The 72089-nt window shown below is 44.6% G+C and overlaps 2 protein-coding genes across 2 annotated transcripts; both read left to right on the forward strand.

Moving 5' to 3' along the window:
- The first annotated feature begins 8183 nt into the window (after positions 1–8183).
- Positions 8184–47574, forward strand: F12 (coagulation factor XII). Its single transcript, XM_066589805.1, has 14 exons — positions 8184–8258; positions 9919–9955; positions 10055–10154; positions 12111–12181; positions 22402–22509; positions 23921–24052; positions 24434–24538; positions 24613–24787; positions 25677–25774; positions 37361–37655; positions 40677–40813; positions 43165–43302; positions 43383–43531; positions 47286–47574. Exons 1-14 carry the CDS (start codon positions 8199–8201, stop codon positions 47439–47441), a joined length of 1761 nt encoding a protein of 586 aa, XP_066445902.1. The 5' UTR covers positions 8184–8198; the 3' UTR covers positions 47442–47574.
- An 11451-nt stretch (positions 47575–59025) lies between these two features.
- On the forward strand, positions 59026–59424 carry PFN3 (profilin 3). The gene has a single exon (XM_066589268.1). The coding sequence runs from the start codon at positions 59026–59028 to the stop codon at positions 59422–59424; it is 399 nt and encodes a 132-aa protein (XP_066445365.1).
- Positions 59425–72089: the final 12665 nt, after the last annotated feature.

Genomic DNA, 72089 nt, shown 5'->3' on the forward strand with positions numbered 1-72089 from the left:
ATTGATCGGATCCACAGGGCCCTCGGTCCCAGAGCTACTGACCCCAACAGGCCAAGGGACGTTATATGCAGAGTACATTTTTTCAGAGACAAGGATGCGATCTTAAGAAAGGCCAGAGAGAAAGGGAACCTGCAACACGAGGGAAGACCAATAATCCTCCTACAAGATCTGGCACGCCACACATTACGAATGAGAGGAGCCCTCAGACCCTTGCTGGCAACCTTGAAAGCTAAGGGGATCCCCTACAGATGGGGGTTTCCCTTTTCCTTAACAGACAGCAAAGACGGGAAGACAGCAGTGTTTAGGTCAGCAGGTGACTTACCCAATTTCCTGGGCACCCTACAACTACCAATGGTGGCCATACCTGACTGGCCCACAGTTCCAACAGTACTAGCTCACACAGCCCAAAAACAATGGCAAACTGTGCTCCCCAAAACCCGGCGGGTGAAACCAATACCCAAAAATACCTGAACCCACTCCAGAGCAATAAGAAGCGGCTACTGCCCCCCTTATGACAAGTTGCATACTCCTTTGAGGACACATACGGGACTTGTTGGTTGCAGACGCGGTACCAGACATAACCCCCACTAAAATCTGTCAGCAAGGGACTGTATAGCGGTCGTACACTGGTGGCTTCAGGAACAAACAGGAGCCCATTTCTACATCATGAAGCGGAGGCTCGGCTTCATGCACAGGCGGGAAATCGCCTTAACCCACCTAGAGCCAAGAACTCAATTCACGTGGTTGTTTTTACTGTTATAGTTATATTAAGTGGTGCCTCTGGTGCTTTAAACCAAGGCCCCTGAAGTGGGCCGGCAGCAACTCTGAGAGGGTCGTGTTGTGGGGGGGACAAGGGGGTCTACTCCTGTCCTTACCGGTGCTTCCGCGTTCCTCACACAGGGCGACCAAGCGCATTTTGTGCGGATACTGGTACTTGTAGACCAGTAACTCTCCCTGACTACAAACGCAGCTGCTGTACACTGCGTAAGGTCCTATCTCATGGACCTTTTGTCAATACCTGCTTCTTCTCTCGGGGCTTTACCCCACACCTGCCTGTACCCTGTATACCTGTCAAGCCTCTCTGCGCTGATCTGCACATCCGGTTCTCACCCACCTCTAGCTCCCCCCCCCCCCCATGCTTGATATGCAATGATGGCTAACATTACTTTCTGTACCTTTAACACTAGGGGGCTGAACGGGCCTTCAAAGAGGGGACAGATCGTGTACCATCTCCACCGTAAGGGAACTATGATCGTCTTCTTCCAGGAGACACATTTTCAGGAGACAAAAATACCCAAATGTAAATATAGACATTATACGACATGGTACCACAGCCCACACCCGGACAAGAAGGCTGGCGGCACCTCAATAGTGATTCACAAAAACCTACCCCACAAACTATTAGCCATGGAAACAGACAAAAAAGGAAGACACATATTCCTAAAAATTCAAGTTGAGAATGAAACGTTAACGCTGGCAAATGTTTATTTCCCAAATCAGGATCAGAAGCGCTTCGGGATCCGAGTGCTGGGGGCTTTGGCGACCTTCGCAGGTGGATCTTCTATTATTCTCGGCGGGGACTTCAACCTGACCATGGATCCAGCCAGGGACACCTCCGGGGGTAAGTCGGGGATCTCCCCTACAGCACTACACAGAATCAGACTAGAGCTAGCGAACCTCAAACTAGTGGACCTACGGAGGACCCTACACCCCGGCGAGAAGGACTTTAGCTTTCACTCCCCTGCCCACAACAGTTACCATAGGCTGGACTATTTATTTGTCTCCCATAAGTTGTTAGATAGAAGGCCAACATCGACAATGGGATCATTTATCTGGTCCGACCACGCTCCGGTCTGGGGATCACTGACAAGGGGACACACAAAAGCTAGGAGCCCCACATGGCCACTAAATGATAACTTATTGGAGGATGGGGCGTGCCTGCAGGACATACAACAGACTATTGATGCATTCATAGACGTCCATAGTACAGACACAACATCAGCTCCCGTGAAATGGGAGGCCCTCAAATGCGTCCTCAGGGGAATTCTTATATCCCATGGGGCCCGCCTTAAAAAACTGAGGACTGCAAAACTGGAGGGCTTACTCTCACAACTAGATAGTTTAGAGACCTCCAATAAAAATACACCACGGCAGAAATCTCGGCAACCAGAATTAACATATTACGCATATTAGATCAGGCATCACTATGCCAAAGAGATAAAATACAAGGATGGCATTATGAGCACCTAGACAAAGGTGGGAAGGGCCTGGCTAGGGCACTTAACCCCAGACCACCTCAGACCTATGTGTTCGAGGGGAATAAACCTGGAAAGGGGGTTGTACATAACAACACGGCGATACTAGAGAGTTTCCATGGGTACTACCAGGAATTATACAACCTCAGGAAACAATCCGGAGACACAGGGGAAAACATAGAGAACGATAGATACGCATATGTAAATGAACATACACGCAGACACATCCCGAGCGACGAAGTGCACGTACTGGACGAGGACTTTACCTTACAGGAGCTGAAGGAAGCAATAGCTTCATTAAAAAAAGGAAAAAGCCCAGGCCCCAACGGTTTTACACCACGTTTCTATAAGATATGCATGGAGCGCCTGGCCCCTCTGATGTTGGAAGCATTTAACACAATCTCTAAGACCTGTCCCTTCCCGGCACAGGCACTACAGGCAACCATTACGGTTCTCCCCAAGCCTGGCAAAGACCCATCGAGCTGCGGAAATTATAGGCCGATCTCATTGATAAACATCGACACCAAACTATTCGCCAAACTATTAGCAGGGTGTTTACAAACACATATACCATCATTGATCCACGGGGACTAAGTAGGCTTTGTGCCGGGGAGGGAAGCGGGAGTCAACACCATAAGAACTATAGCCCTGATATCGAGGGCCATTAAATCAAACGACCCTCTGTGCCTGCTGTCGGTCGACGCCGAAAAAGCATTTGACAGAGTAGAGTGGGGGTTCCTGGAAGCGGTGCTAAGACAGACCGGACTGGGCCCAAGAATTATGGGGTGGATCATGGCATTATACACCAATCCGTCGGCGAGAATCCGAGTAAATGGCGAACTCTCACAGCAGGTGCAGATAGGGAATGGAACGAGACAGGGCTGCCCGTTGTCCCCCTTCGTATATATTTTAGTGATGGAGACTCTGGCGAATGCCCTCAAGGCCAATTCCAACATCAGAGGGGTACAGATAGCCGAAAACGAGCAGAAGGTCGCATTATACGCAGACGACTTGCTATTATATCTTTCGAACCCAAGAGTGGCCCTCCCATGTGTACTAGAAGAGTTCAGGAAATTTGGCCGACTATCTAACTTTAAAGTTAATTTAAACAAATCAGAAATTTTAAATGTTAGCATCCCTGAGACGGAAGAGAGAGCCCTCCGGGCATCTTTCCCGTTTAAATGTAAGAAGGGAGGAATCAAATACTTAGGAGTCAATATTACCCCGAAGTTAGAAGATCTCTTCCCAAAAAATTACCAGCCACTCCTAGCAAAATTGGAAAAAGATGTGGACTGATGGCAAGCGGTACCCCTATCATGGTTTGGTAGGATCAGTTCTGTAAAAATGAATGTTCTCCCTAGGCTCCTGTATGTCCTGCAGACCCTGCCAATACGCCTCCCTGGGACCTTTCTTAACAAAGTCAGAAAACTGGTGATACGATTCATCTGGGGCCCTGGGAGGTCGAGACGCAATTGGAGAGCCCTCACTGGACACAAAGAGAGGGGCGGCATGGGGGTCCCAAACATCTCTCTATACTACAGAGCATCACTAACGAGGCGAATGTTAGAGATGACGCAGGGCAGGCCTCAAAAACGATGGGTAGCCATGGTACATGATATAGCCCCTCATAGCATGCCTGGTCTAATTTGGATACCGGGTAATGGGAAACATAAAGACATAGGCCTACCCCCATTTATAGAAGGGATAATTACTGCCTGGTTGGGGTGGGCTACAGGGAAGGGGTTATTCAGGAGACCTGGTCCACTAACACCACTAGTGGGTAACAAGGACATACCAACGTTCTATAGGGGGTCCACCCTGGTCAACATGTTAGTAGAGGATCAAACAGAAAGCATCCCTAGGGTAAAAGACATGATTGGGGAGGGCGGGCTTAAAACACTGGAGGAGATGCTGGGGGGAAGGAGATCCCCGACCGGAGCATGGTACCAGTATTTCCAGCTGGGACATTATATAAGATCGTTGGGAGGAACTCAGCTAGCAGCAACTGATCTGACCCCTTTTGAGAGCCAGTACGCCCTTATCCACTCCAGGAAAGGAAGTTTGTCTGACCTCTACCACTTTCTGGTGGAGGCGGGCACACAAAAGGAGCGGGATAGCCTTAGGGGAGGAATGGGCAGCAGAACTGGGACACTCGCCCCCGGAGGAGAACTGGAAAAAAGCGTTCATCCTCACACACAAGCTGAGTATTTCCAGCAGGTCACAAGAACTGAATTACAAGATCCTAATCAGATGGTACAGGACGCCGGAGAGGCTCGCCAAAATATACCCCCAGTGCTCGGATTCTTGTTGCAGGTGCCAGACGGAAAAAGGTACGTATATTCATTTGTGGTGGTCGTGTCCACTGATCTGTCCTCTATGGCAGGAGGTGGGAGCCCTATATTCCTGGGTCAATGGGACGACCCTTCGGCTGACACCGGAGATAGCCTTACTATCAATGTTTCCCGGGTCCATATCCAACGCCAAAAAATCACTACTAAGGTTCTTCATCTCAGCCACCCGACATGTGATCCCGAGGAAATGGAAGGCTCAGTCAGCCCCCTCTAGACTAATGTGGCTTGAAACAATGGATCGGTTAGGTTATATGGAAGAACTATGTGCCAGAGATGAAATCAGATACAATAAATACATAGTGATTTGGAGTGCCTGGACCTCAAAGAGAGGGACGATGGAGATATCCAAATGGATCCAAACGGGTCTATTCCACCTCCGAGGAGCCATTCCACCCTGGTATAGAGGTAACTGGACGGTACTAAGTACTAAGTGGCTAAGTAAAAATGTAAGAGTTGCAATAAGCAGCAAAAAGAAAGCATTTAAATTACTAAAACACAAAGGCAGCAAAGAAGCGCTAAAAACCTGTAGGGAAAAAATAAATTATGTAACAATCAGATAACAGCAGCAAAGGTGGAGACAGAGAGACATTGTAAAGTTCTTCAACTATATAAATAGTAAAAAGATTAATACTGAATGTGTTGGCCCTTTAATAAATAATGTAAGTAAAAATGTAGAGGCTGATGAGGAGAAAGCAAATCTATTACATTGCTTTTTCCCCAATGTATTCACAGAGGAAAATGAAATATCAGATGAGATGCAGAGTGATAATGTAAACTCTCCACTAAATGTCACCAGTGTAACCCAGGAAGAGGTGCAGACCTGTCTTTAAAAGATTAAAATTGACAAATCTCCAGGCCCCCAGGTTTTAAGGGAACTAAGTAATATGATAGACAGTCCCTTGTTTCTTATATATTGATGACTCAATGCTGACGGGGTCTGTTCCACTGGATTAGCGCATAGCCAGTGTGGTGCCGATATTCAAAAAGGGGTCAAAAAGTGAACCTGGAAACTACAGGCTGGTGAGTCCTACTTCTATTGGGGGGAAAATGTTTGAAGGGTTTCTAAGAGATGCTATCATGGAATACCTCAAGAAAAATAGCTGTATAACTCCGTGTCAGCATGAGTTTATGAGCTATTGCTCCTGTCAGATTAGCTTCTACGTGGAGGTAAGTTCTAGACTCGACCATGGAGAGTCATTGGATCTTGTGTATCTGGACTTTTCCAAAGTGTTTGATACTGCGTCACATAAAAGGTTGGTATATAAAATGAGAATGCTTGGTTTAGGCGAGAATGCTTTTACTAGGTAAGTAACTGGCTCACTGATAGGAAGCAGAGGGTGGTTATTAATGGTACATACTCCAATTAGGTCACTGAAACTAGTGGGGTGCACAGGGGTCGGTTTTGTGCCTATTTTACTGTGCAATTCTTCTACTAGGTCATTAATAAATATTCAAAAGAATGACAAGGAAAAAAAAAACCCTGATGCTCCAGTGGTATGGAAAGAAGGGTCCGCGGCACCCCTTAATCCCAGATGACATGTAGTATAGACAGATGATAGAGTTGTTCTCAAAGGTTCCAAAGTGACGGTTTATTCAAGGTATGCAACACGTTTCGGCTTAAAAGCAGCCTTTATCAAGCCCCATTGAAAGCAATTGGATAGCATCGCGGACCTCTGTCACAGATGTGTCAGGGAAGCGCAATGTACTCCCTATGCTTTTAATGGGGCCAGCGCTGCTGGTGACGGTCACATTGAAAACAATGAGCGATAGCGCAGATTTTTCTTAGCGCTGAGAGTGTGCAGTGAAGGCATCGCAAATGAGAATGAAACCATTGAAAATCATTGGTTTCATTTTCATCCGCTTTCACTCACTCTCGCAACGCAAGATAGGCTATCGCCAGTGTGAAGCCGGCCTAAGAAAGGCAAACCAAGAGTTACATCTGCTGCAGAGGGTATGTTCATTAGTTACCAGCCTCAGAAACCAGAAATTAACAGCACCTCAGACTAGAGCCCACGTAAATGCTTCAGTGAGACCGAGGACCAGACACATCTCAACATCCACTGTCAAGAGGAGACTGCAAGAGTGAAGCCTTTATGATCAAATTGCTGCAGAAATAGCCACTACTGAGGAACATCAACAAAAAGAGAATTGCTTGGATCCAGAAACACAATTAATGGAAATTAGACCAGTGGAGATCTGTTCTTTGGTCTCATGAGTCAAAATTTGAGATTTTTGGTTCCAGCATCCATGTCTTTGTGAGACACAGAAAAGTTAAGCGGGTGCTTTCTGCTTGTGTGGTTCCCACCGTGAAGCATGGATAGGGGGTGTTATGGTGTGGGGGTGCTTTGTTGGTGACACTATTGGTGATGTATTCAAAATTTAAGGCACACTTAACTAGTATGGCTACCACAGTATTCTGCAGCTATGTGCAACCCCATCTGGTTTGTGCTTAGTGGGACCATCATTTGTTTTTCAACTGGACAATCACCCCAAAAACACTTGTAGGCTATGTAAAGACTATTTAACCAAGAAGGAGAGTGATGGAGTACTGCGTCAGATGACATGGCCTCAACGATCATTCGACCGAAACCCAACTGAGATGGTTTGGGGTGAGTTGGACTGCAGAGTGAAGAAAAAGCAGCCAACAAGTGCTCAGCACCTCTGGGAACTCCTTCAAGATTGTTGGAATGGCATTCCAGATGACAACATCATAAAGCTAAATGAGAGAATGAAAGAGTGTGTAGAGTTGTCATTGGCCACCTCCACACGGGCGGAAATTCCATGGTGGGATTTTCCGCAGCATTTCCCCCTGTGCCTGCCTGCATAGGATTGAATTACAAAACGCAATCCTATACAGATGGCCGTGATTTGTCCATGTGAAAACACACGTGGGAAACAAATCGTGGCATGTTCTATTTCTGTGCGGGTCTTGCAGAGGCCCGCACAGAAATGTCAGTAGTGACGGGCCGTCTCCGCTCTGCGCATGCGCCGACTGGCCGTAAGCCGGCACATAGCAGAGAACGAAGACGCCGGGAGCGGGTGAGCAGCAGGCCTCTGCAGGGGCACGGGTCCCATCCCGCTGCGACCCGGCCGTCTGCAGGCGGCCATAAAAGCAAAAGCAGGCTACTTTAAAGAATACAAAATGTAAAGCATATTCTGCTTTGTTAAACACTATTTACTTTACTACTTAACTCCATGCTTTTTTTCATAGTCTTCAATATGAATCTACAATGTAGAACATAAAGAAAAACCATGAAATAAAAAGGTGTGTCTAAGTTTAAGTGTATAATTTCATGTAACACATGGCATATGTGAGTACCATGGCACATAACACATGGCATATATGAGTACCATGGCACATAACACATGGCATATATGAGTACCATGGCACATAACACATGGCATATATACCTGACCTGTACTTGGATTGCCAACTTGTTCCATGCAATAAAGTTGCATGAGATATGACACTGAGAACAAACAAACTCATCGTGCAAAACAGAGGCGAGGGGTCAATGCCCTTTTTCCACCAGTGCAAACTTCTAACCTTTGCTTTTTCTTTTCGGACTCAGTAACATTTTGTGTAGCCAGCATGAAGCTTCCCTCTCTGCTCGTCCTTCTTGTCTTACTAGGGACTGTGCAGGCCAAACCAGTAAGTACCTTCTATGAACCCTGGCACCTGATTTGTGAACTTATTGGCAGGACGTGCGCTTACACATAGACTTCCAGGGGATTACGGAGTGGAAGTCATTTCACTTCGCTATTTATGAGTTTGTTGCCAGTCCTGACATTCAAGATGGACTGCTGAAACATCTGAAGCGTGCCTATGCTGAAGAGCTGCGGTCTCACGTAGTGTAGCTGTAGGTCTTCTCTTCCTAACTATAGGAACCTGGACAAGCAGGTTTGTTAAGTTCCTAGGCTGTTGGAAATGTTAAACTTCTAGCCAACAGCTTGGATACTGACACCTCTAGCGCAATTTTATCTCATGTTTCCTTATTTTCTTAAACAAGGTTGCTTATGATTAGAGCAAACAGATAGGTTTACATACATTCACCTTGTTGTATTTGTGGGAGGAAATACATATAAATAGTCAATATACTTGATGTCGGACACAGCAAAACCTGAGGTTAAAGGGATTGAGTGGGATTCACCTGTGAGGTTTAGTGGAAAATTAACCAGAACTCGCTCATTAAATCCACCCCCCATTCTAGTGTCCCTGCTCTGGTGGTCTCCATTGGTACTGCAGCAATGACATCATGTGTAGTACATCATTCATATGAGGGCTGCACCCAATCGCTGACCTCAGAGATCTATACATTTATTAGAAAATAATAAAACAAACATTAGCTTGTAAAACCTCATCATCGATGTCCCAGTGGTTCGCACTGATATTCCCTACAGCGATGCCTCATACATCTACATGACTGCAGCAGCCGATTGCTGAACTCAGTAATGTAGTGCAGTACTTGTTGGCAACACAAACTAGATTAAATGGGTGAGTAACTGTTGTTTATTCATAGCACCTACTGCAGTTAGGCTAGTTTCACACAGGCGAGGGCAATATTGGGCCATGATTCACGGCCTGATCTCCCCCTTTCCACCATGTGAAAGCCCCGTGGATACGAGGTGTTTTCATGTGAAAACAGCCTCGCATCAGTATGGAGAATCCTGTGGGGATAAAGGGAGTCCCCCTGCCCCAGCTCAAGGGATTCCCCAGCTGCAGCTCAGGGGATCTCTCTGCTGCAGCAGTTACAGCCACTGCAGAGGATCACAGAGTTCTCCCATTGCTTTCAATGGGGCCGACACTGCTGCCGCCGGTCCCATTGAAAACAATGGGTGATATCGCACAAAGATAGAACATGCTGCGATTTGTATTTTTTTTCCACGCAACATTGCAAATGAGAAGGAAACAATTGAAAATCATTGGTTTCATAATTCTTCACTCACTCTTGCATAGCGCGAAAATCGCACGCTTTTCTCGCCCCTGTGAAACCGGCCTTAATGTCATTTGTACCTCTTGGAGAATCCCTTTAATACAAGTATTTGCATAGTGATGTTATTGAGTTGCATGTAGTAATGGGCACGGTTGTCCTATATATCTACACAAGCCATAATGTTGGGGGTTTCAGATACCGGACCTGTAACAATCAGCTGAACAGCAGTGGGTTTCCATTTAGTAATGCCATTATTCTAACGTCATAACCCCCTCCAGTAAAATAAATGGCGAACATACGCAGAGATGTTCTCAGACTGGAGCCAGATGTAATTCTGTATTCTATCAATTATTAATATAAATACGTTTATTGTTTCAGAAACACAAAGAAAGGGAGAAAGATAACTCTAGATTAGGTAACAACTTATTTTCCTATTAAGCATTCTCCTTTGCTTCTGTACTGCATGTATGTGCATCATTATGTTGTTGTAAGTCTTCTCTTATGTAACCTGCAGTTCTAACTGAGAGCGGGCAGTTGTGCCATTTCCCTTTTCACCATGCCCGCATGCTGCACCACACTTGTATCAGAAGAGGAAAGCATGGACCCAGGCCATGGTAGGGCTACGTTCACATTGTGTACTGTTTTAGGTGCAAGTTACTGTCAATTTTTATAGATATTTTGCAAAATGTGTTTTGTCATTGTCCATATTGTTATCTGTTGTCAGCAGAATGAAATGGAAATAGTGCTGGGATAATGGGTATGCAGAATAGGCAGCAGCCTAGGGTGGGATTGTAGACAGGGGCACAATTTATGGATTAAAAAATGTGGGGAAAAATGAATGCTCTGCTAAGGATGTGGTTCTAGAGTAGTTGATAATGCTGTAAATGCTGAGGTTGCTTTTAGTCCATTAGCGAGGGAACAGTGCCTGTGACACAGGAATAGATTTTCACTGTATGGAAAATGCCTTGTAGAGCCAATCAGCACTTCACTTAGAGGGTAAGCATCCAATGGCATTATATTGAAGGGTCAGGGATGGAGGGAAATTGGAGGTAAGTACTCTAAGTAACAATTGTAAGGATTGATTGCATAAAGCTATCTGAGAGCATTCAATAAGTGATTGTGTTAAAAGGTGCTACAGTTTAGGTGAAAGTGAACCATGAGATTCTATAAATGTCCATTGTGGTTTCCCAGCTTCTTTCTATTGTGTTCTGTTCACTTTCACTGCTTCTCCTGCCCTCCTCTAATGCATTTATAAGGGCAGGTCTGCAGGGTTTGGATTTTAAATTTTGTTTGTGTATGGTTTAGGGCACTGGTACTCAAGAAGGACACATCGGAGCTAGAGCGGTTTCAAATGTGGGCAACTAAAGTAAAAAACATTGAATGGGCGGACTACAATACCCAGAGAGGTTCTCAAAATTAGGGTTTTTTAGTTTAGAAAAAAGATGGCTGAGGGGCAACCTAGTAACTATGCATACAGTGATTCCTCGTCTATCGCGGGTGTTACATTCCAGAGACCCCCGCGATACGTGAAAATCCACAAAGTAGCATTGTTATATTTACACAAATGAATCTGTCGGGTAAACTGCCAAACAATCGCAAAAGTGAACAAACAGACCGATGCCACGATTAGTGAGCCAATCAGCACCCAGGATACAGAACACATTCTATCAGCCAATAGTGTGCCCTGTAAATCTCGTGTTGGCAAGCGCTAGTGGCGTACTGTATTTCCTGTATGTACCGCAAAATTCCGCGATATAGCAAAAAACTCAGCGAAAACAGAATTATATATGGTCTATCTAAAATCTGCGATGCACTGAAGCCGCAGTCCTTGAACCGCGATATAGCAAGGGATCACTATAAATACATTAAGGGACAATACAATGATCTCTCCAATGATCTATTTATACCCAGGACTGCGACGGTAACAAGGGGGCATTCATTATGTCTAGAGGAAAGAAGGTTTCATCACCAACAGAGAAGGGGGTTCTTTACTGTAAAAGCAATGAGACTGTGGAACTCTCTGCCTGAGGACGTGGTGATGGCAAAATCCATAGAGGAGTTTAAGAGGGGACTAGATGTCTTTCTAGAGTGCTATGATAATACAGGATATAGACATTAGGTGACCAGTGGGGTTGTTGATCTCAAATGTTGATCCAGGGATTACTCTGGCTGCCATTATGGAATCAGGAAGGAATTAGTTTCCTCCAAATTAGCTAAATTGGCTCATTGTTTTTTTTTTACCTACCTCTGGACCAACAAGGGGGGATTGAAACAGGTTGAACTACATGGACGTTGTATTTATTCAGCCTAACATACTATGTTACTATGTGATGTATGACCACCCTTTCATTCACTGTCTATGGAGATAGCCGTGTAAAGTGCTCAGCTATCTTATAGAAGTCATGCATGCTCCATTCACTCGGGGTGTTGCTGTCTCGGGATCCCAGTGGTCAGACTCCCATCAATCAACCAATTATCACCTATTTGCTCACAACTACTTTCTTACGTTCTGAATACATCTCTGATTTACTTTAAGACTCAATTCTGTATTGTATATTTTGTTCTCTTAGGTGTTCCCTGACAGAGAATTATGACAAAGACAAGCTTTGGTCTCACTGTGTGGAGGGTCACAAGGTGACAGGTACTGCTATTAGCTTACTAATTTCCCATTATGCCGTTTTCCACAAAGGAACTGTTATATAAGTAATTCTTCCAGCCCACACTCTGCAAAGCTTCTCTCTTAAAATAATATTATGGCTCATTACTAGTTTCACAAACCAAAAGAATGCTTTTTAAAACCTATTACCATTCGGGTGAGTACCCACCAAAAAATTATTGCCCTAAAAAAATCAATTTTCAGAATGAATTAAAGGGTCACTCTAGCAAAAACTCAATTTTACATCTCTGCTCCACTCACTTGATTGCCTGTCACACTCTGGAGGCCACCTTTGTGTTTTCATGCCACTTCTGTGCAGTGCAGCCCCCTGTTTGACGTTTATCAGGCACCATCTTAGTGCTGAGATGTTTTACTTTCAGTTTCATATCTATCCCATGATGCATCAGCACAGCATTAGTTGTTGTTGTTTGTAGCCGTTTGGTCATACATAACCCTCGGCGACCCAAAAGGCGAGCTCCTTCCATGTTTTTCAGTTTTGCACTGCTTCTTTCAGCTGTGTGATATCCATGCTAGTATCAGCTTTGACAGTATCAGCCATCATGTCCTTTGGCAGCCAGCTCTTCTTTTGCCACTGATCTGTCCAAGAATTAAAGATTTTTCTAGCAACTCTGCTCGCATTACATGGCCAAAATATGTGAGCCCGGTCATTTTGCCGTCCAGTGATATATCGGGTCTTATACGATTCAGTACTTCTCTGTTACTCTTGCTGTCCAGACCATGCGCAGCAGCTTTCCCCAGCACCACAGCTCAAACGCATCAATCCTCCTTCTATCGGCTTTTTTCGCAGTCCAGCTTTCACATCCATACATGGCTATTGTGGAAAACGGTGGTTTGCACTATCCTGCGTTTAGTTGTGATGCCGATATCCCTACTTTTCTAGATTTTGTCCATATTTAGCATCGCGCTTCGCCCCAATGCTATCCTACATTTTATCCCTGGCATTGATTCTCCAGCCTGGTCAATTTTTGAGCCAAGGAAGATGAAGTCTCACATGTATTCTATGACCGCGTTGTTCAAATTTTGATTTGAATTTGGCCATTTTTTGCAGCTTTTATAATTTTAGTCTTCCTTAAAGGGGTTGTCTGGCGCCGAAACGGGTTTTTTTTTTTCCGCATAGGCCCCCCGTTCGGCGCAGGACAAACCCAAGGGATGTGTTAAAATAAAATAAAAAATATTACTTACCCGAATCCCCGCTCGGCGACTTCTTCCTTCTTCCTACTTCTTCCTTCTCCAAGATGGCCACCGGGATCTTCACCCACGATGCACCGCGGGTCTTCTCCCATGGTGCACCGTGGGCTCTGTGCGGTCCATTGCCGATTCCAGCCTCCTGATTGGCTGGAATCGGCACACGTGACGGGGCGGAGCTACGCGATGATGCGTAGAAGGGGGCGGAGGCAGAACGCCGCTCGTGCCCGGACCGACCAGAAGGAGAAGACCCTTCTGCGCAAGCGCGTCTAAAAAAGCTAGAAGACCCCAAAATTAGACGGAGCCATGGAGACGGGGACGCCAGCAACGGAGCAGGTAAGTGAATAACTTCTGTATGGCTCATATTTTTTTTGATTGAAAATGTTTTTTATTAAACTTTCTTCCTTTTACATATCTTTATAGCATTTTATATATATAACTGTTTCCCTTATCCCTCCCCCACCCCCCTTAAAGGCCTCTCTCTCAACATTTAGTCCTTTGAATGACAGGTTTCTGTGCTTTTACAGTCCTCTGTCATGAACGGTAGTAACAGTCTCTTTAATCAATGGTAATTCCTCGGTCTTCTTTTGTTTTCTTTTCTCTTCATCCTCTTGGTGAGGGGGCGGTTGTTGTTTTGCTGCTTACAAGGGGCAGCTACATACCCTTGCCCATTGTCTGATCTCTCTCTCTCCCCTCCGCCATATCTTATCCTGCCCTACTGATCCTTTCTAATTTATTTTACAGTATATCAATTTTGTGAATAACTCTATCTTATTTTAATAAACTTTATAAATAACACCTGTTTGCTTTGCTGTGTCTTAGTTTACTTCTCCTCTTTTCCCGAGCCGGATCCCCGGCCCGCTGGTACCGACCCACACGGCTCGCCACTCCATCTCCTATATATTTATTCCGTCATTCCTGGTCTGGCTCTGGGCATGTATCCATCTCAGCCATATATCATAGTATTTTTGGCTGATTTTACGTTTCGTGTATATGCTTTTCTCCCACGGTAAAATTTGGTTAACCTTGTTTTTGAACTCCCCTAGCGTGGGTGGTTCTTCATCTAGCCAGTGTTGAGTTATTGTTTTTCTGGCTAAATATAATAGTCTGGATACCGCCAATTTTTCGTTGTCATCTAGTGCCAGATCATGTGTGTACCCCAGAATGCATACGTATGGTGTCAGATCCATACATATGCCAAATGCTGAGTTTATTACGTCTCGTATTTTAGCCCAATATCTATGTAATTTCGGGCATCTCCATAGCATGTGGATTAGGTCCGCCGTGTGAGTTTTGCACCTTATACATACTGGAGAGGTTCTCACTCCTATCTTATGCAAAAAAGCCGGAGTCCGATATACTCTGTGTATTAAGTATATTTGCGATAATCTGTGCGCCTCGCTCAGAGATAGTTTGGGTGTCATTTGTAGGATTTCCTCCCAGTGCGACTCCTCGATGGGTCCTATGTCAGCCTCCCATTTTGCTTTTGTTGATATCGGATTGTGTGCGTTCACCGTGTCTTGTATATACGAGTATAATGTGGATATTTTCCCGACTGTGGTAGTAGCTTTGCCTATTATGTCCGCCACTGCATTTGTTGACACTGTCATCTCTGCCATATTCTTTTCAGCTTGTATCGCATGTCTAAGTTGTAGGTATTTATAAAAATCACTATTGGGAATGTCATAATTCTGTTTTAGCTGTTCGAGGGTTTTTAGCTCCCCTCCCTCCAATATCTGGCCCATCCTCCTGACTCCCCTATTTTTCCATCCTTGAAAATCTTGTAATTTATTAATTTCCGGTAAGTATGGATTATTCCATATGGGGGTGTACTGTGTACAGCTTGTTATACCTAGCATATTTCTGGTCTTCCACCAAACTTTGTGTATTAGTAGTAGCGTGGGGGCATTCTGTCTGTCTTTTTTAAACATTCCACATTCCAGTGTTTCAAGCAGGTGTGACCCTGCAAAAAAGTCTTTAAGGATTTTGAAACTGGCGTCCTGTACCTCCTCCGTCTCCCATCCCCTGAGGTGTTGCAGCTGGGAGGCCATGAAATACGAGAACGGGTTGGGTAGAGCCAACCCGCCCTTTTCTTTTGAGTTATATAATAGTTCCAGTTTAATCCTTGGTGTCTTCCCCCCCCCCCATATGAGTTCCCTAAATAGTCCCCTGACTTTATGGAAAAATTTTTGTGTTATCCAGTGGGGGGCATTATGTGTTAGGTATAACAATTGCGGCATCCATATCATTTTTATGAGATTCACTCTCCCTATAATTGTCATGGGTAGTTTACGCCATATGTGAAGTTTCTGTTTCCATTTTTCCATGAGTGGTTCTAGGTTTATTTTTCCGTACTCCCTGACTTTTCTAGTAATTTTGACTCCCAGATATTTAATTGTTGGTGTACATTTTAGGGTTATTTCTCTATTGGTAATTTGTCTTTCGGGGTTGTCTATTGGTGATATTTCAGATTTATTCCAGTTAATGGTTAGTCCCGAAAAGGTTCCAAATTCTTTGATTATTTGCATGGTAGTTTCCAGGGATTTTTCCCCATCCCCTAAGAATAGTAGCATGTCATCTGCGTACAGGGCAATTTTCTCCTCTATATTTCCCCTTTGGAATCCTGTTATTCCCTGATGGGTTCTTATTTTACACGCTAGGGGCTCTATCGCTAATGCGAACAAAAGTGGTGATAGTGGGCAGCCCTGCCTTGTCCCTCTGTGTAATTAGAATGCCTCTGAGGACCCCCCGTTGATGAGCACGTCCGCCTCCACTCCGGTATATAGAAGTTTTACTCGCCTCATAAATATTGGGCCGCATCCCATTTTTTCCAGTACTTTCCATAAGTACTGCCATTCGACGCTATCAAACGCCTTTGCCGCGTCTAATGAGCATAAAATTCTGTCTCCGGTGTTATCTACTGGTATTTGTAAGTTTAAGAATACCCTGCGAATATTTGTTGCCGTTGATCTTGCTGGTATGAACCCGCTTTGGTCTGGGTGCACCAAAGTGGGCGCCACTCTAGACAGCCGATTGGCCAGGACTTTAGCTATTATTTTAATGTCCGCATTTAATAGTGATATCGGCCTATACGAGTCCATCAGCAAGGGGTCCTTGTCTGGCTTTAATAGGATTGTTATTTTGGCCTTTCTCATTGTTTGTGGCAATTCCCCTCTCTGCTCTGACTCCTCCATTGTCTCTAGAAGATGTGGTAGTAGGATGTCCGCGTATTGTTTATAAAATTCTATTGGGAATCCGTCTTCCCCTGGGGCCTTATTGTTTTGCATATCTTTCACCGCCTCCTGTATTTCCTCCAGATCTATTGGCTCATCTAGGAATTCTCTCTGTTCTTCCGTCAATCTATGTGTTACTATCCCCCCCAAATATTCTTCAATTTGTTCTGTTGTTTTGTCTAGTCTGGAGGAGTACAGGGAGGCGTAATATTCCCGCGCTGTCTCTCTTATAGATGTTGCGTCCCTAACAATGTCGCCTTGTGTGTTTTTTAGTTCAATGATATATGTGGAGCTGGTTTGTGCTTGGGCTATAGTTGCCAGCATATGCCCCGTTCTTTCTCCTTCTTCATAATATACCTGTTTACGGAACCCATTTTTAGTGGCTGCTGTATCTAGGGAATATGTATTAAGGGCCTCTTGAGCTTTCTTCCATAAGTTAAGTGTTGTTATGTTGTTTTCTTTTACGTGGTTTTCTTCCGTTTCTTTCAGTTTTTCCTGTAGTTTTTGCCCTCTTTCTCTATGTCCCTTTTTTGCTTGGGTGATTTGTTGTATGTATACCCCCCTCATATATGCTTTCATGGCCTCCCAGCAGACTGTCACACTCGTGGTATCTTTATTTAGTTCAAAGTATTCCTCTAGAGTTGCTTTCCAGTTTTCTTTGTTTAGTAGATTTAGCCAATGTGGATTTAATTTCCACCTCTTTTGGGTGTGGCTGTCGGCATTACTATGCTGTAAGTCTAGTCGTAATATAGAATGGTCGGAGATGACTCTTGGTAAATATTCTATTGTGGATATATCCCTATATATTTTAGTATTCCCTATTGCTAGGTCTATTCTGGACAGGGATTGGTGTGTGGTCGAGTAGCATGAGTATTGTTTGTTTGTGGGGTGTCGTGTTCGCCATATGTCTATTAGTGATACTTCGTTTATTAATCGACCCAGTGATGTCAGGTTCCTTTCCTCGTTTATATTTTCTGTCCTTAATCGATCCTGCGTAGGATCAATTACCGAGTTGAAATCACCTATTATTAGGACTGGAATGTCTGGTCTATCCGTTATAAATCCTATTATTTGCCGCATTATTGTATTATTGTATGGAGGCGGGACGTACACCGAAGTTATGATGCATGTATAATTGTAAATTCTACAGTGTAGACTTATGAATCGGCCTTCCGGGTCAATTTTTCGTGCAAAACATTTAAATGGTATGTTTTTATGTACCACTATACTGACCCCCCTGGAGTATCTCGTGTGTGTGGAGTGGAAGCTTTGTCCCATCCCCCCCACCCTAAGTGTATCTATGGTTTCTTTTGTCAGGTGTGTTTCTTGCAGGCATATAATAGCCGGGCCTTGATCCTTGATTACTTGTAGTACTGCCAAGCGTTTAGTCTGGTCACTCATACCTCTCACATTCCATGAGATGATCTTGACCTTACTACTCATTTTCCTTGTTCATTACTTTCCTCAGGGATTCTATTTTCTGAGAGTTGTTTTCCCCTTTTGTTTTTATGAGTGAGCCGCACTGGGAGGGTCCACATCTCCGTAGCGATATCGCACCTGCCCCACTCCTTGCATACATATATACAATTATATTAACATTCCTTCCCCTTACCCCTTCTTGCATCCTATTTCTACCGCATAACATTTTTTCCTCTATCTGTGAATTATTTAACATTTCCCCAACATACGAGAGAGAGACCAAACAACGAACATCCCCAACATATAACTCACTGATCCGTTGACATTCACTCGGATCGGGGTACCAGTCCTCCATTCTCCCAAACGATGTGTCCTGTCGCCCCAGGTGCTCCTCTCAAGATTTTTTCGGTTCCCTTTGATTAAGCATTTCTTTAGTCCTTGTCTCTTCCTGGCGCTTTGCGCGGTGACCTTCCTCTCCGGATTTGCTCTTCATTATGGTCTATCCAATTGCTGGCTTCTTTTGGATTTTCAAAGAAATGTGTTGTACCCGTCGCTGCCACTCTCAGTTTGGCGGGATACAGCATTGCATATGGTACTTGTAAGTTTCGGAGCCGTCTTTTTATTTCTATAAATGTTGCGCGTTTTTTTTGTATTTCTGTAGAAAAGTCTGGAAAGAAGGAGACTCTTGTGCCGTTAAATTGAATTTCTCCCTTCTCGCGGGCTTTTTGGAGTATAGTGTCTCTGTCTCTATAATGCAGTATTTTAACAAGCATCGGTCTAGCAGGGGCCCCTGGAGGGAGGGGTCGCGTGGGCACACGGTGTGCTCTTTCAACTGCAAACATTGCAGTTAGAGTGTTTCTCCCAAATAGTTCAGGCAGCCATGTTTCAAAGAATTCTGCTGGGTTTCTTCCTTCCGCCTTTTCTGGGAGGCCCACTATTCGCACGTTGTTTCTTCTTGACCTATTTTCTAGGTCATCCACTTTGTTCTGTAGATACTTTATGTCATGCAGGCTTTTTTCCATATCTCGTTGTATTGGCTGTATGGCGTCTTCCACATCACTTATGCGTTGTTCGGTTTCTGTCAGCCGCTCTGATATTTTCTGTACATCATGTCGTAGCAGGTTTACATTAGTTTGCATTGCGCCCATTTGCATATTAAGATTGCTCAGCGATACGTTGCATTTGGTTATTTCGCCGAAGATGTCTTTCAGCGTAGGTTCTTTATCGCTTCTTGCGTCTTCCTGCCTTTGGTCATTTATAGCGATATCATCTATATTTTTATTGGCATCTGGCACACAATTATTAGATGTACTTGCATCCTTTATACCGTTTCTTATGCCACTGTCAGTTGTGTTTGCGTTATTTGTTTCGTCTCGTGCGTGATCACCGCATTCACTTTCGTTGTTTTTACCATCTCGTGCCACACTTATGATTGCATTTGTGGTATTCCTGCTCTCTTGTATACTGTTAGCAGGCTTGCTCGAGTTGTTCATGCCCCCTCGCTGGCTGGTGGTATCTTGCCTGCTATTTTCAGGGTTTTGTGCGGTGTTTCTGCTGTCTTGTATGTCTTTGTCTTTACTGCCTTTATTGGGGTCTGTTAGTGTGTTTGTGTTAACCCCTCTCTCATCTGTCATGCTTTCTGTGCATCTGGCCCCTTCCTCCGTTTGCCTGTCGTTTTGTGGGCTCTCCTGCTCCTCTATATCTCTCCTCCGCTGCTTGGGGCTGCCTGTTTCCTCCTTTCCTCCCCTCTCCTCCCTGGCATACCTTGCCAGCTTGCGCGCTGTGTCCGAGCTGCTTATGGAGGGGCGCGGTATGAGTGTTCTCATCTCTCTGCCGCCGGCGCCATCTTGCTTTTGCCGGCCGCCGGCTTCTTCTCCCTTTCCCTTCTCTTTGCCGCGTACCATCCTCCCTGCAGGTGTGCGCTTCGCCTCCGGTGCCTTCCGCTATGCTTCTGCTCTGCAACTGCTCTCTTTTCGCCGGTCTTGGGTCCCGATATCAGGATATTTGCAGGATTTTTATCGGAGCTGTTCTTGGCTGCGGCTGTCTACATCGCCGGTCAGGCTCCGCCCCCCTTTGTATGGCTCATATTTAATGCACGATGTATATTACAAAGCGCATTAATATGGCCATACAGACGTGTATAACCCCACTTGCTTTCGCGAGACAACCCCTTTAAATTCAGGTAGAGGCCCATTTTTTCACTCTCAGTTTTAATCTTACATATCAGCTGCTTCAGACCGGCTTCTGTTTCTACAAGCAAAGTTGTGTCATCTGCGTAACGGAGATTGTGGATGTTTCTCCCACATATTCTCACCACGCTTTCAAATTCATCTAAGTCCATTTTACGCATAATCACTTCTGCATATAGGTTAAACAAGAAGGGTGAGAGGATGCAGCCCTGTCGGACACCTTTGCTGATCCCAAACCAATCTGTGTTCTCACGGTGGCTTCTTGATGGGTATAGAGTAGAGATGAGCAAGCATACTCGCTAAGGACAAATAATCAAGCGAGTATTGTCCTTTTCGAGTACCTGCCCGCTCGTGAGAAAAGATTCGGGTGCCGGCGGGGGTGAGCGGTGTGTTGCGGGAGTGAGCAGGAGGGAGCCGGGGGAGGAGGGGCGAGAGCAGATCTACCCCCCCCCATTGTTCCCACCCCCTCTCCCCCGCCGCCCCCGCCAGCACCCCAATCTTTTCTCACGAGTGGGCAGGTACTCGAAAAGGACAATACTCGCTCGAGTATTTGTCCTTAGCGAGTATGCTCGCTCATCTCTAGTATAGAGTGATTTTATCAGCTTGACTAGATGTGCCAATACGCCCATCTCTTGTAGGGCCTGCTATAGCTTGTCATGGTCGATGCTGTCAAAGGCCTTGATGTAGTTGATGAAGCACATGAAGATATTCTTTTGGTATTCAAGCTTTTTCCATGGTCCATTGCAGGTTTGCAATATGATCGCGGGTGCCGCGTCCTCGCCGGAATCCTGCCTGTGCATCAGGGAGCGCCGCTTCAACTACTGATCTTAGTCTTTCCTGTATAATTTTGAGAAGGATCTTGCTTGCATGCGGAATTAGGGCTATTGTTCAGTAGTTAGAGCAATTCTAGAAGTCTCCTTTCTTTGGTAGAGGGATGAAGACAACATTAGTTAAAACTATACACTTTTTGCCTGCAGCGGAGAACTGTTTAATTATCATTACTTTCTATATTCACCTAAATAAGCTATAGACCATAAGTATACAGTCAGGAGGCTGAGCTGTGATCTCCTCTATTATACCAGTGTGACAAGAGCTGTGTGATCGCCATCAGTATCTGTGATAGGAGTGTCTATACTGGGGGGCTAGCTACATAATGAATGAATAAACAAATCAAGTTTAACCATTTTCAGAATAAAAGGGTAATGACACAGCCATGTCGGTCACATAACCAATTATGTAGTTTTTCTACATACTAAAAATAATTTTAAAAAATGAGTGGGTAAACGGCCGGGATTATAGTTGTCTCTGATACTGGTCGTTCATCGGGTGTCCGCTATGTAATGCAACTCTCACCTGCAAGTGTGCACAGCTCTTACTGCTATAAACATATAGTCAGAACTTAATACACATTGAATTTTGGACCTAAACATGATGTTAAAAGGTGGAAATTTACTTTTAAGTCTATCAATGAATCCAACTATGCATCATTTGAAGGCCACTCCAGTGAAAACACATTTTTCCATCACTACCCCCTCACCTGATTGTCTGCCAAGCTCTGGATGTCTTCTATGTATATTGCACTCACTTCCATACAGTGCCGCTATCGGACTCCAGGGTGTTAGGGAGAGGCTACTAGGTCTCAAAGATCAGCAAAGGCACAGCAGCACATGAGCAATTAGAGCCAGTACCATCTCTGCCTGCTGGGAGGACAGTGTGATTATCATTTTCTATATTCACCTAAATAAGCTGAAGACCATAATTCTACAGTTATGGAGGATGAACTGTCATCTTCATTATAACAGTGTGATGGAGCTTCTAATTACTATCAGTAACTGTCAGAGTTTCTGTCCCCCTAACCCCCTGTGAAGATCGTGCATTACAGTCCAGTCAAACAAGATTTCAAAAACTAAAAAAGTGAATTTTGAGAGAACAGAAAGACAAGTGAATCTCAGGTGTTCACAATGAGATCTCATGACCACCTGAGGAGAAACACTTCAGAAATTTTCAGATTGAAAGGAATACCTAAACAAGGTAATATTAGCCGATTTATATATACTGAGGGCTAGTTACAGAATGAATTTTAAAAAATCTCACTGGAGTGGCTCTTGAAACATTTTAATATATCACATCAGTATACATGTTTGTTTGTTTTTTACAGATCATTGTGAGAACAACCCGTGTGAGCCAAGAGGTGTGTGTAAGAGCACTCTAAGGGGTTATAACTGTATATGCAATGAGCCATATGCAGGCAAGGATTGCAAGAAAGGTAAGTTGAAAATTCCCTTCAGAATCTCAGATGTTAAAGGGAACCTGTCACATTCAACATGTTGTCTGATCTGTGGGCAGCATCTTATAGAGCAGGAGGAGTTGAGCAAATTGATACTTAGACCTGTAGGAAAAGATTCAGTATAACTTGTAATTTTTTTAAATTTTAATTCCTTATTCTGGACTTAGTTCTGTAGGCACAATCACGTGGATGGGGACTGACATCATGACACCATCCCGCCGCTGGGCAGTGCCTCTTTCCTGTCACTGTAGACGGTGCCTGAGATGTTGCCTGTTGGAAATCCCCCAATGTTTAATGGTCACTGTAGAAGGTCCCTGAGGTGTCGTCTGTTGGAAATTCCTCAGTGTTTAATGGTCACTGCAGAGGGCACCTTAGATGCTGTCTGTCGGAAATCTCTCAGGGTTTAATTTTCTCTACCCTGCATCAACATCTCCTATGGTGTATGGACAGGGGGGTGTTTTCCCTAGCCAGCCAATCAGCCATCATGGATGTGTATTTGTTATTACCTTGTCTTTATTCTGGTCGTCTCTGCTTTTCTCCTGTATGGATCCAGTTTTGTCCATGTTTAAGTCCTGTCTTGTCTGTTCCCTCCATACAAAGGGTTGTCGGATGCCTGAACCCAACCCTCTCTTGTCTGTACCCTCAGTCCCATGGGTTGACGGATGCCCAAGTCCTGTCCTGTCTGTTTCCTCCATCCAATGGGTCATTGGATGCCTAAATCCTCACCCCTGTCTGTATTATGTCATGTCTGTGGTGTTTGGTTTGAAAGCGGACTCCTGTCAACTAATTTCCTGTGCCTATTGCTTCTGTGTAGGTCTCATTTTCTTTAAACTTCTTACCTATCCTCCATCTAGGGATAGACTAGGTCCCTTAGGTTTGAGACATGGGGCTGTCCCTATTGGGGCAATTTATTTTAATATGGCTTACCAAAGGACACAATGGCTGATACTGTCAGAGCTGATACTGGCATGCATATCAGCCAACTGAAAGAAGCAGTGCAAAACCGAAAAACATGGAGGGAGCTCACCTTTAGGTTCACCGAGGGGCGTGAACAACTAAACAGCTAACAACAACAATCCATGCTGCAGGAAAGAAAATACACATGTATGGAATGAATTTGAAGTCATAGGAAATTTCTGCAAAAAATCACCAGTGTGTGAACATACCACAAGAAGGCTGGAATCACACACAGTTTTGGGGGCAAGTTTTAATGTAGCTTTTTGAGCCCAAATCACAAGTAGATCTAAATAGAAAGAAAAGTATTGTAGAAAGACTAGAAGATCAGGCTCAAAACTTTGTATCAGAAACTGCATGTCTGAGTCCAGCCAAGTATAAGCTTTGTCTGGGAACGTGATGCAATTGATAGAAATATGTTTTGTGTATCTTCTAGACAAATGCTTTGTTGAAAAGCTGCAAAAGTATTTTGAACCAAAGGAAAAGTGGCTGAGATATACACCTCCCATTTTGGAAGAATGCATGTGCCACGAGAAAGGACAAGTCTGTAAAGCAATAATTGGGAAACGTAGGTTGGAGACATACACAAATGGACACATAAGCACACATGTTGGGGGGTGTAAACTCAGATGCATGGGAGAAAGAAATTAAAAATGTAAAATATTGCCTGAAATAGGGTGGTTGGGGACCTCCTGGGAAGGATAATCACATAGGTGCCACCTTATTCCATCCATCAACACTTACATCTGCACTGTTTAGAAGTGTTGTCCAGTACCCTGTAGTATATTATTTATCCCCCGTAATCCACTGATATGCATCATAGTGCCTACACTTTATGAAAATGGGCATCACTCACATCAGTCCTGAACACAATTTAATTTCCACACTATCTAGCTTACACACAATAATACTAAAGGTTTTAAGATGTTCTGCTGCTCTGGATTTGCAGATTGTGCTCACAACCCATGCCTCAATGGCGGGCACTGCATCAAACACAGAGAAGATCTTATCTGCGGCTGTGCCCAGGGATTTTCAGGAGAGCGCTGTGAAATAAGTAAGTATTGATATGACTTATGTAGTTACATCTTTACTTATAACTTTTCTTGAAAATGTTTCCTTTTTTTAAAGATCAGCATGAGACTTGCTACCAAGGCAATGGCACCAGTTACAGGGGTACAGCAAACGTCACTGCAACAGGAACTGCCTGTCTAAACTGGGATTCTGAGGTCATACAACATGAGATTTCATCATACAGCTTAAAGCATGCACAGGGACATGGTCTAGGATCTCACCCATACTGCAGGTAATACTAGAATAAGCTGATCTCTGTGGGTGCCAGGAGTGGGACCCCACTAATCAGATGTAGTGAGGATAGGTCATCAATATTATAGTCCCAAAAATCTTCTTTAAAGGGGTTCTGACATGAGAAAATTTTTTTTTACTTACCTTGCCTGTCCAGGACCGATCGTCAGGCATGTCCCCTCCATCGGGCATCTTCTTCTGTGGCTTCTAAAAGCAGAGCTGGACGGTCAAAATGACAGCTTCCTGCTCTGCTCCATCCGTCAGCCACTTCCGAGGTGAACGGATGGGCGCTACGTCACAAGCAGTGCTTGCTGTGGGCGGCTCGTCCGTCCTGGCTGAACTGCAAGATCTGCACGTGCGCAGTGGAGAGGCGGCCCGTCCTGACTCCTTTCAGAGGGCACCTGTCTTCTGCGCCTGCACGCAATCCTGCAGGGGGGCGGCCCGTCCTGGCTCGTTGGAGGAAGAAGAAAGCCTGCTGGGAGATGACCCCCGCTGCACAACATCAACAGAGGAAAAAGGTAAGCATAGGTTTTTTATGCTTTAACACGCCAAAAATCGTGGGTTCCCTGTGTCCATTAGGCAGACCAGGGAACAATGGCTGTTAAAGCATAAAAACCTTATTCGTGTCAGAACCCCTTTAAGCATTGTTACCATAATATACTTTGCCAACTATATCAGCTTCATATTCTTGTCTGCTGAGCACTTTACATGAAAGGTAAAGAACTTGATACAAAGTACCTGGGCAGTTGAGTCATGTGGATAAAGCTATTCCTACCTCAATTATGAGACGACCGGTCTAGCTATTCCCTGCTATACTACTACCCAGGATAGTGCAGACTGTCACAATATAAGATACTTTTCTAATAGTATTATCTTTTCTCAATCTTCAGGAACCCAGATGGAGATACACAACCCTGGTGTTTCACAATAAAGAATGAAATACTGACCTGGGAACATTGCCTAATCCCAAGCTGCCAGCAGTTACCAGGTACTGTACATGAGATGAATGGTCAAAAAGGTGGCCATACACCAAAGATCCCTCACGGCTGTACAAGCTTGACTGATAGTTTTTCTTCTTGACCCCTCACCACAAACGTCAGGGTAGGTGGTCGGCAATACAGTTAATAGGATATGAAGTGGACACCAGGGTTACATAAATAAATACTTATATTGTTTTAACCAATGAACCGGGAAAGAGTGAAGGCCCTTTTACACAGAACAATTATCGTATCTGAGTAATCTGTGGTTTCTCAGGATTATTGGGTTCGAAGGATTAGGAAATTCCCAATAACAGTTTGTTAGCAGATCTCCGAGCCCCACATCTCTCCTGGCGTCTCCAGTGACTAGTGTGATTGTAGGCCTGCTAATTCTCTGATCGTTTCTGCGAGTGCACACTTGGCTAGGTTTTTCTGAGGCTAAACTCACTTATGATTTCTGATGAAGTATTTGTGATCTCTTCTATGCAAGTCCAATCTCCTCTTTCATGTGGTGTCAACTATTATTACTTACTATAGGGAGCTAAATGGTAGTCTCTCTTTACACTTGGTTCTCTTGTCCGGTAGCAGAAGTCTCTTCGCTCACACACTCCAGCAGTCCCTCTACTGCTTTCTAGCTATCTGTGAACACTAAAAAGTCTCTGGCCCTATCTGTGCTTCTCTCACTCCAGCACAGGCACCGCAGTACTTGCTCTTCTACTAATAGATGGCACTGTGGAGGTATTATTCCATCTCCCTTATTTGCATATTACCCAGAGGAGCATGAATGGCCTTTTGAGTCTCTTCATTCACCATCTAGGTACTCTCCCTAAGGAGAAAAGATAGCGTTTCTGCCCTCACAACTATGTGACACAGTTTCTCTTTCTTTGAGTTCACAGGAAGTTCCTGCTAATTCCGAGTGTGGAGCTTCAGCCAGGCAACAACATTTTTGCTCCTGCGACTAAACATTCACACTTGCGACTGAATCTTCCCTCAAATAGTTGCACAAGCGCATGTGCACTCAAAGAGGAGAGGGGGAAAAGCTGCTGCCTGATTCTTCTGGTGGTGGTTTATCTTATGTGAGAACAAACAATTAGGCATGTTGAAACTAACATGGTTGATACTTCTTCTTTTTGACATTTACCATCAGGAAAGAGTCAGGACACCAACATACAGATTAGATAGTCTCCTGGTCTCTTTTACATAAGCCTATTTGGATAACATTTATCTAATGTGTATGGTCAGAGTACATTAGGTAAAAGGCAAAATGCTTAGTACATATATAGAGTGGTACATAGAGTAGACAGGGGTATAAGGGGGAATCAAAATGTAATACCTCCAAAGTCACCACAACTTTATTAATAAACAGATCAAAGCAAAAGTGACATAGAATAAAGCCTGAAGTCTCCTGTCCATGAAAATACTGTTGAAGATAGCCACCACTACATTTATGCCATTGTTGAACCCAAGTATGAAATCTAGTTTGGAAAAGTTGAGGAGTTTGCTTTCTTCCTTTAACTTTTTCCAAGTTTTCAGAATTCATGACATGTAGGCTGTCCTTCATTGGCTGAGACAGGTACATAAAGTGGATGAGGCACTGTGGACCCCTTCATTTTGGAAATTGCCTGGGTTGTGAAAAACGATGTGTGAGGTCTTTTCTTCCTGATGGCCTCCCACAGCTTCATAAGTATTACTGCAGCGTCCTGTAGGGTGACCCCAAACACATGGCTTATGCTGAGGAGCTGGGAGGGCAAGATGCTGGCTTGTCACAGCAGCACTTACCACCCTCCCTCCCGGAGGAATGCACGCAGCCAAGGCCAGGGCAGCGCTGGGCCTCTTCTGGACACCCCCGGCATGGGGATGCCCAATAAACATTAGAACAGGTGAGGAGTTTGTCACGGGTGACGCCACCATTCCAGCACCCACCAGCATGAACATCGGCGAGGAAATAAATGAGCCACAGACAGTATTATAGTACCTCAGGTCCCCGTGAATGGTCAGCGCCTGGAATAACTTTTACTTGAAACTTTAGCGATACAAGGCACAAATGACAGGTTTGAATAGTGCAGGAATTAGAACAGCTACAGTACCTCCACATGGCAGACCCAGATTTCAGGCCGCCGGTGTGTGACTAAGTAAATTTGTGTACCTCCACTCAGCAGGACCCAGACTTCAGGATGCTTGAGTGTGAACAATGCCTGTACAGTACCTCCACCGGGCGGTCCCTGACATCAGGACGAATGGGTGTGACAAATGACTAATTGAGTACCTCTGCACTAGGCTTTAAAAGACTTTTTGCTCTCTGCTCACTCTCTCTCTCTCTTTGGGGCTCACTTACAATTCATGCTGATCCTTGCACTAGGGAGACCTTTCCTCCTCCTCCGCTCTTCACTACATGAGGGCTGAAGGTGCCCCCATGCAGCCAGCAATCTTTAACACAAACCCAGAAGACAAGGACCTTTTTCCGCTCTCATGCACTCAGATTTATACCTTCTCTCATACCACGTGACAGGACAGAAATTGTTACTTTTGCAGAAAGACATTTAACCCATCACACTGCAACTGTGCAATACACAAAACAGAATGACAAGACATGGGGGCGTGGCCTGCGACCAACATGGAGAGTCGCAAGTGAGAGGAGCTCCCCAGGGGGGACATCAAAATCAGCTCAAAATCCTGGCCTGACCAGAACCTGAATGTCCTAAATAATGCCAATGGGTTCCTAAACCTCTACGGACAAACTGGACCGCAGTTGAGGACGACTGAAGCCCCCTGACTCCCATAATAGAGCTGCGGGTGAGAGACGGCGCCAACGCCCTGCCATCTTTCCCGCGCTTTGCACACAGCCTACCTTGCCACCTTATCCTGCCGCCCGGCTGCACCGAGACCCTCGCGGACCACCTTCTCCTACTTGCCACCCAGCGGGAGACTCCTCTGACACCCGGAGCTGATTACACCGCTCCACTCACACCGGAGCCCCTTTGCGCTGCCTCTGGACCGCGGAGACCTGCGCCTGTCGTGAGCCGGGTGGGGGCAACCCCCCCACTGAAACTGCCAGCTTCACTCCTATAGAGAGGAGCGCTCCGCTTCCCCTGCGTCCGGACCACCGCCGCGAGACCCGAGCGAGAGCTGCAGACCATCTGCCGGCTCTGGTTGCCCCGACGCCGCCCACCTGCGACCGACCCCGCGAACCAAGGCTCGCCGCCCGCTCCCCGTCGGTGGGTGTCTGTCTCCGGCTGGACCCGCGGCGGGGCTGTGCACTCTCCCTACCTTGCCTGGAGGCCGCGGTGCCGCCGAACAGCTGTCTCCTTTGGAGGGCGACGCGGAACCTCTTCGTGCCTGCGCTGTTGCCGCGGGGCCCGTCGGAAGTCGCACCCCGCTGGACCCACCGCACGGCAGCCCCCACCGCTTACCAGCAGTGATACCTAGCACCATACGGCATGCCGGCCGCGAGGCTGCACGCCGATCTGATCCCGGCCCTGCAGGCTGAAGACCTCTCCTCTTACCTCCGGCGCGGGTTGCGGCTGGCCCGGCCGCCCCCGGCGGCTCATCTTCAGCGGCTCATCTCATCTCCTGACCGCCCTGCCACCACCGGACTACGCCGCTCGGGACCCTACACCTGAAGGGACCCCCCCCCCCTCGGAACCGGCCCTGCGGAGCCGGCAGCAAACTGTAAGTTACCTACAAGGGGCTGGGGAACAACACTCAAGACTGACTAAATAGACCCCTTACAGTCACAAAACCTGGCCAGACGGCCCACGATATGACAAGACCACCCTATCCCTTAGGATAGTCGAGGGGCCGGCTACCCCATTACCCTCCTGCGAGCGGACTGAGTTGAACCGGGCCAATAAACAAGAGACCCCGCGACAGACACCGACCTGCCTCTGTCCCTGGACCACATCGGCAGAGGCGGACTGTTGTACCCTGCGACTGGCGGATTGCCGCGCTGGACTGACGCAGCCCCTTGCCCCCTCTGCCGCGGCTGGACCTAGGCCAGAGATAACCGGGCGCTGCCACGGTCTGGACGACCGAACACTCTCCTCTTAGCAGCCCACAACAATACCAAGATACAGACCTCTGATCTCTACAAGCAAACACCGACACCGTCTATACTACAACGACAACTTTCATAACCCGCCACGCTAATCTAACGAATTCTAACATGAGTACACGTGCGAAAGGCGGCACTGCCGCCGAAACATTAAAAGAATTCTCCCGCACTGAAACCTCTGATCACACCCCGCGTACAACGCGACCCACACAGGCGAAAGAACCCGAAAATGAAACAGGGCAAAACCCAGAACCCACCATGCGTCAACTCTTAGACGCGATCAACACTTGCAAATCCTCTCTTACTAACAAAATAGAGGAAATCAAATCCGACGTTTCCCTGCTAAGACAAGACCTGCACAATATGCGTGACAGAATGCGGGAAATGGAGGACCGCGTTTCCAACGCAGAAGACTCACTGCGCCCATTAACTACGGCGGTCAAGAAGGCAACAAGAGCAATAGAATTCTGTCAATCCAAAACAGATGATCTGGAAAATCGCTCGCGCCGTAATAACCTGCGCATAATAGGCCTACCCGAAAAATCAGAGGGCTCCCACCTGGAAACATTCGCGGAAACTTGGCTCAAAACGCTATTGGGAGACGACACCTTTTCTACCCATTTTACAGTAGAAAGAGCCCACCGAGTCCCTGCAAAACCACCACAGCTGGGAGCCCCCCCGCGCCCCTTTCTAGTATGGATCCTAAACTGCAGAGACCGAGATGCTGCATTACGTCAAGCCAGACTAAAAGGCCCACTAAAGTACAACAACACAGCGATATCCATATTTCCCGACTTCTCGGCCGAGCTACAAAAACAAAGAGCCACCTTCACAGAAGTGAAACGGAAATTCAAAGAAAGACATCCCCTATTCAATGGCATACCCTGCACGCCTATGAATAGTAGCCCAGGGGAAGGTGGTCTTCCTCCAATCTCCCACGGAGGCCCTGGAGTGGCTGGATATGCACTCCAAAACATCAAAAGGATGACCGTCCCCACCACACCTAGCAACAGGACTTTAAACCCTGTCGTGACCCAAGTTTTCAGCACCCCCTCGACTCATAGACGGTGTGTAACACGGCCAAGGCATCTTTAAAGCTGTTATTGGAGCTCGGCGGTCAACCTCAAGCCTCTAAAGGCCATCAAGAGACTCCCCCCAACAACACAACAACTGCTACTTCTAGTTAGATTGTAGCTAAATCGCTTCTCTTTTCTGGTTTTTCTCCCCTAATTTTTCCCTTCCTTTCCCCTCGTCCTTTCTTCCCCCTTCTTTTATTTTGTAGTTTTCTTTGACATCCACGGCACAATTTTAGCGAGATGTCAATGATTAATGGTTTAAATTGTTGTATTCTGCTCTCCACTAATGCTTTCCACAAGCAGGCGCTAACACAACCCCTCCCCTCACACCCACCAATGCCCTCCCTCCTCCCCCACCCGAAAGACACAGACATGATAGCTAAACTCTATATCCACGTAAGCAATGATGTCCCTAAAATGTCTTAGCTGGAATGTAAGAGGGCTCTGTACAGCACTCAAGCGAAGGACAGTATTCTCATATATTAAGCAATTAAACCCACACATTATCAGCTTACAAGAGACCCATCTCATCAGGGACAAGGTAGACACCCTTTCAAAACAATGGATCCAGTGGACCGCTCACTCCTTTCACACCTCCTCCTCCAGGGGCGTCTCGGTACTAATTCACAAGTCGGTGCGCTGGAACCCAATTGCCACCCGCAGAGACCCCGAAGGAAGATTCATATTTATATACGGAGAAATAGACTCCAAACCATATGTCATTTTATCCATCTACAACCCACCTCATAACAACTCCCATCTTCTGCAGACTGCTATAGCGTTTGCACACCACTACCCATTGGCGGAAGTGATTTGCCTAGGCGATTTCAACATGGTAATGGACCCTACTAAAGACAAATTCCATACACCCTCTAACTCTACCCCCACCTTAAATTCCCCTTTGAGACAACTAATCAAAAGCGTCGGATGGGTCGATCTTTGGCAACTCCACCACCCCGAAACGCGGGAATATACTTGCCATTCACCAGGTTACAACGCGCTAACAAGAATTGATTACATATTCAGTTCCATAGAACTGGCAGTATATCTCTCAAACATAACACACTGCCCGAGAGGCATCTCTGACCACAGCCCCATACTGTTAACCCTAAAATTCCCTCAAATTAATATAAGGCCCACTTGGAAACTTCACCCATTCTGGCTTAAACTCATTGGATCGGATGACCAGATGCCCTTCCACATCTCCCTATTCCTAGATGCCCACAAGGACAATACCCACCCTGCCTTGAAATGGGACACTCTTAAGGCCTATATCAGAGGATTCGTCAAATTTGCCATCTCACACATTAAAAAATCGACATCCCAAGCCGACAAAGAGATAGAAAATCAGACCCTAGAGGCCAAAAAAACATACATATCAGCCCCCACAGACGCCAATAAAATAGCCTGGCTTAGTTTATCCCGACTTTATAGACACCAATTACACGCCAAAGCCAAACGTCAATTATTTTTCTCCAAGCAACACTACTTCGAGCTAGGGAACCAATCTAGCCACTTACTCGCCAACCTTATTAAACGGGAAAACCAAACAAATATGATCCTTAAAGGGGTTGTCCCGAGGCAGCAAGTGGGTCTATACACTTCTGTATGGCCATATTAATGCACTTTGTAATATACATTGTGCATTAATTATGAGCCATACAGAAGTTATAAAAAGTTTTATACTTACCTGCTCCGTTGCTGGCGTCCTCGTCTCCATGGTGCCGACTAATTTTCGCCCTCCGATGGCCAAATTAGCCGCGCTTGCGCAGTCCGGGTCTTCTCCTCTTCTCTATGGGGCTCCGTGTAGCTCCGCCCCGTCACGTGCCGATTCCAGCCAATCAGGAGGCTGGAATCGGCAATGGACCGCACAGAAGCCCTGCGGTCCATGAAGACAGAGGATCCCGGCGGCCATCTTCAGCAGGTGAGTATGAAGACGCCGGACCGCCGGGATTCAGGTAAGCGCTGTGCGGGTGGTTTTTTTAACCCCTGCATCGGGGTTGTCTCGCGCCGAACGGGGGGGGTATTTAAAAAAAAAAAAAACCAGTTTCGGCGCGGGACATCTCCTTTAAGATCAAGAATCAACACGGAATAGAGTTCACTGATGCCCCGTCTATTACAAATTGCTTTAAAGAATTCTACGCTAACTTATATAGTTCTTCCTCTCACAACACCGTGACAGATATTCTAGATTATCTAAACGACTTAAATTTCCCAACCCTCTCTGAAGAGCAAGTCGGCCTCCTAGAAGCTCCCATTACGCTGGAAGAGATCCAACTAATAATCCAAGATATGGCTCTCAATAAATCACCAGGACCCGACGGTCTCCCAATAGAGACATACCGCAAATACTATGAACAACTAGGCCCACAACTTCTTGAGGTACTAAACCAAGCACAACTAGACAAAGCACTCCCACCTTCATTCTATAAAGCCTCTATAGTAGTGATCCTGAAACCTGGGAAGGACCCTACAGACTGCGGCTCTTATCAGCCTATATCACTAGTAAACACAGATTATAAGATCCTGACCAAAATTCTGGCCACTAGACTGAACCAGGTGATCCTTTCCATCATACACCCCGATCAGACGGGCTTTATGCCGGGAAAATCCACGACCATAAACATCCGCAGAGTCCAAACAGCTATCCAATTAGGTAAGCAATACAACATGCCCTGGGCTCTGGTCTCACTTGACATGGCAAAAGCTTTTGACTCTGTGGAGTGGGCCTTTCTGGAAGCCTGTTAGGTCCGAATCCAAAACGGATCAAACTTCCAACAATGGGTCAAAACCGTATATAAGTCCCCGAGCGCAAATGTAGTCGTCAATGGCATCCCATCGGCGGAATTCCAATTGACAAGAGGCACCCGACAGGGATGCCCTCTATCTCCGGCCTTATTTGCCATAGCCATTGAGGCATTGGCGATCCGACTGAGAAGCGCCCCCAGTGTAACCGGCATTAAATGGTCAGACCTTGAAAGCAAACTGGGACTATATGCAGATGACACAATCCTATTTCTATCGAACCCATCAAACTCATTTGCCCAAGCCATGACACACATAGATAGATTCTCCCACTTTTCCGGACTATATGTCAATTGGTCCAAATCAACAATCCTTTACACAGAGACTAGCCCAAAAAATGACCCCTGCGTCGCAAGATATGGACTAAAACCAGTCTCAACATTCAAATACCTGGGGATGCTCATGTCATATGACCATAACAATGCAATAGCAGACAACATAAACCCACTTTTAGAGAACATAAAATATAAACTGAAACGATGGGCTAAGCTGCCACTCTCTGTAGCTGGGCGTATAAACCTCATCAAAATGGTCATCCAACCCAAATGCTTATATATTTTACAGCACATGCCAGTGAGTGTCCCCAAGCGATTCTTCAAGTCTTTAAATTCCCTGATAATAACATTCATCTGGAATTCCTCTCGTTCCAAGATGAGCCTATCTACCTTACAAAGACCCAAAGAGCAAGCCGGAATGGCCCTTCCGGACCTCCGGCTCTACTACCTAGCGGGACAACTGCGAAACATCAGAGCTTGGGTCCTAGAAAAAGAACTGCCTATGGCAGACAAACAACTTACAAAACAAGTAACTGGACATAACCTCCTGAATTTTTTAGAATTTCCGGAATGCACCAAAAACACTGAACTAACCCCGCTTCATAAATTGGCTCTCAGCGTATGGAAAGAAGTAAAGACACTGCAGAGCTACCAGGGGGTGGTACCAGAACTCCCCCTCTGGAATAACCCCGGCCTTACTGCACTACAGTTCGTTCCAGACCCACAGTACTGGATCGCCCAGGGGGTACAAGCACTAAAAGATATATATATAGACGGAATACTCCCCACATTCACGCAACTGCGCGATAAGCTGCAGGCCCCACACCTCCAACTATTCAGATTTTTCCAACTAAGACATGCACTAAACTCCCAATTCCCTCCCCCCTCGGCCCGTATATCTAAGTTCCCCACAATAGGCATCCTCAAATCCCAAGGACCCAAAGGCCTAATATCAGCCCTATATACACACCTCCTCTCAGCTAAAATAGATCCCAACCCACTCCCAGCATACGACAAATGGAAACTCACCATCACCTCCCTCACACCTGAGGAGTGGCAGGATATCTCTGAATCCCACCTGTCAGTGTCACCAGCCGTAAACAATAAACTAATCCAATTATACATTATACACCAAGCCTACCTTACTCCCAACCGTTTACATAAAATGCGCAGTACCACCTCAGGTTCATGCCAGAGATGCCACCAACCGAAGGCGGACTTTTGGCACCTGATCTGGGAGTGTCATTTCGTCAAGGAGTTCTTGTCAAAAGTGACAAACCTTGTGAATTCACTTTTACGGCCCCCACTTTCCATCGAATTGGACCCTAAGGTGGCGCTGTTCGGCTTGCTGGAGGAGGAGGTGTGGCCATACCATACTCGCGTTTTTCTTGAAAGGACACTATTCCTGGCCCGTAAAGAGATAGCCACAAAATGGATGGCAACGGAGCCCCGCTCGGTCCCACACTGGATCCAAACCATAAATACTGTAACCTCATATGAAAAAATCATATACCAAAATAGAGGCTGCCCGACTAAATTCCAAAAAGTATGGGGAGCCTGGTTAGACTGTCACTCCACTCTGATCATTCATTGAAATCTAAACTTATCCTAAGCTAACCCCCTTCCTCCCCCTCCCCACCTCCTAACACCCCCCCCCCCCCACTGACAAGCGCCTGAAAAACCTGCAACTTTCAATCCCCAGGATCCAGAATAAGGAAGAGCAGAATCCGATTTCATTGTTTTTATAAGTTCAAAAGTTTATTGTTACAAATATACAATCGAACAGCCTGAGAGATACAGTAACAAAATCTGTGTTAATTTAAAGCTTGAAATTCTGTTCTTACTCATATCACTATGTATCATACAAAGTTCTTCTTACTCTGTATTTCACAAACTGCTTATTATTAATAAATAAAATGAATAAAAAAAAAAAAGAATGACAAGACATTTTCTGCACAGTGCATCTACATAAGACATTACATGCATGACATTTATGGAGTGACCGAGAAAGCATGTACTGGGCCACTACATTACAATGTTGGTTTTGTTGTTTTGTGCGACACCTATCAGAAAAGTCAATGAAAATAACGCACAGTGTGTCAAAACACTGTTGTTGTCGCCTTCTGGGTTGATTTGGCAGATTTTAATTTTTTGGGATATGGACAATCTTTTTGGCGCCATTACTCAGATTGAATTTTACTCTTGAGGTCAAACAGGTATGCCAATGTCTCATTCTCAGTGACCAAATTTTTCAAGATGTCCTGTTCCTCATCTTCACAACCATCCAGGAACTCTTGACAAACCTCCACCACCCTCCTCTGATTGTCAACTGTCAGTTACTTGGGAATCCACAACTTTATGATACCCCAAGTCAGTAATCATTGCTTATGCAGATATGCACTGCATCAGCAACATCCTAAAATATGCTGCATCTGTCACCTTGAATCAACTCATCAGAACACTATTTGCTCTCATTGGTGACTGATGTCGATGGGCGACCAATTCTTGGCTTATCTGCAAGTTTGGTTTCTCGTGTTTGAAACTTCTTCACCCAACACCGCACATTGCCCCCATAAACATTATTCAGCCGATTATGGATTCCTTTAGGGGCACATCCCTCTATCACCAGAAATTCATTGACAACGCTTTGTTTTAGCCTTACATCTATGGCTCTTACCCCTCAGTCTGAAGAAGAAAAGCATACATTAGTAGAGTAAAGACACCTACAAAACATCCTTCATAGCTATTCACAGTCACTTGAATAGATAAATAGTTACAGACACAGAGGCATTGCTTTTTGATTTACACTTGTATTAGTCATTTCAGTCCATGTGGCCCAATGCTACATACAGTAACAAGTTTCTACTAATCTAATATCTATACTGAAGGGCTACCTATAATTGACTTACTTTACTAACACGTGTTACACTGGCCAAACATTCTAATGTTTTTATTATGTATCATTCCTAAAGATCAGCAATAAATGATAAAACTATCATTGATCTCAATCTGTAAAAATATTGTCAGTATGATCACTGAATGTAAATGCAGCTTGTAGCAATCCTTAGAGAATCAGTAGGGCACAGTGCTTGTTCGGTAGACAGCAAGGACTCTGCTCACTTGTCATCGGTCATGAAAATGATGATTAGATTGTTACTGCCTGATTCTACAAACCACTAATCATTTGTCTGTGGCCTAAAGAGGTGTATAACATCAACCACAAGAACCCAAAATGAGAACTTTATTCCAGTCAGAAGTTCACTTACTTAAAATAGAAAGACCATCTCTGACAAACTCAGTTAAAGATGATTATCTGAACTGCGCTAAAGAATACTTCCTACAGAGTGACAGGACTCTTCACCCCGCAATATCCTTTTTGTGTCTTTGCAGCTAGTACTTCACCTCCACAAACCAATGAACCCAAGCCTACAACACAGTTTGTGTCATCTGTCAATACCTCAGATACTTCAGAAGTTCATAAGGATCTCACACAAGGCTTGCCTGCAGACTGTGGAATGACATTTCGGAAAAGTCCATCTGTAGCACTACGTATTGTAGGTGGATTGGTAGCACTCCCTGCATCTCATCCTTATATGGCCGCTCTCTATATTAGGGACTTCTTTTGTGGTGGGACTCTCATCTCCTCCTGCTGGGTTTTAACTGCAGCTCACTGTTTGGATCGTAGGTAAGGTATAAAACATCTGTACATACAGTTATTTTGCTGAAAATACATAGTTGTGCTCCGATTTTATTCTCAAACTACACAACCATGACGACACAGCAGACATGGGCTGTAATAAATCACTTGTATGATCAAGGAAAATCCTTAAAGTGTACCTAAAATCTCAGGTGACATTTCAGAATAATCTGCTGTGCGTGAACAAGAGTAGTAGTGCTATATCTGGTCATTCTATAACTTATATCCTGCAATTTTCACTTGTTTCTCCCTCTGCAAGTTGCATCTCTAATTTTCAGTTTTCCCTGAGCTGGTGGGTGGAAACTATCTGCTGTGATGTCTCCATATACTGTACACATAAAAGAGCAGAATCTCTTCTTCTCGATCTTTCTGTAGCACAGACAAATAAGTAACAGCATCATGGGGGACAATGCACAGAGATTCAGACAGTACATCCTGAGTGAAATAAATGTATATAGATTCATGTTACTCTTTAAAGTGGCCGAATGTAAAAAGCAAACATAACTCACAGAAGAAGAAGCCAAACATGCACCACCTGATAAACTGCAGGGCAGGCTCAATCACCATATACCCTAGTAGCATGCAGAAAGTCAGATTGCAATATGGGAGAGATAAATGTCTACTGCAGACTAATGAGCAGTCACTCATGTCAAACAAGCCCGCACATATATCTATAGGAGGCATCCTTGGTATCAGTTCAAGTGCACCATACCATACAGGAATGCAACCCCTACTGGCACAGCAGTGGATTGCCCTGTATCACCATAGTACGCTACACTGGCATGACATCCTTGGCTCCCCCAGCATCTATAGCACACTGCAAGCACTGTTTGCATTTTGGCCAAAACACGTAAGCTGACAGGCCACGGCAAGGCCACCATGCATCCGTCAGAACCTATGTCATCTCCCTAATAGCTAAATAAAATCAGAGGAGAGAAAAATGTACAAAGACGTAACTCACAGAAAAAGAAGCCAAATATGCACTCCCTGATAAACTGCAGGGCAGGCTGAATCACTATATTCCCTAGTGGTGCTGGCCTTGCCATGGTCTGTCAGCTTACGTGTTTTGGCCAAAATGCAAACTAACACCTAACTCAAAAGGGATGCGAGTCTATTAACAGATTCCTATTTAAAGAGGTCACCTTTTTGCTTATAATTGGTACAAAATGTTCACTAAGAACAAATTTAAATGCACAGTAAATTTTGCAATAATGCAGTTCAAATTTATGTCTTGAATGTTGCCATATTTTTTGGCGTTTTTAGTGGACTGTTACACAGCATCATGGAAAACATTATACAGGAGTACTGAGCAGTGTAGATGCAGTTTTACCAAAGGTTGTAGCCATGTCTCTGTATTTGTCTCAGCCCCTGTCTCCCCTCCTCATTTCTACAGCTTTAATATAGACTTCCACAGGCCGCAAAAGACATCAGCAAGCACGGCTCTTCCCACTTCCTGTAATCCATCTTAGTGTCACCTTTTCTAGAGAAAACGAAAAAAAGGTTTGCTACTGTTAGCCAGTAGAGCAATGTGTGATTGTTCTCAGTGAGAGAAACCAAGTAATCTTGTAGATATGATGCCTTTTAATGGCTAACAAAAGTGCATGATATTACAGCAAGCTTTCGGGGATATCTCGCCCCCTTCGTCAGGCTTTTGAATGAAACTAGTTTGGATGGCACATAATTATAACATAAAGATGCAGAGGGGAGGAGAACGCATTCCTCTGGATCTAAATAAATGTTCACACACAGAAATTTGATATTGACAGTTCCCATCCTAAACACATCAAAAAGTCTATAGTCTACAGCCAGGCCATCAGATACAACCGGAAAGACTGAACTACCTGTGGCAAAACATTTTTTTGGTCAGGGACACAACATAGAGCAGATGAGAGTTATTGTACTGAAGGGCAATTTCAAGTCGCAGCATCACAGAAGAATTTGGGAATGCAAATTTATGGTCATGTTGATACCCCCAAGAATGGAATGAACCTCAGCCTTGGATTCTTGCATAAGTTGAAAGTATGAAAGGTCTGAAGGAGGTCAAGAGGGATGACCTCTACCCAATAGTAATTTTTTTTTTATTAAAGTTTTTTTTTTTTTTGCTTTAAAACTTCATTAAAATTCAGAACTTGACTTGTAATAATGTTGCCATCCAATAAGTGGTGCTGCATCTCCTTCCATATGCAGTTTGAAGGAGAGATAAGACACATCATAAAACTGTCCTGAGCTCAGTGGACTGATTTATGATGTATGTCTTAGCTCTGTTTGTCTATTGTTTTGAGTTCAAAACAGTCTCAAATTTCTGTGTGTGAACATTTATTTAGATCCAGAGGAATGCGTTCTCCTCCCCTCTGCATCTGTATGTTATAATTATGTGCCATCCAAACTAGTTTCATTCATTAGCCTGAGGAAGGGGGTGAGATATCCCTGAAAGCTTACTGTAACATCATGCATTTTTGTTAGCCATTAAAAGGTATCATGTCTACAAGATTACTTGGTTTCTCTCACTGGGAACAATCACACATTATTAGAGATGGACTTCACATGACAGCAGGCAGTGGACAGCAAATTAGAAGGAAAGGAGACTCCTAGTGGCCGGCAATTAAGAGGGATTTTTCAGCACAAAAATGTCATTTTAGGTAAATAAAGTGATTCGCTCCTTTGCTACTTATGACCTTGGCTATCATATAAGCACAGGTTTGTTCAATGTCTAGTGCCTATCTAACTATGACTAACACGAAGCTGAATTGGGCCCCAAGAAACTGCTTATTTCTGATCTATATTTTTTACAGCAAAGCGATCTATAGATCCTAGTGTAAATATTTGGAGCTGATATCTACCAGTCATTACCATGGGCAGTGACCATGGAAAACCTGATATAAAAGTCTGTCTTGGGACATCTGACAACCCCATCAAGTTTACTTGTAAACGCTGACTTTGATGCTCCCAGTAGCAAACCACTGATAGTTACATGTATAGTCCTATAATGTTTGCTGCCATTCTTTACAGACCGAGTGTCAATGAGATTTCTGTGGTGCTAGGACAGAGTCTGTTCAACACTTCAGATCAGCGGACTGTCACGTTCCCTGTACAGAAATACATTCTTCATGAAGGCTATTCTGATGAAACATTTCAGCATGATATAGGTAAGATGTGAGCTGGGGGCCATATGGTATATGACAGATGATCACCACGCGCTTCACTACTCACAACACATGGTCTGCTGCTTCCTGGCTGACTTGTTGAAACTCCTTAGTACTTACAGTTGACCATGGTAGATTTAGCAGTGCAGGATTTCTGCAAACTGACTTGTGACAAAGGTGGCATCCTCTGACATTGCCATGTTTAACCCCTTAGCGACCACCCCATAGTGTTTTTACATCCTAGCTTGCTGGGCTTTAATCCCCAGGGACGTAAAAACATGCTCACTGCAGGGATTAAAACCCTGCAAGCAGTGAACGTGACAACTGAATGCTGTCAGTTACCGGAGGTAGCCGACAACCAGAAGTTGTCATGCCGGGCCGCGGGACCCCTCTCCCCCAGGTCACATGATCACCTGCATTTACTGAATGCCAGTAATCATATGAAAGTCAATAAAAAGTTTTAAAAAATTAAAGATTCAGCTACCTTGATGGATCGCATCCATCAGGGCAGCTGAGAGTACTCATCCCCGTCCTCCACGATGTCCCATGGCGTTATGGCCTCCCGATCCCGACGACGCTTCAGCGCATACGCGTCAGATGTCATACGTCAGGCGTGCAGCCCGGGAAATTCAAAAATCTCTGTGGCTCCCGGCTAACATGTATATCCAGGAGCAGAGAGATGTCACCGGGAGCCGCTGTATGTAGTTCCCGGTCACATGATCGCTGCTATCCAATAGATAACAGCAATCATGTAAAGTTAAAAAAGAGTTTACATTTCCTCTCCCCTCACAGATATCCATGAGGAAAGATGAGATTATGTACCTAAGGCTCCAAGATTTATCCGCATACCTCACCCCGGTTTCTGCGTACGCGCCCACCACCAAAATGGCGGACGCATGTGCAAAAGCCACGGATTGCCAGGTAATTTAAAATCTCCCTGCTCCTGGCTACCAAACATAGCCAAGAGCCTGGAGATTTTACGGGGGGACGTGGTCCCTGGTCACATGATCACCATTTTCCAATAGAAAATGGTGATCACGTAAAAGTAAAAAAAAGTTTAAGTTTCACCTCCCATCCAATCCGTGAGGGAGCAAAATGGTCCTCAAAATGTTAATAATCAATGTTAAATTTGTCCATTCTTTAAATGTTAAAAAAAAACACTGAAGTTTTTCCAATGTGCATCCAAAATAAAGTAAGCAGATGGAAATATATATCTTTTCAAAAATGTGAACAGTTTGTTTGCACATATTTGAGATGTTGCAGTTGAAAATGTGAAAAAAAGTCACAATTTTTTCAAAATTTTCCCAATTTTGGCGCTTTCAATAAATATATACAAATTTTATCAGTCGTTTTTTTACCACCTAAATGAAGTACAACATGTGTCGAAAAAACAATGTCAGAATCACTTGGATATGCAAAACCTTTACGGAGTTATTTTATGTTGAAGTGTCTATGGAGTTTACATGGCTGTGTGCCTGACATTAGGCACCTTTTTTGCAATAGGTGGGGCTGAAACACTCATAATTACAGGAAAATGGTCTACATACATCTAACCATATAGTCAGTGGCATAGCTATAAAGGTCCCAGCGGTTACAATTGTGACCGGCCCTTAAGTCTGGGGGGCCTAGTGCCCCCTTCCTTAGCATACTAATCCTGGTACCTTCAGATCTTCACACTTGTTTCTCACCTAGCGCACTGCAGCCGCTGGCGAGCGGCACTGTGTGCAGCCTGCATCCTCCTCCCCTCACCTCTTCTCTTTGGTTCTGAGGCTTCAGAGACTAGGTGTGAGGGAAGGGGAATTAAAGTTGCACACTGCTCCATGCATCAGCTGCTTCACGCTGTGTAAAAAGCACGTGTAAAGCTCTGAAGGTACCAGACAAACTTGGAACACAGGGGACCACCATTACTCAATGAGGGAAGAGACACAGAGGACCACCTTTATTTTGTGGAGAAACACAGGAGACCAGTGTTACGTTTGGTGAAAGAAGGAATACAGGGCCCACTATTACACAGGATAGGTGATAAATGTCTGACCGCCACTGGTGCAAATAATGGGGTCCGAATACCCGAGGGAGGAAGGATTTGAATGGAATGATGGTCACTGCCACTCCATTCAATCATCTGTGGGACATAGAGTACTCATCTGCTTCCATGGAGTAGCATGTGTGACCACTATTCTTCACTCTCTTCCTCACTGGGGTCATGCAGTGAATTGGCACTGGGGGTTTGGGACGTTCATTCTAGTGATCATTGGGGGTACCAAGCAATTAGACATTTTTGACTCCTTTAATAGAATGAAGTTTGGAGTCCGATAAGTTGTATTGACTATATATATTTATGTTTTTATTAACAGCCTTAGTCAAGTTACAGGATATAAAAGGTAGTTGCGCTCAATTTTCACAATTTGTGCAACCTGCCTGTTTACCGCAAAGCAAAAGCATCACAAGTGCTCAATATTGTGAAGTCGTCGGTTGGGGCTATCAGTACGAGGGTAAGCAGATCCCTGATGTCAGTTATTGCATTTACAGAATCTTGCATGTGTGGATGCGTGTAACCTCTTTCTCCTTGCAGGAGCAGATCAATATGCAGTTTTTCTGCAGGAAGCACAAATGCCGATAATTCCTGATTCACAGTGTCAGTCTCCCATTGTCCATGGTCGTAAGATTTTACCTGGAATGATGTGTGCTGGCTTCCTAGAAGGGGATGTTGATGCCTGCCAGGTGAATAAAAGATACCGTACTGCATTAGGGCTCTTACCCACTTGCGTTTTTTATCGCTGCGTTTTTTTAACCCAGTTGTCAATGGGACTTTCTAATGTTAAAAACGCATAACAAGTTTGTGCTTTGCGATTTTTGTGCGATGCGTTTTTAACATTAGAAAGTCCCATTAACAATCACGTTAAAAAAACACAAGTGGGTAGGAGCCCTTAGGGCAGTTTCCCTCACAAGTCTTTATGGCAATGTTTACAGTGATTTTTTTGAGACAAAGTTAGACCTGGATTCAGCAGAAAGTATAAGTCCTTCTTTTATATTTACCATATCTTTAAAATCCACTTCTGCAGGGCAAGACTGGGACTAAAAATCTGCTGTGGCACACAAGCCCCACTAGCTCACATGCATATTTTGCTAGCCTTCACACCTGTCTGCTAGTGCCAACTGTACCCCCAATATTAGTTAACTAAAATCAAGGAATATGGTAAGCCAAACCATACACAGTAAATAAATACAGTACCAGAACCAAGCTCTTAGCATATATACAGTATCAGAACCAAGCTCATAAGACATACACAGAGGCAGAACCTAGCTCCTACTATAACTATTGTCCCAGAACCACAGGCCCATAACAAAGCTCATTACGGTATCATAACTGAGATTATAACATAAATACAGAACTATAACCCAGCTCCCAACATAAATATAGTACCAGGACCACATTCATTACATAAATACAATACCAAAACCAAGCTCATTACATAAATACAGCTTCAGAACAAAACTCACTACAAATCTACACTATTGAAACCAAATCACTAAATCAATATAGTATCAGAAAAAGTAAATAAAGTTTAAAAACTTGGCACAATTAATAGATACAGCACCAGAACAAAGTCTGTGTGGGGTTGAAAATACTGCAGGATCATAGTTGATTCAGGCTTATAATAATTTGTACCTGTGACACTAAAGTAATAGTACAATTGTGTAATATTTCATCCATGTAAATGCATTAAGCTAGTAGCATCCATTATGCCTGTGAGGGACATCATATGCTGTGCTATAATTAATTAACAACATGAGACATTCTCTTTAAAAATGACTTTCTTGCCTGTTTACATGAAAAAGAAGATATTTACTTTTTAGAGAAGATTTATCAGTTACATGAGGGAGACAAACATTAGAAATGTTTTTATGGGCAAGCAGTAGAGATGAGCGAACCTACTCGGCCATGCCCCTTTTTCGCCCGAGTACCGCGATTTTCAAGTACTTCCGTACTCGGGCGAAAAGATTCGGGGGGCGCCGTGGGTGAGTGGGGGGTTGCAGCGGGGAGTGGGGGGGAGAGGGAGAGAGGGCTCCCCCCTGTTCCCCGCTGCTACCCCCCGCTCCGCCACGCCTCCCCCCACCCCCCGAATCTTTTCACCCGAGTACTGAAGTACTCGAAAATCGCGGTGCTCGATCGAGTAATTACTCGAAACGAGTAGGTTCGCTCATCTCTAGCAAGCAGCCATTTGAACATATCAAAGCTGGAGTTTTGCACAATATTTTAAGTGCTTGGCCTAGCATCTTGTCTCAATAAGTGTATAACTCTAGTCTAATCACCGATGGGAAAAAACATTTTTTTTCCCTAAAATATAACTTTTATTTAATAGATTAAAAAATTGGCGAAACATACAGTACATACAAAACAAACTGTCACAGCCTCTTGCCACCACTCTATCTAACTATCAGTGAATCTATAGCTTTCACTGACAGTCTAATTGTGGAGACCCCACAAGTACCGGGTTATAAATGATGCTCTCAATGTTTAATATATTCCTGTAAATATGTATATAAATAATTCATGCACTTGATCATCTCAAGAGGCTTAAAGGGACTCCACTGGGTCAATTGGGCCTCTTATCATCAATTTACTCTCTGAATATGTCAACATGACATCCAGTATCGCATACTTGTTTACATGATACTATTAGTCGTTTTTACTCCAATATGTGATACATAGTGTACACTAATCATCAATCCCGAAATGATCAAATCACAGATCGGGGTCACACTGTAACACACTAAGGTTTCATGCATTCATCTGAGATATACTGAGACCACTGCATATAATCTCAAGGGACACGGCGCACAGAGGTCTTTAGACTTTCAGGGGTAATAACATCCCCATATAGTGAGATGGCCTCTTGTTTATTTATATACTTCCATTCAATTATCTAGGGTGTCTAGTTATCCCACACAGCATGGAGTCAATTCATTATATTTCAGACCCAATCATCTTCAGTCTGTTGCGAGTATATCAATCTCATTCGATGCAACAGTATTACCAATAAATGCTGTTGCTCAATCATTATTCAGCCTCGCAACTAAGTTAGTCTAGGACTGGTTAACAGCATTTATCTTGTGCAGTGGATTCTCAATTATCATTGTCTCACTCGTGGATGCATCAGGGTCTTAACTAGGGATGAGCCAGTATACTCGCTAAGGCACTACTCGCTCGAGTAATGTACCTTAGCCGAGTATCTCCCCGCTCGTCTCTAAAGATTCGGGGGCCGCCGCAGCTGACAGGTGAGTTGCGGCGGGGAGCGGGGGAGAGCGGGCGGGAGAGAGGGAGAGAGAGATCTTCCCTCCGTTCCTGCCCGCTCTCCCCCACAGCTCCCCGCCCCCGAATCTTTCGGGACGAGCGGGGAGATACTCGGCTAAGGCACATTACTCGAGCGAGTAGTGCCTTAGCGAGTATACTCGCTCATCTCTAGTCTTAACGCTTTACAATCCAATTTTGGATTCAGGGTTTTCTAGGGCTTTCTCTTTCTGCCATTATACAATGGCACCATCTGCGGGCTAGAGCTAGTACTACGGTATGGGACATGCTGGAGAGGCCCCCCGACATCAGAGCTGTACAGCCTTCAATCAGAATGTCTTCAGACGTCAGAGAGTGGATTGGAAAAGCTTAATAGATATTATGAAGATAGCCCTACAGCACTAAATCTGCACCATATAACTACTAGCAGATTCCTAAAATAACCAGGATGTCATGATATTAACCCTTTCCAATCCACTGCCTGACGTCTTCAGACATTCTGATTGAAGGCTGTACAGCTCTGATGTCGGGGGCCTCTCCAACATGTCCCATACCGCAGTACTGGCTCTAGCCAGCAGATGGCGCCATTGTTTAATGGCAGAAAGAGAAAGCCCCCTAGGAAACCCTGAATCCAAAATTGGATTGCAAAGGGTTAATTATTCTTGGAATCGTCCAGAATACAACAAACCAACTGTTTTGTACTAATCTAACACATAACTCTCTGATACCTAGAGATGTCCAATTATATGCTCTAATAAGGAGCTAGACTTTTATCCCTGGAAACCTAATATACTGTTTCCTATTACGCCTTTCTCCATCAACGCGTTTCTACAATCAGGTGTAAATCGATTGTTTCCTCAGGATGGAGCTACATCAGTGTGTAGATACATGCTTTTATGGCCAAATCAATTGGTTATCATACAAGTGTATATATCGGTCTAGACAAACGTGATAGTAGACTATAACTAGTCCAGTCTAGAATACAGTGACTTTTCAGTGTTTCCGTATGGTTAATAAGTTCCGGTGACAAAGTGTTTAAACTGCATTAGCCCGCAGCCCAGACAGATTCAGACACTCTCTCCAAGTGACAGCTCCCCTTTCCTTGCTCTAAGTGTCCTCCTTATGCTGGATTACTATGGGATAATTACTAACTAGGAAACTTCTTTACGTTGTTCCCTATAGGGCGATTCAGGAGGACCTCTGGTGTGTGAAATAGATGGCACAGTAAATGTATTTGGCGTTGTAAGCTGGGGATCTGGCTGTGCGGAGGAGAATAAACCTGGCGTATATACTGATGTATCCAAGTACATCAATTGGATCATAGCCAAGACCAGCTAAGGGACGTCTTATGCACAGGAAGTTACAAGAGCCTTCTTCACAACCACAGCTCATTTTGACTCTCTTAATTCAGTATATCCAAAAACAGACATCCTATGATATGTGCTGTAAGATGTGTTATCTAATAAACAAGGCGTGCCATGTATTTCTTCTGTTGTCTATAAACAGATAATGTTACATTGTAATTGCCGCAGAACAGAATATCAACCATGTCTTAATAACAAGTAAATACATATCTTCAGTATACTGTATAAATACAGGGATCCTTCAATTTACAATAGCATTAAATTACAAGATTTTCAAGTTGGCCTATATTCACATTTGCCTCAGAGGATTTGGGGCTTTTACTCAGTCATATTTGATGGAAAGAATAGCGCTGCATGCAATGATACTCTTCTCATCGAAACAATAGAAACCATGAAGGAACCTAATGGACCCCGTTATCAGCCATCTGCCATGTCACAGATCCAACAATGCGTTGTGATTTCCATTTTCAATGGAAACCATGACACAGTTGTGAGGAGAACCTTGCAATGACCATTGTATCTAGAAACCACATACAACTTGCAGTGCCATATTAACCCTTTCCAATCCACTGTCTGACCTCTGAAGACATTATGATTTAAGGCTGTACAGCTCCGATGTTGGAAGACGTCCGTCTGGGTTCTCTTACTGTATATTGCCAGCCTCTCTGCTGTTGGAGCCTATCCAACGTGTCACCTCATGCAGTACTGGCTGTAGCCAGCAGATAGAGCCGTTGCATAACGGCAGAAAAAGAGTAAGCCGCCTAGGAAAACTAGGATAAAAATTGGTTTAGAAAGGGTTAATAATCTGCAACACATATGATTGGCTGGGAGATCCATATTTTAAAAACTTACAACTTTTGATCACTTTTTATTAAATTTTTTCTTGGAGACGGGGTGACCAAAAAAGTGAAATTCTGATACTGTGTATTTACCTTTCTGACAACATTCACCATGCTGGGTAAATAATGCGTTACTGTGATACATTAGACTTTTACAGACACAGCGATAGCAAATGTGTTTTGGGGTTTTTAATATAGATATTTTATTATAAATATGGGGAAAAGGTTTGTTTTGATTAACTTTTATTATCTTTTATTTTTTTAATCATTAATTAAACTTTTTTAAACTGAGTATTGCATTTTTATGTATTCCCCTTAAGGGGACATGAACTTGCGATCTCATCTCGGTTGGCCCATTCTGGAACCCTGATCTAATCAGGGCATTTAAAGGGTTAACAGCTGCAATCAGCGGGAGTGTGTAAGAAACAGCCCGCACTCACATTGTATGGAGCTGGATCAGCTCCATACAAACCCCCTAACCTCTATGACGGAACTGTACACCATGTTAAGGGGTTAATGTAACAGACAGGGCCAGCAAGATAGCTGTCCAAATTTATAATAGAGGTAGCTGAGAACAACTATGGCTGCCTGTCCACGGGCATTGCGAAATCCCACTGTGGATCTCCGCCGTGGGAGCCGCCGTCGGGGAGCAGGAGCCAACTGACGGATCTCAATCGTGAGCCTATCTGACCGATAGGCTCACCGTGGAGAATCACGGCAATTCGCAGCATGCAGCGATTTGCCGCACGCAAGCGGAGAATCGACATGATTCTCCGCTCGTGGACAGGGGGCTACGCTTTCCATAGCAATGCTATGGAAAGCGTTCACTGCGTTCCCCCGCGGCTGGATTATTGCCGTGGGGATCGCAATCCAAAAACGCCCGTGGGCAGGCAACCTAAGGCAAGAAAGTATTATTAGACCTGCTCTGAACTATACTCTGTTTATGTACAAGCATTATGATGAACTCCTGTTGAATCCATTCTTGACTTTAAGGAAACCTCAGCCACATGCCTAATGAAAAATCATGTTCTGTGCACATGCCTGATATCTTTGGTTTCGTAGCATTGGGTATCTTCTGTAAAGGCATGACTCTAGTAGTCATGATGAGCAGAAGTCATCTTTAAAAAAACTATAGTAATTAGAGATGAGCGAACGTACTCGTCCGAGCTTGATATTCGTGCGAATATTAGGGTGTTCGGGATGCTCGTTACTCGTAACGAGTACCACGCGGTGTTCCGGATACTTTCAGTTTCCTCTCTGAGACGTTAGCGCGCTTTTCTGGCCAATTGAAAGACAGGGAAGGCATTACAACTTCCCCCTGTGACGTTCAAGCCCTATACCACCCCCCTGCTGTGAGTGGCTGGGGAGATCTGATGTCACCCGAGTATAAAAATCGGCCCCTCCCGCGGCTCGGCTCAGATGCCTTGTGAGTTAGCTGAGGGACAGTGGTATCGTGCTGGAGCTGCTGTAGGGAGAGCGTTAGGAGTTAGTGTAGGCTTCAAGAACCCCAACGGTCCTTCTCAGGGCCACATCTAATAGTGTGCAGTACTGTGTTAGCACTGTATTTTTTTTTTTTTTTCAAAATTGGATCTGCAGAGCATTGCGCCCTGCAATAGGGACAGAAGTGGTGGTTAGGCAGGGAGAGTGTTAGCAGTGAGTGTAGGCTTCAAGAACCCCAACGGTCCTTTCTAGGGCCACATCTATCCGTGTGCAGTACTGTCCAGGCTGCTGTTAGCAGTGTTGCATATTTTTTTTTTCTCTCAAAACCGGCTGTGCAGACCATTGCACCTGGCATTAATACTACAGGGATAGAATTGTGTAGGCAGGGCCAGAAAACATACATTATTCATTGAATAGACGCAGTGTGGCTTTTCCTTTGAAAAACAAGGGAAAAAATTCTATTTCGCCTGCCTCTGACAGTCCTCAGGGCTCTTGGTACGTGTGTGCTGCGTGCAGAACGTTAAAAAAAATCAGACGCAGCCAGCTACGTTTTACTGCAGGCTTGCGCCAATTTTTTTCCTGCATGGGAAATCCCTGATCTGCTGGAGCGAATAACTTTGCATCACTGCAGTTCTCTGACACATTTGCAGGGCCACAACACAGTTATTAAACTTAGTAGTATTCATTGAATACACGCAGTGTGGCTTGTCCTTTGAAAAACAAGGGAAAAATTCTATTTTGGCTGCAGGCTTGCGCCAATTTCTTTCCTGGCTTGGAAATCACTGGTAATACAGCATGCTGAGGGGTAGGGGTAGGCCTAGAGGACGTGGACGCGGCCGAGGACGCGTAGGCCCAAGTGAGGGTGTGGGCACAGGCCGAGCTCCTGATCCAGGTGTGTCGCAGCCGACTGCTGCGCGATTAGGAGAGAGGCACGTTTCTGGCGTCCCCACATTCATCGCCCAATTAATGGGTCCACGTGGGAGACCTTTATTAGAAAATGAGCAGTGTGAGCAGGTCCTGTCGTGGATGGCAGAAAGTGCTTCGAGCAAGCTATCATCCACCCAGAGTTCTGCGCCGTCCAGTGCTGCAAATCCGAATCCTCTGTCTGCTGCTCCTCCTTCCTCCCAGCCTCCTCACTCCACTACAATGACACATGCTCAGGAGCGGGAAGACTCCTAGGAACTGTTCTCGGGCCCCTGCTCAGATTGGGCAGCAGTGGTTCCTCTCCCACCAGAGGAGTTTATCGTCACTGATGCACAACCATTGGAAAGTTCCCGGGGTCCGGGGGATGAGGCTGGGGACTTCCGGCAACTGTCTCAAGACCTTTCAGTGGGTGAGGAGGACGATGACGATGAGACACAGTTGTCTTGCAGTGAGGTAGTAGTAAGGGCAGTAAGTCCGAGGGAGGAGCGCACAGAGGATTCGGAGGAAAAGCAGCAGGACGATGAGGTGACTGACCCCACCTGGTGTGCAACGCCTACTCAGGACAGGTCTTCAGAGGGGCAGGCAAGGGCAGCAGCAGGGCAGGTTGCAAGAGGCAGTGCGGTGGCCAGGGGTGGAGGCAGGGCCAGACCGAATAATCCACCAACTGTTTCCCAAAGCGCACCCTCGCGCCATGCCACCCTGCAGAGGCTGAGGTGCTCTAAGGTCTGGCAGTTTTTCACAGAGACGCCTGACGACCGACGAACAGTGGTGTGCAACCTTTGTCGCGCCAAGATCAGCCGGGGAGCCACCACCAACAGCCTCACCACCACCAGCATGCGCAGACATATGATGGCCAAGCACCCCACAAGGTGGGACAAAGGCCGTTCACCGCCTCCGGTTTGCACCGCTGCCTCTCCCCCTGTGCCCCAACCTGCCACTGAGATCCAACCCCCCTCTCAGGACACAGGCACTACCGTCTCCTGGCCTGCACCCACACCCTCACCTCCGCTGTCCTCGGCCCCATCCACCAATGTCTCGCACCGCACAGTCCAGCCGTCGCTAGCGCAAGTGTTGGAGCGCAAGCGCAAGTACGCCACCACGCACCCGCACGCTCAATCGTTAACCATCCACATAGCCAAATTTATCAGCCTTGAGATGCTGCCGTATAGGGTTGTGGAAACGGAGGCTTTCAAAGCTATGATGGCGGCGGCGGCCCCGCGCTACTCAGTTCCCAGTCGCCACTACTTTTCCCGATGTGCCGTCCCAGCCCTGCACGACCACGTCTCCCGCAACATTGTACGCGCCCTCACCAATGCGGTTAGTGGCAAGGTCCACTTAACTACGGACACATGGACAAGCACAGGCGGGCAGGGCCACTACATCTCCCTGACGGCACATTGGGTGAATTTAGTGGAGGCTGGGACAGAGTCAGAGCCTGGGACCGCTCACGTCCTACCCACCCCCAGAATTGCGGGCCCCAGCTCGGTGGTGGTATGTTCGGCGGTGTATGCTTCCTCCACTAAAGCGCCCTCCTCCTCCTCCTTCTCCTCAACCTCTGTCTCGCAATCTAGATGTGTCAGCAGCAGCAGGACGTCGCCAGCAGTCGGTGTCGCGCGGCGTGGCAGCACAGCGGTGGGCAAGCGTCAGCAGGCCGTGCTGAAACTACTCAGCTTAGGAGATAGGAGGCACACAGCCCACGAACTGCTGCAGGGTCTGACAGAGCAGACCGACCGTTGGCTTGCGCCGCTGAGCCTCCAACCGGGCATGGTCGTGTGTGACAACGGCCGTAACCTGGTGGCGGCTCTGCAGCTCGGCAGCCTCACGCACGTGCCATGCCTGGCCCACGTCTTCAATTTGGTGGTTCAGCGCTTTCTGAAAAGCTACCCACGCTTGTCAGACCTGCTCGTAAAGGTGCGCCGGCTCTGCGCACATTTCCGCAAGTCCCACGCGGACGCTGCCACCCTGCGCACCCTGCAACATCGGTTTAATCTGCCAGTGCACCGACTGCTGTGCGACGTGCCCACACGGTGGAACTCTACGCTCCACATGTTGGCTAGGCTCTATGAGCAGCGTAGAGCTATAGTGGAATACCAACTCCAACATGGGCGGCGCAGTGGGAGTCAGCCTCCTCAATTCTTTTCAGAAGAGTGGGCCTGGTTGGCAGACATCTGCCAGGTCCTTCGAAACTTTGAGCAGTCTACCCAGGTGGTGAGCGGCGATGCTGCAATCATTAGCGTCACCATTCCTCTGCTATGCATCTTGAGAAGTTCCCTGCAAACCATAAAGGCAGCCGCTTTGCGCTCGGAAACAGAGCCGGGGGAAGACAGTATGTCGCTGGATAGTCAGAGCACCCTCCTGTCTATATCTCAGCGCGTTCAGGAGGAGGAGGAGGAGCATGAGGAGGATGAGGAGGAGGGGGAAGAGACAGCTTGGCCCACTGCTGACGGTACCCATGCTGCTTGCCTGTCATCATTTCAGCGTGTATGGCCTGAGGAGGAGGAGGAGGAGGAGGAGGATCCTGAAAGTGATCTTCCTAGTGCGGACAGCCATGTGTTGCGTACAGGTACCCTGGCACACATGGCTGACTTCATGTTAGGATGCCTTTCTCGTGACCCTCGCGTTACACGCATTCTGGCCACTACAGATTACTGGGTGTACACACTGCTCGACCCACGCTATAAGGAGAACCTTCCCACTCTCATTCCCGAAGAGGAAAGGGGTTCGAGAGTGTTGCTATACCACAGGACCCTGGCGGACAAGCTGATGGTAAAATTCCCATCCGACAGCGCTAGTGGCAGAAGGTGCAGTTCCGAGGGCCAGGTAGCAGGGGAGGTGCGGAGATCGAGCAGCATGTACAGCCCAGGCAGTGCAACAGTCTTTAAGGGCCTGGACAGCTTTATGGCTCCCCAGCAAGACTGTGTCACCGCTCCCCAGTCAAGGCTGAGTCGGCGGGAGCACTGTAAAAGGATGGTGAGGGAGTACGTAGCCGATCGCACGACCGTCCTCCGTGACGCCTCTGCCACCTACAACTACTGGGTGTCGAAGCTGGACACGTGGCCTGAACTAGCGCTGTATGCCCTGGAGGTGCTTGCTTGTCCTGCGGCTAGCGTCTTGTCGGAAAGGGTGTTTAGTGCGGCTGGGGGAATCATCACAGATAAGCGTACCCGCCTGTCAACCGACAGTGCCGACAGGCTAACACTCATCAAGATGAACAAAGCCTGGATTTCCCCAGACTTCTCTTCTCCACCAGTGGACAGCAGCGATACGTAAGCAATACGTAGGCTGCACCCGCGGATGGAAGCTACGTTCTCTCTCACCATCCTAAACGGGGACATTTCTGCTTCATCAATCTGTGTCTAATATTCCTCCTCCTCCTGCTCCTCCTCCTGAAACCTCACGTAATCACGCTGAACGGGCAATTTTTCTTAGGGCCACAAGGCTCGCTCATCTAATTTTTCTAAACAATTTTTATATGTTTCAATGCTCTTAAAAGCGTTGAAACTTTAACTTGAACCAATTTTTAGTTAAACTGGGCTGCCTCCAGGCCTACTTACCACTTAAGCCACATTAACCAAAGCGATTAATGGGTTTCACCTGCCATCTTGGTTGGGCATGGCCAATTTTTACTGAGGTACATTAGTACTGTTGGTACACCAATGTTTTGGGGCCCTCACCTACAGTGTAATCATAGCAATTTGTATGTTCTTCGCCTGCACTCATGGTACAGAAGTGTGTGTGTGGTTGGCCTACACTTTAGCTACATAAATGTAACTTGGGCCTTGGCTATACTGCAGCTACTGAAATGGAACTAAGACTGCGCTCCCACTATACTGCTGCTTCGGAATTGTTCCTGGGGCCTGTGTAGGCTGCTACAATGACTTAAATGGAACTAAGACTATGCTCCTCCTATACTGCTGCTTCGGAATTGTTCCTGGGGCCTGTGTAGGCTGCTACTATTACTGAAATGGAACGAAGACTGCGCTCCCACTATACTGCTGCTTCGGAATTGTTACTGGGGCCTGTGTAGGCTGCTACTATTACTGAAATGGAACTAAGACTGTGCTCCCCCTATAATGCTGCTAGTGATATGTTAGTGGGGCCTGTCGCTAATGCTACGGCAGAAATGTTACTAATTCTGGGCTCTGCCTATACCGCTGCTAATGGTATGTCTCTGGGGTGTGGAAACAGAGGCTTCCCAAAGACATGATGGCGGCGTGGCCATTTCCCACCAACGCTGTTACTGTTAAGGTGCATATAACCATGGACACGTGGAGAGGACACGTAGTGCCTCCAAAACATCCCCCGCCACGGCCCACTTAATCCTGGCCACATTCCGAAAACCAACAAAATAAAACCGCGCTACTAGGTCCGCAGTCACCACCACATTACCACCAACGCGGTTACTGTTAAGGTACATATTACCAGTCTGACTGGGGCATGCAGTGTTGGCCGGAGCCCACCTGCATTAAGCATGACATTACTACCTCAGCTGTGTTGGGCAATGCAATGGGATATTTCTATGTACCGCCGGTGGCTTCCTGGCACCCACCCATGCTGTGGGTCCACAGGGAATTATAAATGCATCTGTTTCCACTTGTAAAGAACCCCAGTCTGACTGGGGCATGCAGTGTGGGCCGAAGCCCACCTGCATTAAGCACGACATTACTACCTCAGCTGTGTTGGGCAATGCAAAGGGATATTTCTATGTACCGCCGGTGGCTTCCTGGCACCCACCCATGCTGTGGGTCCACAGGGAATTATAAATGCATCTGTTTCCACTTGTAAAGAACCCCAGTCGGACTGGGGCATGCAGTGTGGGCCGAAGCCCACCTGCATTAAGAACGACATTACTACCTCAGCTGTGTTGGGCAATGCAATGGGATATTTTTGTGTATCGCCGGTGGGTTCCAGGGAGCCACCCATGCTGTAGGTGCACACGGAGTTTAACCTACGTGTGTCCACTTGTAAAGAACCCCAGTCTGACTGGGGCATGCAGTGTGGGCCGAAGCCCACCTGCATTAAGCACGACATTACTACCTCAGCTGTGTTGGGCAATGCAATGGGATATTTTTGTGTATCGCCGGTGGGTTCCAGGGAGCCACCCATGCTGTCAGTCGACAGGGACTTCACAATAGGGAGTTGGACATGCCTATGAATTAAAAAGCCCGGTCTGACTGGGGCATGCAGACACCTTGACAGAATGAATAGTGTGTGGCACATAGGTTCCCCATTGCTATGCCCACGTGTGCAGCTCCTGATGGCGGTGGCACAGGATTATATTTCTCATTGCTTCTGTACAGCATTGTGGGCTATCGCCCCGCCCCTTTTAAAGAGGGTCGCTGCCTAGCCGTGCCAACCCTCTGCAGTGTGTGCCTGTGGTTCCTCCTCATGGCAGACGCACTTCTAAATAGACATGAGGGTGGTGTGGCATGAGGGCAGCTAAAGGCTGCGCAGGGACACTTTGGTGTGCGCTGTGGGGGGGGAGGGGGGCGGTTGGGCAGCATGTAACCCAGGAGAAGTGGCAGTGGAGTGTCATGCAGGCAGTGATTGTGCTTTGTTGGAGGTAGTGTGGTGCTTAGCAAAGGTATGCCATGCTAATGAGGGCTTTTCAGAAGTAAAAGTTTTTGGGAGGGGGGGGGCCCACTCTTGCCACTATTGTGGCTTAATAGTGGGACCTGTGAACTTGAGATGCAGCCCAACATGTAGCCCCTCGCCTGCCCTATCCGTTGCTGTGTCGTTCCCATCACTTTCTTGAATTGCACAGATTTTCACACAAGGAAACCTTAGCGAGCATCGGCGAAATACAAAAATGCTCGGGTCGCCCATTGACTTCAATGGGGTTCGTTACTCGAAACGAACCCTCGAGCATCGCGAAAAGTTCGTCCCGAGTAACGAGCACCCGAGCACTTTGGTGCTCGCTCATCTCTAATAGTAATCAATTATGAAATCCAGTGCTAACAAAAAGTGGTGTCCTATAGGAGTTGTGTAAGTAGGTAACATGTATCACTATTAAAAATTCTGCATAATTTGGCCTCATTGATAAAAACTGTAATTGAAAAACTGGCATTGGAAATCAATTACAGCATAGTTTTCCATAGTGGTTTAACAAGCTAATGAATTGTGAAAGGTTGCTTTAATAGCTGCCTATATATAAAAGTCCTGCGGATTTTTTTCATGACAGGATTACAAAACCTCTGTTACAGTCTGTGGTATTAGGATACAAGTGGAGAATCACAGTGTTACCATGCGGCGGTTGCTGGTCTTCCTGGGGGCGGTGGTGTGCAGAGTCCCTTGTTGTCCGGCTGCCGGGGGCGCGGGTGCCTGGCCGGCGTGGTGCTGGTGGCGCGCGGCACCGTGTGCGCACACCTGTGAGTGCAGCTGCTGGGCACAAGCTCCCTTTTATTATGTTCTGTTGAGAGTTGGCTGTCTCCCTCTCTCCGCCCCTGAGCAGAAGCTTTTGTTTAAAGGTCGGGCAGAGACTGGCAATCACTGCCAGTTATTGGTTTCCCTCAGTGTGCAAGCTAGTCTGCCTCTGTTGGTCTCCTGCCTCTGTCATCTTGTCTGCTATACTTTGCTATTATCTGCCAGGTTTTTCCATCTGCCTCAGCTCTGCTTAGTATTGTTCATGTTGGTTATTTACATCTGCCTTTTCTGTCAGTATTCTACCCTTTCCATCCAAGTACACCAGCGTCCCTTTTTCAGTCCCTAGTGAGAGTAGGGATCGCCGCCCAGTTGCCCGCCTGGGGTTAGCCAGGCTTTGTTAAGGGATGCTCTGTCTGTGCGCGCAGTAAAAGTCGTCGGCGTCGTCTGGAGGGGCCTCTGAGACCGCACCAGTGCCTTTTTGATGGTGGTCCCATTTATCGGTAGATTTTATCACCGATCTACCTGAGTCTCAGAAGTTCACCACGATCCTGGTTGTTGTAGACCGTTTCTCAAAGATGGCACATTTCGTGGCATTAAAGAAGCTACCTACCGTGATAGAATTTTCCAAGATTTTTGTAAAAGAAATTATTCGTCTACATGGGGTTCCCGAGAACATTGTATCTGATCACGGGGTTCAGTTTGTTGCGCAATTTTGGCGAACCTTCTGTTGAAACCTGGGAACATCGCTTTCCTTCTCATCAGCATTCCACCCACAAACTAATGGTCAGACTGAGCGGAAAAAACAGGATTTAGTGCAATATTTACGGTTGTTTGCTAGGGAAAAGGCTCATCAGTGGGCAGATTTCCTGCCGTTGGCAGAGTTTGCGCTAAACAATTGTACTTGTTCTTCCACTGGGGTATCTCCATTCCTTTGCGTATATGGTCAGCATCCTCGCTTTCTACAGCAATTTCTACTCTGTCTGCCTGTCCTGCAGCTGATGTCACCACAGATGCGCTGCAGGGGGTATGGAAAGAAGTACAGAAAAACCTGGAAGCAACGGGGGCTCGTGTGCAGTGGCATAGTGGGAGGAGTCTGTCAGTATCTGAACCTTACAGGATGGGACAGAAGGTATATTTGTCCTCTAGAAATCTCAGATTGAAGGTTCCGTCTTTGAAACTGGCGCCGTGTTACGTAGGTCCCTTTGTCATCACGTGTGTAGTAAACCCGCTTGCTTATGAACTTGATTTGCCAGCAACATGGAGGGTTCATAGGGTTTTTCATAAGTCATTACTGAATACTTGTGTCTCTTTGGAATGGTAGAGTTGGAAGGGACCTCCAGGGTCATCGGGGTCCAACCCCCTGCTCAGTGCAGGAATTACTAAATCATCCCAGACAGATGTCGTCTGTCAAACCTTTGTTTGAACACTTCTATTGAAGGAGAACTCCCCACCTCCTGTGGTAACCTGTTCCACTCATTGATCACCCTCTCTGTCAGAAAGTTTTCTCTAATATCTTATTTGTGTCTCCACCCTTTCAGTTTCATAGAGAGATTATAGTGAAACCTTCGCATAAAATCAAGTTTTTGAAAAGACCACATGTTTATCCAGACCAGATTTTCAGCAACAGACTTTCAGTTCCACCACATGTAATGATACTAGCTATCTTCTTTGAGAGGACTGCTTCCTTTAAAAGTTCACTTTTCAATGCAATTTTGGGGGGTCATCTCAAAGAGGTTTAACTATATTGGACAAGTCTTAGAAACCATCTCTTCACTCGGAGCTTAATGCTACCTTATTTTTCATGGTCACACAAAACAACATTCTTTTTCTCTGACCTCACAATAGAGATGATGAGCAGTACTTGGGAACCTAGTGAGTATTTTCTAGAATCAGATCAAGACATTTGCTTCCAAAAGAAACTTCTACCTCCCTGCCGGGCTTTATAGACTCTCGCTGTCAATTGGCTGTCCTAGCCAACTTTGAATGTACCACATGGGAGAGTGGAGGACATTCGTAAGTAATTTCCTCAAAGAAGAGCAAGTGGAAGACCTGGCAGTTGTTGACTATGCTAACAACTGTCGTGTGTGGGCCTCTAAGCCTGGCGGTCGTTTGGCTGCTATCTCACCTCTTGAGGTTGGAATTATCATTGGACAAGATCGGAAGTCTTTTTTGCAGACAGGCATTACCATAGCTGGAAAAAATTACTGTGTGATAAGAGACAGCCTGCTGGTCCCTAATAATGGTGTGATGGACTTAAGATCTAAGGAGAGCGATTACCATTCCACTTGCATTGGCATGTCCCCTAATGTCCTGATATTTATGAAGGGGAAGAAAGGTGTACACGGCGGCAACCTGAATAAAAGAATGCATGATATCATCAAGGACTTTTAGGATTTAAGAAGAGATTTAAGAGAGGTGAATATAACATGCTGCACATGCAGAATAATAAAGAACACATCATGAATCCCTTCTGTTGTGTGGATGAGACATTCTGTGATGCTATATACTGTAATACTGTTATGGGTGTCTGTAATCCAGATGTCACTGGATTATAACTGGAAATACTTCTTACTATAGTATTAAGTGATTAGGGGGTCATCTAACCAGAAAGGGAACACTCTCAAGCGCTAACATCATGTTATAGGTAGAAAAGGGATCAAATGTATCAGGCAGTGGAAGATGAGAACCTTTATAATATGCTCTTGAAAAACACTGTTTTAACTGAAATTCTTATTTGACCCTAGTGTTCAGAGCAGTAATGCCACCTCCACTGAGATATCACATGACCTTGACAGTCAGTCATGGCATAGCACTGTGTCTTTGCATATACAGATCACAAGAAGATGAACCAGATAGCACCTCAAGGTTGACATTCAGTGGAAACCAACACTATTTTGATCCTCCAATACCCGGGGGAGAGCTGCAGAAATAATTGGGGTCTCTCATAAGAGAGTGGTCCCAAAGAAATAAAATGCAAAAGAGCTATCAGCAAACAAAATTTTCTGCGCTCAATGAATAGTGTGTAACCACAAATAGTAATCTGTCAGAGAATATATAGGAGTTACACTTACTGGGGAGGAGGGGGGTATGATGACCATGAGCCCCCTCCTTGAAGTGATGTCTCCTTCAGCCTCCAAATATATGTTTACCACACGTTATAGAAGTGAAGCAATAACACCTTTATTTCCAAACTTCACTAAGATAACAGGCAACGCGTTTCAGTGCACACAGGCACCTTTCTCAAGCCATAATTCAACAATAAAATCGTCACATATATATAGGAAATGAATTACTTACAATCCATGCCGCTGGTGGGGGCAGCCATGATGGAGGCGTGTCATAATGTGCCGACGTCACGGCGCCGGTCACATGGTCGGTGCCCTGACGTTACACCACTGCTGATGAGATATGGTGGTGACGGCCATATTGGGGGCGTGCTGTGGTGAACCTACGTCGTTACGCCGGTCACCTGACCAGCGTCCCGACGCCCACCACCAAACACGTCTCCCGGTGGTGTTGGCCATATTGAGGGCATGTTTTAGGTTTACCAGCGTCATCACGACGGTCAAATGACCGGCGCAGCGACGTGCATCAACGCCAGAAGCGCCTAACGGTAGCGGCCTTGATGGGGGCAGTGTCTAGTGGGCCCACGTCATTGCGCCGATCACATGACCGGTGTTCTGACGTACTATTGTTACTAGTGTATCCTAGCAACAACGGCCACATTGGGGGTGTATTAACCTGGCGGTAGCGGCCTTGATGGGGGCAGTGTCTAGTGGGCCCACGTCATTGCGCCGATCACATGACCGGTGTTCTGACGTACTATTGTTACTAGTGTATCCTAGCAACATCGGCCATATTGGGGGTGTATTAACCCAACGCTGGTAACCTAATCGGCGTCTCACTATCCTACCAGAGGGAGATATTAAAAGACTTATTGTAGACATGGTTAACCCATAGTACCTCAATAGGGTCACCTGATCAATTTTTACTCAGCCCTTATCCAATAAGTTGTGGGCGATACCATATCTATAAGAATGAATTCATACATTATGTCATAAAATTATTTTAAAAAATTTTTAAAAATTTTTTTTCAAAAATCTATCCAAAAGGGCAGTATTTTGTTCAATTAAAAAATACATTAAACATTATTCATATCAGTTTGGTCTTTCGTATTTTGTTAAAAAATGCAATTATTAGCTTGTACATATCAGAGAAGGAATTTTTTTAGTATACACTAGCATTCAGCATTTGCCATAAAGATATAAAATATAACATATTCGTAAAATATAAAAGAACTAAACTTTTTTTTTTTTTTTATTTAAAAGTTTTTTTCCAGAGTTTCATTCAATCCTATTGGATTCAATGTTTGTAGTCGAAAAATCCAATACATTTCTCGTTTTTTAAGCAAGGAAAATATTTCTGGTTTGACCTTCTCAAGTGGTGTAACTTTTAAACCTCTGGCATCTTTGTTGTGTTCTTTTTTAAAATGTTTTGAAATGCTGTGTTTTTCGAAACCATTCACTATGTTGTTACGATGTTTGTTAATACGCGTTCGCAAAGGATTAATAGTGCGTCCTACATACCTTAGCCCACAAGGGCATTGTAGAAGGTATATCACGAATTTGGAGCTGCATGTTAGAAGTGATTGAATCTTGTGTGTTTTTTTTGGGAGTTGTTATTGATAGTGGTATTTCTTTTTTTCCATGCGTGATGTGTGTGCAGCATTTACATCTAGAAATTCCACATTTGAATGCACCTTGGATGGGTTTTAGCAATTGATTCGCATCTTTTGTGACTTTATTCTGTTTGTTTTTTTGTTTTTTAAAAGGACAAGAGGGGGCTAGTATGTCTTTTATTGTTTTATTTCTTCTGAACGTTACTATTGGTCTTTCAGATAGATCTTTTTGTAGAAAAGGGTCATCTTTTAAAATGTTCCAATGCTTCTGCAGAATATTTCGAATTCCTCCATGTTGTATATTGTACTTGGTTATAAATCTTGATTGGAGAATATGATTCTCTTCTTCCTCCCTTTTCTTTTTTCGTTCCTGGTTTCCTCTTTTTTGTTCGGTCGTTCTTGTCAACGCTTTCTTGTAGGCTGATTCAACAAGTTGTGTTGGATATTGTTTTTCATGGAATCGTTGTTTTAATATTACTGATTGCGTAATGAAGTCCTCAACTTTGGAGCAGTTCCGACGGATACGTACAAACTGGCCATATGGAATATTGCTTTTCCATGATTTTGCGTGACAACTAGTAAACTTTAAATAACTGTTTGTGTCGGTAGGTTTGAAATAATTTTTTGTGTTAATTACTTTTCTATCGTCAATAAAAATTTCAACGTCCAGAAAGACTATACTATTTTGACTAAAATTTCCTGTGAACTCGAGTCCCCATTCTCTCGAATTTAGATTTTTTATAAAATTATCTAGTTCATATTCTTCTCCTCCCCATATAAAAAATACATCATCAATAAAACGACGGTAAAAAATAATATTTTTATCTTTTATCTCTTCCTCCAGGGCTCCCATAAATAAATTTGCATACGCTGGCGCAAATTTCGTGCCCATGGCGGTTCCTTTGTTTTGAATATAAAAACGATCTTTATAGGTAAAATAATTATTTTGTAGAATAAATCTGATTGCTCTGAGGATAAACATTTTTTGTTTCAATATAGCATCCCTTGCTCTCTAAAGGATAAAAACGACTTTTTGGTTTTAGTGTAGTTGTTATAAGGTCAGGTACATCAGTTTGCGTTATCTCTTGTAATCTATCACTCCCCGAAAGATTTTTCATTTCAAAATGTCGTTTGATGGTTAATTTTCTAATGAAACAATTCTTTCGTCGACCTGAATTGTTTCATTAGAAAATTAACCATCAAACGACATTTTGAAACTTTTTATCAGAAAGTATTAAAAGATCTCACTATACTGTGTAATATAAAAGAACCAGTATCTGGGTATAAAAATATAAAACAGAGAAGTATACTTCTCAATCTAGCCAAGAATGACCAAATTGTAATTAAAAGGGCAGATAAGGGAGGAGCGACGGTGATCATGGACATTGACTATTATGAGAAAGAAGCCAATAGGATCCTGGGAGACTCTGAATATTATACTAGGCTACACGAAAATCCTCTGAAGAAAATATCTCAGAAATTATATGAATTGATAGATGAAGCGTTAGAGGAAAAATGTCTCACGAAAGAAGAGAGGAATTATATTTGTAACAAAGAACCGGAGACCCCATACTTTTACTTTCTACCAAAAACGCATAAAAATAAAGAAAGTCCTCCAGGACGCCCAATAATCGCAGGAATAAACTCGATTACATGTGCATTATCAGAATATGTAGATCATCAATTACAAAGAATCGTAATAAATTTACCAGCATATATTAGGGACACCAGTGACTTCCTGGAAGCATTAAAAATGAACAGTTGGCAAGAAAATTACTGGTTGTGTACTTTAGATGTAACATCCTTATATTCGAACATCCCACATGAGAAGGGTATAGCAGCAGTCAATCTCTTTTTGACTAGGGACTAGAGATGAGCGAACACGTTCGGCCCCGCCCCTTTTTTGCCCGAACACCGAACTTTGCGAACACTTCAGTGTTCGGGCGAAAAAGTTCGGGGGCCGCCGTGGCAGCGCGGGGGGGTGCGGCGGGGAGTGGGGGGGAGAGGGAGAGAGAGAGGGCTCCCCCCTGTTCCCCGCTACTGCCGCCCGCGCCGCCGCGCATCTCCCCGCCCCCCGGCGGCACCCGGACCTTTACGCGCGAACACTGCAGTGTTCGGCAAAGCCGGTGTCCGGGTGCGGATGTGTCCGTAACGGACATGTTCGCTCATCTCTACTAGGGACATATCCATGCCGGATCACCAAAAAATGTTTATCCTCAGAGCAATCAGATTTATTCTACAAAATAATTATTTTACCTATAAAGATCGTTTTTATATTCAAAACAAAGGAACCGCCATGGGCACGAAATTTGCGCCGGCGTATGCAAATTTATTTATGGGAGCCCTGGAGGAAGAGATAAAAGATAAAAATATTATTTTTTACCGTCGTTTTATTGATGATGTATTTTTTATATGGGGAGGAGAAGAATATGAACTAGATAATTTTATAAAAAATCTAAATTCGAGAGAATGGGGACTCGAGTTCACAGGAAATTTTAGTCAAAATAGTATAGTCTTTCTGGACGCTGAAATTTTTATTGACGATAGAAAAGTAATTAACACAAAAAATTATTTCAAACCTACCGACACAAACAGTTATTTAAAGTTTACTAGTTGTCACGCAAAATCATGGAAAAGCAATATTCCATATGGCCAGTTTGTACGTATGCGTCGGAACTGCTCCAAAGTTGAGGACTTCATTACGCAATCAGTAATATTAAAACAACGATTCCATGAAAAACAATATCCAACACAACTTGTTGAATCAGCCTACAAGAAAGCGTTGACAAGAACGACCGAACAAAAAAGAGGAAACCAGGAACGAAAAAAGAAAAGGGAGGAAGAAGAGAATCATATTCTCCAATCAAGATTTATAACCAAGTACAATATACAACATGGAGGAATTCGAAATATTCTGCAGAAGCATTGGAACATTTTAAAAGATGACCCTTTTCTACAAAAAGATCTATCTGAAAGACCAATAGTAACGTTCAGAAGAAATAAAACAATAAAAGACATACTAGCCCCCTCTTGTCCTTTTAAAAAACAAAAAAACAAACAGAATAAAGTCACAAAAGATGCGAATCAATTGCTAAAACCCATCCAAGGTGCATTCAAATGTGGAATTTCTAGATGTAAATGCTGCACACACATCACGCATGGAAAAAAAGAAATACCACTATCAATAACAACTCCCAAAAAAAACACACAAGATTCAATCACTTCTAACATGCAGCTCCAAATTCGTGATATACCTTCTACAATGCCCTTGTGGGCTAAGGTATGTAGGACGCACTATTAATCCTTTGCGAACGCGTATTAACAAACATCGTAACAACATAGTGAATGGTTTCGAAAAACACAGCATTTCAAAACATTTTAAAAAAGAACACAACAAAGATGCCAGAGGTTTAAAAGTTACACCACTTGAGAAGGTCAAACCAGAAATATTTTCCTTGCTTAAAAAACGAGAAATGTATTGGATTTTTCGACTACAAACATTGAATCCAATAGGATTGAATGAAACTCTGGAAAAAAACTTTTAAATAAAAAAAAAATAAAAGTTTAGTTCTTTTATATTTTACGAATATGTTATATTTTATATCTTTATGGCAAATGCTGAATGCTAGTGTATACTAAAAAAATTCCTTCTCTGATATGTACAAGCTAATAATTGCATTTTTTAACAAAATACGAAAGACCAAACTGATATGAATAATGTTTAATGTATTTTTTAATTGAACAAAATACTGCCCTTTTGGATAGATTTTTGAAAAAAAATTTTTAAAAATTTTTTAAAATAATTTTATGACATAATGTATGAATTCATTCTTATAGATATGGTATCGCCCACAACTTATTGGATAAGGGCTGAGTAAAAATTGATCAGGTGACCCTATTGAGGTACTATGGGTTAACCATGTCTACAATAAGTCTTTTAATATCTCCCTCTGGTAGGATAGTGAGACGCCGATTAGGTTACCAGCGTTGGGTTAATACACCCCCAATATGGCCGATGTTGCTAGGATACACTAGTAACATTAGTACGTCAGAACGCCGATCATGTGACCGACGCAATGACGTGGGCTTACTAGACACTGCCCCCATCAAGGCCGCTACTGCCAGGTTAATACACCCCCAATGTGGCCGTTGTTGCTAGGATACACTAGTAACAATAGTACGTCAGAACGCCGGTCATGTGATCGGCGCAATGACGTGGGCCCACTAGACACTGCCCCCATCAAGGCCGCTACCGTTAGGCGCTTCTGGCGTTGATGCACGTCGCTGCGCCGGTTATTTGACTGTCGTGATGACGCTGGTAAACCTAAAACATGCCCTCAATATGGCCAACACCACCGGGAGACGTGTTTGGTGGTGGGCGTCGGGACGCTGGTCAGGTGACCGGCGTAACGACGTAGGTTCACCACAGCACGCCCCCAATATGGCCGTCACCACCATATCTCATCAGCAGTGGTGTAACGTCAGGGCACCGACCATGTGACCGGCGCCGTGACGTCGGCACATTATGACACGCCTCCATCATGGCTGCCCCCACCAGCGGCATGGATTGTAAGTAATTCATTTCCTATATATATGTGACGATTTTATTGTTGAATTATGGCTTGAGAAAGGTGCCTGTGTGCACTGAAACGCGTTGCCTGTTATCTTAGTGAAGTTTGGAAATAAAGGTGTTATTGCTTCACTTCTATAACGTGTGGTAAACATATATTTGGAGGCTGAAGGAGACATCACTTCAAGGAGGGGGCTCATGGTCATCATACCCCCCTCCTTCCCAGTAAGTGTAACTCCTATATATTCTTGACAGAATACTATTTGTGGTTACACACTATTCATTGAGCGCAGAAAATTTTGTTTGCTGATAGCTCTTTTGCATTTGCATATACAGGGCTTATTCAACAATTGACTGCTATGTGACATCTCAATGGATGTGATCACATATCCAGAAGACCAGTGGGAGAGTCTATGGGTTAGTACGATTACTACGATACCAAACTTATATAATTTTTTTTGTTTGTTGTACTACTTTTATTTTTTTCAAAGACATTTAAGTTTTTAAAATTATTTTCTGCCGCCATTGTCTTTTTATTATTTTTCCGTCTACATCGTTTGCAAGGACATATTTTTTTGAGACATCCTGTAGTTTATGTTGGTAACATTTTGGAATGCGTACGACTTTTTGATAGCTTTTTATTGCATTTTTTCTTGGAAATTTAATTTTATAAGATTAAGGGCACAAACTCCATAACACATGCCTCACTCCTCACCAAAAGAGAAAAAAATTAAGCATACAGGACATATCTGATACAAAATTGATCACAAGTGTAGCCTTCTTTGATTAGCTTTGAGCATTTTTTGGTTTTCCCTTTTTCTGACCATGATGACCTCTTCCACCCACCACTTAGCACTGCATGCCCTCCCTATCCAGCTGCTACAAACCCCTCTCAGTGCTATTTACAGTGCTGTGGTTTCCCAGAGTTACAGTATGAGACACTGTTTGCCCCCCAGTTACATTGCGCCCCTCCATCTGCAACCCATACAGTTGGCCTCTTCCTGCCAACCCACAATTGCAGTGCTGCATTCTACCCATGAATCCCCCAAACAGTTACAGCGTGCCTCAGGGCATAGCTAAAGGCCCATGGGTCCTGGCGCTAAAAATGGAAAGCAAATGGATACCAGAGTTAAAAATGGAAACCAAATGGAACAGAAGCAAACTGAAAGCTTTTTGTTTGCTTTCTGGTTTTTTTTTGGAAACCCATTGAAATCAGTAGGGAAAAAAAGGAAGCATTTAATTGTATTTGGCCTCATGTCCACTGGGAAATTCGGACCCGCACGGATTCTCCATCCAGAATTCCGCATCGGGTCCCTTTTTTCCCACAGACATGAGGCCTGAAAATAGATAATACTCACCTGTCGCGGCCGGATCTTCTTTTTTTCTGCCTGGCAGATGTGCTCGGCACGCCGGCAGCGTGCCACACACATGCGCGGTGCACACTTTATTTTTTTTTTAACTACTGCTTTCCCGTAGTCCCGTGGCACAGCAGAAATACAGCTGCGGGTATGCAGCGGGAGCGGACGGCTCCCATAGTCTTCAATAGAAGCCGTGGGAGCCGTCCATGCAGGAAACCCGCAGAAAATGGAGCATGCAGCAGAGAAAAATTACATCTGTAGGTATTTAATGACCTCCGGGTGTCCAATGATTCCCTATGGGTGTGGATCACGCGTGCGGGACACCCGCACGGATTTACTAATTCCATTTTGCTAGTGGACATGAGGCCTTTTAGTTCTATTTCTCTGCTCCAGAAATGGAAAAGAGAGACAGAAAGCCCAAATTATGCCCTATCGCAAATGTGAACAAACCCTTATTGGCACATTGTATGTGCCCTAAGCTGTATGAAGAATGTGGGCCTCCACCAATTTGAAGATTTAAAAGGGTCTGATGTCTCTTAAACATGTATGGTACCAGAAATATACTTACCACATAGATATAGTACCAGAACTGAACTTACTACATAGATATGGTACCAGAACGAAGCTTATTACATAAATACAGTACCATAACCAAGCTTACTACATAGATGTAATACCACAACCAAGCTTACTACATTGATACAGCACCATAACCAAGCTTACTCTGTAGATATGGCAACAGAACTGAGTTTACTACATAAATACAATACCAGAACTGAGCAGACTACACAGATAATATACCAGAATTGCGCTTGCTGCATAGAAATGGTACCACAACTGAGCTTACTGCATAGACTCTTTTAACAGAACCAAGCATACTACAAAGATACAGTAACAAAACTGAGCTCAATGGATACATGGAAAAAAAGTGTGTTGCATGCTCTCCTAATAGTTGTGCCATATTATTTAAAAGGCATGCATTGTGTTAACCCCTTGGTGACGACTGTATTACACAGTGGTCAGAAAAAAGCGACAGAAATTTGTGTTTTAACTTTTTTTGTTGTACTACTTTTATTTTTTAAAAGTAGTCCAACAAAAAAAAATGATACCATTTTGGTATCATCGTAACTGTACTGGCCCACAGGATAAAGATATCATGTTGTTTCTACCACAGTATGTACACTGTAACCACCACCACACCCAAAATAATGGCACAATTGTGTTTTTTTTCCACTTCACTCCACTCTTTTTCAACTTCACTCCAAGTTTTTCAGTACATTATGTGGTATGTGAAGTGGTACCATTTAGAAACAACTAATCCCCCCCCCCAAATCAAACTTGGACTGATATAACACTCTAAAACCTGTAATGTCTGCTGCGAATGTGATGTGTTTTGCAAGAAAACGCCATTGCCTCACTATGACATGCATTTTTCACGTGTATGAAAATACAGAGTAAATGTATTTTAAGTGCTATTGACACTTTTTGGGTTCTGCTTCTAGTGTACATGTGAGCGTGACGCGATTTTTTTTGGCTGCTATAGGAAGTAATAAGCGATTCTGAAACAATAGGACACACAGCCATTAATTTACGACCATGGGTCCGAGATAAAACATAGTGATAACATTGTGATGCAGAAATGTCTGAGTGACACTACCACCAGGGACACCCTGCTTAACTAAACATTTGCTAATGTGACATCAGTAATGGCTGCAACCTCACCTATAGATGTTCCCCATCCGAATGTTGGAACCATAAACAATATCAGACTCGTATCTGTTGGAAGCAACTCTTAGTCTACAGACATACGATATGGGTGCAGTTTCACTTTTTTAGCACTGGACATATATAGCGTCAGTTTCCTGGAATAAGCAGCGTCAGTTTCTTGTGAAAGTCTTTTTAAGGATTTTCTTGGCCATCCAGTAATGGATCCTTTGCATCCTGCACTGTACATCGCATTGGTTCCAGGATGCTGGCTTTCAAAATGACCTTCATGTTGGGCACTGGCCCTTTCAAGTTTGCCCCCTTCCCTTTAGCAACCTGCCACACACAGTATGGCATTCCCAACCCCCATTTTCCATTTATTCAGGTGTCTCCATACCTTTGGTCCACCCTATATGTTTAAACCTACAGGACTCACTATATGTAGGTTATATGACCCAAATCCTTCTTGCTGGCTAATAGTATGTGTAAAATCGCCCCACAATTGTCTTTGTACTAATTCAATCCCACAAAATAGTAAACCTCTAGGATTTCTTCCAAAATGCACTGATACACTATGATCTATTTTCCCTCTCCTTATATTATTGCAGTGCTCCGTCACCCGTGTTTTAGGTTATCTACATCCAACATATTTATATCCGCAGGGACACACTAATAAATATACCATCCCAGTGCTATCACAGGTGATAAAACCCCCGAACAGAAAAAACTTTTCCCTATTCATACCCCTAGAAACATGTATGTTCTACAAATCTCCTCAGACTCAGATGGACTTACACGCCTGACATTTAGGTCCTTTATATTACTACACAATTGCCTCCGGATCTAACTGAGCTGTAAACTAATCAATTTCTACTGCTTTTAAACCTAAGTGATGAGGAATTGAGGTATAAAAGGACGACACATCACATGTACAAAGTAAATTTGATCCATTCACTCGCACATTTTTAATTTCACCCAATGCTGCCCTTGAATTTTTCAAAATATGCAAATATTGGAATTTTACTTTTTATTGTTATTTCAAAGGCATTTATTAGATAAATCCACTAGGGGGTGCCAAAGCATAACTGTAATAATGATAATACTAATACAATAGTATCAGGAGGGCCCTATGGCCTCAATTATCTAAAACAATTGTACCTTAATCCTAACACTTCAGCAAAGTTCAGCACATATACTGTACATTTCAGGAAAAACAACAAAAACACACAGCAAACAAAAATACTAATGTCCAATAAAACCTGTCACATGTAGATAAAAGTTATTTCATGTAGCAGTGTTATTTCTATATTTGTCTGGCAATGTACTTCAATGGAAGGTTTTTCTTGTGGTTAAGATAATTTTCATTCCTAGCAGAAGTTCACAACACGTCATAGAGAGGTTTAGCAGATGGCTTTTATCCCCAATTACAGTATCTGTGGTACCTGTATGTGTCCTGGTGATCCCCTTTGGTGTTCTGAATTATACTGGTATTTATTGGGTGTTTCAATTTCAGCAAAAGAAATCTATTCTTTGTATAATGAATGATTAAACAATTCTCCTATATGCTTTCTGTGTCAATTACTCCCACTTTGCAAGTTATCTGCTTGCTGTCATTCATTATTAACTCCCAGGGAATAAAAAAACATCTGTCCTCTTCATATGATAAACACTGTGTGGGACTGATTAGATTTGTAGGATGGATATCAGAGCTTTGTCATTGAATGGGCCAAATGTGTGTCCATCACATGACTAGGACTGGATCTTTATCCATGAAAGCATTTTTTGAATGACAGCAAGCAGAGTTCCTGAAAACTGTGAGGAATTCGCAGAAAGTATACTGGAAAATCATATAACTGCTCATTATACAAAGAATAAACTTTACTTTCTGAAACTGGAATACTTCTCTAAAGGGGTTGAGCAGTTGTAAACTATTGGTGACCTATGCAGAGGCGTAACTTGAAGCTCCTGGGCCCCAATGCAAAATCAGTAACAGGGTCCCCAACTATAATGCTTTATTCATAATACTGGGCTACCTATATAGAGAAGAGAGGCCTTATGGGCCCCCTAAGGCTCCTGGGTACGAGTGCAATCGCATCCCCTGCATCCCCTATAGTTATACCAGTGGACTTATGTACAGTATAGGTCATCGATAGTAGATCAACAGGGGTCTGTCATTAGGGACCCCTGCAAATCAGCTGCTCTCTGTGGGAGTATGTTCATGCACTAATATGATTTCTGTCGGAAGCGGACAGCTCTGTTCTCACTGCAGTGGCCGAGCTTGGTATTACAGGCATTAAAGTCAATAGGCACTGTGTCTGCAATACCAAACCTGGCCACTGCAGTGAGAATGGAGCTGTCTATTTACTCCAAATCAACTTAGTACACAGGCCTGGGAAACAGCTGAGTTGTGGGGGTGCTAGGCAACAGACCCCGCCAGTGATGACCTATACTGAGGATAGACCATTAATAATTAACAAGTGGACAACCCTTTAAGTGGAGTAACCAAATAAATGATTTGTTGATGTGAAAGATGTTTTGAAAATAAGAGTATCATTTTGCTTTTTGGCTACTTTCTATTTGTTTCTTAAAGTATCGATCTTGTCTGTTTTCATTAAACACAACAGTTGTGAGGTGAGATCTGATCTTGTGTTTGTATCTCATTCTGCATAAGTTAGTGTTTGACTATCATTGATGTGGTGTGCACCATAATCATGCCTTTTTGCTTCCTCCTGAAACCCTCCAAACC

This window comes from Eleutherodactylus coqui, chromosome 2 (genome assembly GCF_035609145.1).
Source record: "Eleutherodactylus coqui strain aEleCoq1 chromosome 2, aEleCoq1.hap1, whole genome shotgun sequence".
Lineage (NCBI taxonomy): Eukaryota > Metazoa > Chordata > Amphibia > Anura > Eleutherodactylidae > Eleutherodactylus > Eleutherodactylus coqui.

Bases quoted from the DNA above. Each gene is read 5' to 3' on its own strand.
- F12 (XM_066589805.1), top strand. From the start codon at position 8,199: ATGAAGCTTCCCTCTCTGCTCGTCCTTCTTGTCTTACTAGGGACTGTG. The intron at 8,259-9,918 runs GTAAGTACCTTC...TTATTGTTTCAG, and splicing joins GGACTGTGCAGGCCAAACCA to AAACACAAAGAAAGGGAGAA. The intron at 43,532-47,285 runs GTGAATAAAAGA...TGTTCCCTATAG, and splicing joins GGGATGTTGATGCCTGCCAG to GGCGATTCAGGAGGACCTCT.
- PFN3 (XM_066589268.1), top strand. From the start codon at position 59,026: ATGGGAGAGTGGAGGACATTCGTAAGTAATTTCCTCAAAGAAGAGCAA.